This window comes from Falco biarmicus, chromosome 14, assembly GCF_023638135.1.
Source record: "Falco biarmicus isolate bFalBia1 chromosome 14, bFalBia1.pri, whole genome shotgun sequence".
Lineage (NCBI taxonomy): Eukaryota > Metazoa > Chordata > Aves > Falconiformes > Falconidae > Falco > Falco biarmicus.
Genome location: NC_079301.1, coordinates 23,913,457 through 23,976,421, shown reverse-complemented (window position 1 = coordinate 23,976,421; position 62,965 = coordinate 23,913,457). Strand labels below are relative to the sequence as shown.

The window sequence follows — 62,965 nt, the reverse complement described above, 5'->3', positions numbered from 1 at the left end:
TGCAAGTTGCAAGAGATCTGGTAGTCCTGTGGCAAATGAACAAATAGATGTTTTACGGACAAACCTCCTTGAAAATACGTGAGCTCTTTCAGGAATTCTGGGCAGCAAATTGCTGCAACAGCGTGATGGGCAGGGAGGAAGCCCTGCCTGGCTGGTCCTAGGCTCTGCAGGATGGCTGCCGCCCTTGTGCTGCCCCTTCCCTCCTCCCCAGCCCCTCTGCCTGGCCGGAGCCTCCTCCCGGGGTCCCTGCACCAGCTCAGGCGAGCTCTCCGCTGCCCTAGCAAGGGCACGGCCGGGGGGGCCTGATCCCGCCGCGCCGGGTGGGGGCCGTGAACTCGCTCTGGATGCCGTCCCTTCCCTAGGGCATTTGTCGCCTGTTGGACAGCCAGTTTTTAACCCATTTTAACCCATGCGGTGACTCTCCGGCTGTCACCGCAGCGACTGTCCAGCTGTGTCGCCAGGATCCTGCTCACCACGAGGTGGCACCCGGACTGCGCTGTGGAGCTGCACAGACCCCTGTCCCCATGTCCCTCTGCCCTGTCCCCTGCCCACCTGCCCAGTCCTGCCACAGCTCCGGTGCAGCGCAGGGGCCGGTAGCAGCGAAGCCTGGTGGTCCTGCTGCCAGCCTGTCCCTGCCTGTGGGGCGGGCTGAGACCTGGCACGCTCATGTCACGAATGCTCTCAGGCTGCCTGTGTCTGGCATCACCCTCCACCCCCCGGCTCAGAGGACCCTAGGAGCGGGGCAGTGGGGAATCTCCTGCCCTAGCAGCCCCAGCACGGGCAGCACAGGGACAGGAGGGAGGGGGGACACGGGGTGACACCAAAGCTGCCTGTAATTGTTACGGTAACAAAAGTTTCTCGAGGATGTGTGGTGCAGTTGCTGTGGTGACACTCAGGCAGCAGTTTGCTGCCATCCTGCTAGTTAGTAAAATGTGCTAATAATGCTTCCATCCTCTGTGCCTGGTCCCTGCCCACTGCCAGAGTGGGGGCTGCACCCATGGCATGCCCAGGGTCCCCTGTCCCCTGCTGGCTACCCCTGACCTCACAGCCACATGCCATAGGGTCCCCACAGTGGCAAGAGTGTCACCCCCACCCCCTTATCATCAGCCTCTGAGCTCAACTCTGTGGTACCATCTCCGATGCCAGCTCCCCACTCCACATCCAAGGGGCGCGGATGAGGCTGGCCTGTCCCATCTCCTGTGGTTGCACATCCCTCCTCCTCCTCACCCAGCATGGCAGGACATCACTGACCATCCCTGCGACCATCCCCAGGGCCTCATGCCACTCTGAACAAGCCAGTGTCAACAGGACGAAGCTCATCGGCCTCCGTGCGTCCGGTGGGGCCCTTCCCTCCCGCGGGAGGTTTCCTCGAAGACGAGCCGGAGGAAGGCTTTGGGGGGACATCCTCCCTTTGTGGGCTATTGTTGGCCTTCCGTCACCTGCAGAGGCCGTGGGGTGACTCAGGCCGGGGTGACGCGCCCGGCAAACAGGACGCGGGTCGGGGAGGGAGGGTGTGCACGGCTGCAGGAATGCGGAAGCGAGAGGTGGCACGGGGATGCTGCTGCCACAACCCCTGTGAAGGCAGGGCCGGCCTGCCTCTGCCTGCCCTGAAGCCCAGAAGGTGATGTGTGCCCAGGGAGGTGGGCTGTGGGGTGCCCCACAGCCTGGCAGCTGGTCTGCTGGGATGGGGCTACAGCTCCTGGATTGCATGAGCTGGGCACCCACACACACACACTGAAGGAGCACCTCATTTTGGGGGTGCAAAATGCTGGCAGGGAGCGGTGACCCTACACGGCACTGGCAGCACGAGGCTGCAGGCAAGCCTGCCCAGAGCTGTGGCAGTGTAGGGGGGCACAGCCAGCAGGGCTGGAACAGACGCAGAGGGTGTCCCACAGGCATGTGTAGGGTTGCAACATGGTCCCCACACACCCTCTGTAGCCCCTCTTACAGCTCCCCCCAGCCTGTCCTCACAGCCCAACACACAATCACCTTGTCCAGCCCCTCCTGTCCAGCCCCTGCTGTACCCACTGTAGGGTGCTGGTAAGGCAGGGCCACCGACACTCACCCCATCCCAGGGTGTGGTTGCCCTTGTCACCCACTTTTTGCAGGGGTGACACCTTGTGCTGGGGTGACCCTGGCTGGATGCTCTGTGCCCATCCAGCTGCTCTGTCACTGCCCTCCTCAGCTGGGCAGGGGAGAGAAAATGTAATGAAAGGCTCTTGGCTTGAGATAAGGACGGGGAAATCACCCAGCAGGAACCATCCCAGCAGACAGGCTTGACTTGGGGAAAACATTAATTTATTACTAATTAAATCAGAACAGGATAATGAAAGATAAAAACTAAAGTGTAAAACATCATCCCTCCACCCCTCTCTTCTTCCCAGGCTCAGCTTCACTCCCGATTTCTCTGCTTTGCCCCTGCCAGCAGCACAGGGGGACAGAGAACAGGGGCTGTGGCCAGTCCATCACATGTTGTCACTGCCGCTCCTTCCTCCTCGCTCTCTTCCCTGGATCCAGTGTGGGTCCTTCCCACAGCAGACAGCCCTCCATGACTTCCTCCAGAGTGAGTCCTTCTCACGGGCTGCGGTTCTCCCCCCCTGCCCCAACGTGGGTCTCTGCCACTGGTGCAGCCCCCCAGGCCCAGCTGGCCCCAGGGAGGCCCCTGCGAGGTCCCCAGCCCTGCCCCTGCCCTGCCCCAGCCCGGGCTCCTCTGCCCATGGGGCCACTGGCCCTGCCAGGAGCTGCCCCAGCGCCACGGCCCGCGGGACACAGCCCCCTGCCCCAGCGTGGGGCCCTCCCTGGGCTGTGGGTGGGGGTCTGTTGCCCTGTGGGCTCCATGGGCTGGGGGGCACAGCCTGCCCCGCCGTGGGCTTCCCACAGGCTGCCGGGGGGTCTCTTGCCCTGTGCCTGAAGCCCCTCCTGCCTCCTTCTGCCCTGACCCCGGTGCCTGCAGTGCTGCTGCTCTCGCATGGCCTCACTCCTCTCTCTGGCTGCTGTGGTACACGTTTTTTCCCCTTCTTACCTATGTTATCCCAGCGGCCCTACCACCATCGCTGATGGGCTTGGCGTCGGCCAGCAGCAGGAGCATCCATGTCCAGTGTGGAGCCGGCTGGTGCTGGCTCCATTGGATATTGGGGAAGCTTCTAGCAGCTTCACACAGAAGCCACCCCTTTAGTCCCCCCACTACCAAAACCTTGCCAAGCAAACCCAATACACACCTACCCCCCACCCTTCACTACCTGCTCAGGAGACCCCTGTGCCCGGACCTGGAGGAGTCACCTTCTTCTTGTTGTCTCTCAGCGCCCTGCTTGTGTCCTTGGCATGCTGTGGCTGTCACCGCATTAGTCCTCAGTGCATGTGGTTTCACAGTGTGCCCCAACTGCCCCGTCCCCAGCTGCCATCTTCTGTCCCAACATCCCTGAGGGGCAGCGTGGGGGCGTCCCAGCAGCCCTCACCCCCCGAAAGCTGCAGGGGCTGAAGGGTGATGTCCTGGCACAGCACGTGGCTCCTGTGGCCTCCCTGGAAGAACCTGGCTGCCAGCAAGTGGTCCCTAGGCTGTGGGAGACTTCAGCTCTGCTTTTGTCGCCTGCCACAACACCGTGCCAGCAGCTGTACCAGACGCCTGGGTCAATGAGGGGCTCCGTCAGTGCTCAGCCAGCATCCAGGCCATGCTGGACTGGCACCCACAGCCCACACCTCTTGCATGGGGTGGGACTCAGGGTGCTTTAGCTCCCATGCAGTGCAGAGCTGGGGACTGTGGTGCCTGTCTTGCAGCGGTGATCTGTTCCCCATCCCCTCACAGGCAGTGGCACCCTCACTGTGCCCCCGGCAGAGGGGGCTTTGTGCCCCCCAGGCAGTGGCTGGATGACCTGTGGGGCAGCAGGGTTGGGGGGAGCTGCAGGTAGACTCCTCTGCAGGCACTGCTTGGCTGGGGAGGAGGTGGGGCAGGGGCTGTCAGGGGTGGTGGGTGGATGGGGGTGCCAGGACAGGCTGGGTGCCAGGGGAAGGGGGGTAATCTGAAAAGGGGGGTCTCGGGCAGGCAGGGTGGAGGGTCCCAGGATTAGGTTGGGACGGGGATGTTGAGCCTGGATGTGTGTGTGGGTCCTGGGGCCAGGCTGCATGCAGGGGTCCCAGAACCAGCCTAGGTGGGGGGTTCTGGGCCAGGCTTGGTGGAGGTCCTGGGCAAGGATCAGAGGTGGGGTCCTGGACCAGCCTGGGAGCATGTCCCAGATCCAGGCTGGCGTGGGGCGGGGGGGCGGACGGGGACGACGGGGGGACACAGGCTCCCAGGGCCAGGCTGGGGGGTGGTCCCCGAGCCCTGGGGCTGGGGCCGGGCTGCGGCGCGGTGTGTGTGGGATTCCCGGGGGGGCGGTCGGGCCGGGGGGTGTCCCGGACGCTGGGGCGGGCGGGGGCGGACCCCCCCGGGAGCCCGGCGGCCACATGACCGGGCGGGCGTCGGGGCCGGGCCGGGCTCTCACCGCCTACAAATGCGGCTCCCCCGCAGCGGGGCCGCCGCTCCCGCCGCCCCCCAGCATGGCCGCGCCGCGCTGGCTCCTGGCGCTGCTGCTGCTCTGGCTCGCCCTGGCCGCTGCGGGTGAGTGCCGGGACCCCCGGGCCGGGGGCGCGGCCGCGCCTCCGCGCCGCGCTGGGGACCCTCTGCTCTTCCTTCCCCTTCCCCCGGCCCGGCAGCGCCCGGTGCCCGGGCTGGCAGCGGGGAGGATGGAGAGGACCATGACCGTGGGCAGAGCGGGACCGGGGTGGGGTGGGACACCGGCACCCCCTGCCCGTGCCGGCCGGGAGCCGCTGCCGCCCGGCTGGGGAGGACAAAGCGCTTTTCATGGTGCCAACACGCCCCCCCGCCCCTCCCCGTGCACCCGGGCAGAACAACAGGCGGCCGAGCCGTCCCTGCCACCGGCTGCCAAGGCGCGACACGCCTGGCGCCGCGGGTGACAGCGCGGGGCACCGCCGGGGTGCGGGCGGTGGGAGCCACGGCTGTGCCGTGGGTCCCGGCCCCTGCACCGGCTGCCACCCCAGCCCCGGCTTAGCCGGCCACCGGCGCACGTCTGTGGGGTGTGGGACTGGCAGCGATGGCACCAGAGCATCTGTGCCAGGGGGAGCAGGCTGCAGCCAGAGGGACCAGGGTCCCGGTGGCCCCTACCCATCGCTCACAGGGAGATGGGCATGGGAGGATGGCTTTGGGGAGGGCTGGGGGCCAAAGCAGGAGGCCAGGCTGCTCTGTGCCCCTCGATGAGGCCGGTGATGGTGGCCGCACGAGGTGTCTGTGCTCCACGCAGGTGGCCTGGCTGCAGGAAGCACTCGGCGGGCGAATGGCTCCTGCCACGGGCAATTCAGGAAACGGGTGGCGCTGCCCAGCCTGCCTGCCTTGGGCCCCTGCAGTACCCCAGCCCAGGCCCACGTGCAGCGGGGGGACCTGCTAACACTCTTCCTGCTGTCCCCAGGGCCACTGGGCCAGGTGCCGAATGGGAAGGATGCGGAGAATGGCCTCATCCAAACCCTGGTGCAGCCGCGGGGTGCGCGGCGTGGGGCTGGGCACCGGCCGGGCGGCTGGCGGAGGTACCGGCGGCCCCGGCCCCGGCTTTCCCACAAGGGCCCCATGCCTTTCTGAGACAGGTGAGGAGCAGCGGGGCATGGGGGTGAAAAGGGGACACAGTGTGATGTTGCCAGCACTCACACCTACCCGGGTTTGCTCTTGTTGCAGGGTTGCCACCAGCCTTCCAGGGTCGAGGCTGCCATCACCCACCCTGTGTCCTAGCCTGCTCCACTCGAATCCTGACCCCGAGCATGGGGTTCTAGCTGTGAGCCTTCAGCTGGCGTCGCCTCTTCCCTGCAGCCATCCCTGGTGGTCCCGGCACCATGTCTGGCACCGTGGGTGCCTCCTGCCTCCCCTCACCACCTCCTGGGGCTGGCTGGGAGTGGGTCACCTGTATAGGTTGTGGTGAGGCTGAGTGCTGCTGCAATGCCCCTGTCCCGGTGGGTGCGGGGCTTCCCCGGGCATTGGCTTGCTGGGACCTGTGGGATTTGTGCAAAGCACTTTGTAAGGCAGAGGAGCTTCTCTTCAGGGGTCTGTGAGCTCCCCTGGGGCTTCTGCCCCATCCCTGCCAGTTGGCTGCATGCTGGGGTGAGCACACAGCCTGTACGGAGGTGGGGGTGTTTATTCCCATGATGCTAATCCCACACCCTGCGTGAGCTGCCCTCCCTGACAAGTGTGGGGAGCCTTCCCACCGGCGGACCCACCTCCTGGGGACCCCTGATAATGTGGGGTGCCCACCCAGGACATAGCATTGGAGCTGTGGGTCCCTCTGCCTGCTCCACGCCACGCGACAGCAGGAGAATGGGAGGGGGCACTGGGGTCTCTGTGTCAAACACTGATGTATGCCAAAGGGGGGGGGCTCTTGCTCTGAGTGCCGCTGGGTCCTGTTGACCATGTCTCTCATGTCTGTGAAGATTTATTCTGTGTAAATACATCTTTATAATAAAGAGTTATGATGCCAGTAAACCCTTATTTTTGGAGGTGCGGGTAGGGACTGCTCACCTGCCTGTGCAGAGCGCTCCCAGGGGCCCTCTGCTCCCTGCTGGAGCTGCCTGCTGGGGGCCCAGGCAGCCCCTTCCCCAGCCCAGTGCTGGCAGAGAAGCTACCCAGCAAAGAGGAAAAACAAGCTGCAGCACTGACTGGTTTGTAAAATTGGGGAGGAGGGCAGTAAACCAGGAGGCCAGTACGCCCCAAGCTTGCAGAGGGGCTGGATGATGGAGTTGGGGATGCTGGTCCCAGTCAGGGTGAGGGGCTGGGGAACCCTCAGGCTGTGGAGGAAAGACCCTGGCTACAAATGTTGCCCTGAACCCCCTTGCCTTTAGCCCCTTCTGGGGTTTATTTTTCTGCTCACCTGAATTCCCCTCTGCAATGGGAATCAGCTGTGTGACGAGGGGCTGAGTGGTAACAACTGCTTTAGCAGCATGGTGGTGGGACAGGCTCTGCTGCCGTGGGGCCATGCAGGGATGCTTCGTGCCTGGAGATGGGGACATGGCCCTGGCCCATCCTGCTCACTGGCCCCCAGATACCGACAGTGCTGGGGTGGGGATCTCCGGCAGCTCGTTAGCCAAAACTTTGCTGGGATAACGGCTTTTGTAAAGTGGTTTCTGCAGGGAGGTGCTGATGTGCTTGGTGCTTCTGCCCTGCTCCAGCGATGCTGCTGTTGCCGTGGTTACCAGCACCCACAGGCGCTAGGTGAAGCTGAGGGTGCAGCACCCATGTCTGGCAGCGAGGGGCTGGGAGGAGGGTTTGGCCCTGGCCTGGCCGCGGCAGGAGAGGAGGCCAGTGGGACAGGCAGGGACAGAGTGGCAGCTGCAGGAGCTGTCTCTGCCTGTTGCCGAGTGCCTCGCTGGGGTGCTCCAGCCCAGGTGAAGGGCGGGCAGCCACCCCAGGGCAGCCAGATGGCAGCCCAGTGCGGGACACCGCTCTCTCACTGCTTCCATTTGACTCTGCTGGCTTCAGGCAGCCCCAGCAGCTGCCAGATCTCCCCTTTTCCCCGCAGTCTGATCCCACTGGCCCTGGGCAGCTGTCTGCACAGCCCCACACACAGGAGCAGCCGTGGGTGCCTGGGACCTGGCATTTCTGTCCCTAGCATCACCCTCCTTGGTGTCCCCATGCCCACAGGGCTGTGCCTGAGCAGGACCCATGCAGGGGTCAGGGCTCAGCAGACAGGGTCCCTGTAGGACCAGGCAGGTGGGTGGGGGCTGAGCCCTGCAAAGGGATGACATCCCTCCTGGGACAGGACACCCCCAGCCGGGACCCCTATGCGAGGCAGTGCCTGTGCAGGGCCCCCAGACCCCACACTGTTTGCAGGAGACCTCCCATGAGCAGCATCCCGGGCGGAGGGCAGCTCAGCTGCAGCATCATGGCGGGGCTGTGGGTAGGGGAGTATGGCAGCTGCTGGGGCATGGGCAGGGGGGTGGCAGCACCGGTGGGGAGGGGGTTAACAGGGCCATGGAGAAGCAGAAAGGCTGCAGCTGCGGGGCTGGGCCCAGCTGGCCTACATTAGCTCATCCTCTGGGACTGGGGAGGGATGTGCTCCCCGGCCACACGCCAGCGCGCTCCGCCATGCCGCCTGCCCACGCCCACCGTGGCCCAGGTGGTGGTGGTGGTGGTGGTGGGACTACCATTCCTCCATTGCTGCCCTACAGTGCCGCTGCTACTTGTTTTGAACGGGGAGGGCTCTCCCCTTGCATCTCAAACCGCCCTTCAGCACCGTTCGCCCCGCCACCGGCTGCAGGCAGCCAGCACCCTGCCCACGAACACCTGCAGGGCCAGTGCCTGCCTGCCTGGGCGCAGGCAGGACAGGCAGCTAGGGGTGGCCTGGCAGCCGCCCCCAGAGCAGACTGCCGTGGCCCGTGCCAGGGTAGACAGCGGTGTCCCACAGCCCTGCCAAGCATCACCCAGCCCTGAGCGCGGGGGCTTGGGCCACAGCCAGGGGATGCACAGCTGAGCTTTGACCCCAGCCCTCCTGCACCAGCCTGGAAGGAGGAGGCCAGGGAGGACCCCGCGGTTGGGCTGTGGCCAGCCGGTGTAGGAGGAAAAGGCTCCTGGGCCAGGAGACCTAAGGAATCTCTGGCTTTTCCTGGCCTGGCTGGCTGCCCGCAGGCAGGTGGGAGGCTGCTGGGCTCAGCCACGTTCCCCATGCACGGCGTGCTGTGGCAGCTCCTTTGCACACTGCCTGCAGTGCCAGAGCCCCTGCACTGTGGCGGGGAGCTTTGGCAGCGGGGCCGGTGGGGCAGTACGGCAGTGCCAGGGGCATGGGCAGAGTGGGCAGGGGTGGGCAGGCAGGGAGAGGCACTGCTGGAGCTGCATCTCCAGCATGGTGGCTGCTGTGAGTGCTGCTGGGGGGTGTGAAGCCTGAGGGCTGCAAGGTCTCCAGAGTCAAATGCACATGGTGAGTGTGTACAGGCAGCCCCCCACCCCAGCCAGCTGTCCCTGGGTGGGTGTGCGGGTGCTGGTCCCAGTATGGCAAGGACAGGGTGCTCTGCTGGGTCCTGGCTGAGTGGGCAAACACGGATCCTGGGTGCCCTGGGATGGGAGCGGGCTGAGCAATCGCTGGAGCCCTCCAGTCCTTGGGGATCTCTGGCTGCAGCCAGGGGGACAGGCAGGGCTCACTGCCCCACCTGCAGCTGGTGATGGAGATCCTGGGTGGATGTGGGACACTGGCTGTGCCAACATCGTGGGCTAATCCCAACTGCCGGTAGCGAGCACATGCTGCTGGCATGCTACCAGCTATGTCGGTCCTGCCATCTGGGCACCGTCAGCATCCATCAGTCCCCTAATGCCCATGCTGGGCTCGCAGGTGAGAGCGTGAGACCCCCACCTCAATATGGAGTGCAGAGCGGTGCGCCAACAGCCTCTGAGGCCACCCAAGGACCCCTGTGCCCTGGGCAGGCCTGGAGGATGGGCAGGCCCAGGCCTCAACCCCATCCCTGGGGAGCAGCAGGGCTTCGCACTCGCTCTGGCATTTCCGCCGGCAGTGGCAGGAATGTGGTGGCCGCGGGAACAATGCCGGCACCTTGCGCCGGTCCCCTCCGTGACAGTGTGAGGAGCAGCTGCCCAGGCACAGCCCTGCTCTCAAGGAGCCGGCAGGAAGCAGATGGAGATGACACCGGCAGCCGTTTCCTGCAGCAGGACGCGCTGGCTTTCTCCACGGTTGCTCCAGTTGCCAAGCCGGTGGGGCCAGAGGGACCTGCACTCCATGGGCATCCCTGCTCAGACCTGCAAAAGCCCTGTCCCACGCGCTGGCAGCAGCGCCTTGCTGCGCCCGCCCTCCCCAGGCCCGCTCCGTGCTGGCTGCACCATCCCCGGTGCGGCGTGTGCCAGGCCACTCTGCCAAAAAGACAACTGGCGTGCGGCCGCACGTTGCCTGCGTGCCAGGAGCCTGCGAGCTGCTGCCCAGGAGCAGGAGCTGAACCAGCAGGAACCTGGGGAATGGGAACCTTTGCTGCCATCCCCCAACTCTGCCCAGCACTCTGCCAGGGGGCGGTGGGAGAGCCTGAGGAAGGAGCTGGCTGCCTTTGGAAGGCTCCAGCCCCTCAGGGAGCCCCGGAGCCCTGGGCAGGGAGGGCGGCGGAGCCGAGCTGCAGCTCTGCGTCATGGGATGCTGTGGCCCGGCAGCAGCCACCCCCAGGCCGCACAGCGCAGAGCTACGTGAGCGATGGCAGGCTCGGTGCGAGCACCCAGTGCAGCCCTGCAAAACCTTGCACAACAGAGTTTTATTTGGAACAAACGGTTTCCCAATAAATTATGTAATTTAAAAATTTTAAAGACAAGAAAAAGAGCCACAAGGTAGGGGTGCCCCCAGCAGCTCAGCCAGTGCACGGGGACCACACAGCCAGACGGACAGCTGTGGGCTGAGCAACGGCACTGGCAGGGGCTCTGGGATCTGCGGCCCTCCCCTCCGGCAGCAGCCTCCCTCAGCCGAGGCCACGCAGTCCCTGGCCCAAGCAGGCAGGACTCTGCTTAGTGTTTCACTGGGACAGGCCTCCCTCTTGCACCCACAAGTTGCCAGGCCCCAGGGTGTCCCCTTCCCAGCTGTCTGTGACCCTGGCACTACAGCACCCACGCATAGCCCCCAGCTGCTCCTCTGGACCTCGAGGTGGATTTCTGGCTCCTTTCCCCCCTCCCCTTCTGCCTCCAGCCTGTACCCTTTGGACAAGGGGGAGGACAGTATCCACCACCACCCCGGTTCCCCAACCCGAGTCCTACCCCTGTGGCTCTGCAAGCAGGGCTGGGAGGGACAGGGGCTGTGTCCTGCTCCATGCCTTGCCCAGGGACAGCCCTGGAGAAGCTCACTGCCTGACCCAGGCCCCTCCAAGCCACCCAAGATCCTGTGTCCCAGAAGGAAGCTGGGGCACAGGGGAAGGGAGAGAGAGGAGAGCAAGGCCAAGGTGGCAGTGGCAGAAGGCTGGGAGTGCTGGGAGAGAGCTGCGTGCCAGACACTGCACCCCGTGAGGGAGGGGAGAGGGCAATACCCTGCTGAAGGGAAGAGGCCAAACGTCCAGGTAACTTTCCTGGGTCAGCCACGGTCCCGCTTTCGTAGCACAGTGAGGGGTTGGCCAGGTCTGCTGCATGGCTGAAGGTGCCCAACGCCAGCCCAGGGCAGAGCACGGGGCTCTCACCAGTACAGTCAGCACACACCAGCACGCATACTTTGCACCTGCAGGGACGCAGCCTACGGGCCGAGTGCCAGCCAGCCATGCCATGGCCTTCAAGAGCACTGACAGTCTCCACCCTTCCCCACAGTGACTCCAGGCAGATGGGGGTGCAAAGAAGCATGACTTGGGGAACTGGTGACACTGCCATGGGAACATCAAGCTGCTGGCACAGTGCTTGGGTATCAACAGATCCACCCAGCTCCCAAGGAGAAAGCAGGAGGCTCCTGTCAAAGATGGCAGTGCAATGAGTGTGCAGGTCCTCTGCAGCGTAGGGTACAGCGTTGGGAAGGAGAGGGGAACACATCCCTTCCAACTGTAAACACAGCACTTGGAGTAGCTTAGAGCCTTTTACCCTCTGGAGCTGTCAGAGGCCTGGCCTCCGCGCAAGGCTGGCAGCACAGGCCTCCGCTTTGGCACACAGGCAGGAGTCACTCCTCATCCCCGGCAAGCAGGAAGCTATAGAGGAAGTTGATGGCACGCTGGCGGTCCTGCTGAGTCTGCTTTGCCACCAGATTGGGTGGAGGGCGCAGGAGGAGGCTGGAGAACAAGGCGGCTGCAGAGGTACAAAAATTAAGTTACTGGTCAGGAATGGAGGCCTTGAAAGGGACCAGGAAGGCATTACGTTTCAGTGAGCGCAGCAGAGAAATGACACACTTACCGATCATGGCGACGCTGACGTTGTTGTCTTCAGAGTATCTGAGCAGCTCTCGGAGGAATGACATTAGGTACCGAAACACGCTACGATGGCAACGAGGCAGCTGAAAAATCACCTGCAAAGGAAACAGGAAGCTCTCCCAGCTCACATCGCTGCAGCCTGGACACACCGTGGCAGTCTGGACTCCAGATGGGCAGCCTTCCCCCTTCCACTACCTTGAGCCACTGCATCACTACTGGCATGAGCCACAGACCCAGAAAGCAAGCAATGAGCCACCAGCTGTAGCCTATGTAGCCTAGTACTGATGGCACTCACGGGCTTTGGCTCCTGGTAGCACTGCCTCTAGGGTAACTGTGTCACCAGGCAAAAACTACCGCTGCCCTGGGGCTGCTTCCCGCTCATCTCCAGTCAGATCCCAGCTCTCACCCCCACGAACTGCACAGCAGCAGCACAGAGACCAAGACAAGAGGTTTCTGATGCAAGTACTGAAAACGTGCCCCCAAACTTCCTCCTCGGCCCAAGGACATGCTTGGCCTTGCTTGCTGCCCCACCGGCTATTTTTAAGAGCCGCTCATTGCCCTTATGGGAAGCACAGGAACTGCAGCTCTGAGCAAGTGCTTAAGCCCCCAAGACCTGCGGAGGCTCTTCCACTCCCCAGGGCTGCTATTCCCTGTGTGCTCCACCACGACAGCCAGGAGACGATGCAGTGCCAACCTCAGGACAGGAAAGCACTGCCACAGTACCCAGGTCATCCTGCCCACTGCAAAGAACCTCCGAGTGCCTGATCCCAAAGCCTCCTCACCAGCTCACGGGAAAGGAGCAGGACTCAGCAAGCTGCAGGACCAAGGCAGAGCTCACCGCAGGGAGAGCTGCCCTGACCCCGCAGCGAGCGGACAAAGCACAGAGGCAGCGCCGCACCTGTCGGCATAGCCGGCTGTTGTATGACCAGTCAAGGCACCGCTGGTACAGCTCGTAGCAGATCACTGGCTCTGGCAGAGCCTCCAGGAAGATGAGAAGTGCTTCAGCCACGGAGTGGTTACTGCCCGCTGGACCGGTAGGAATCAAGGGACATGCTGAGCAGATGGACCACCTCCCTCTCCAGACTACTACCTACCTCTCCTCCTTCCCAGCTGCCTAGTCTCTGCTTCCTCCTTGCAGGTCTTGGAAGTTCCCTGTTTGCTTAACTGCCCCCTGACATCAAAGCCCTCCTCCTCTTCCTCCATTGTCCCCCATCCATGGAAAATCCTGTCCCATCCACCCTCCACTATGTTTGCCCACGCTCTAACCCAGGGGCCCTCAAACTTTTGAACCAGGGGGCCGGCGCGTGGATGAAGTGGCAGGCAGTCATCTGCGGCTGCTTGGTTTCCCTGCCCCCAACCACTGCTGGGGTGGGGCGGGGGGGGTCTGTAAATACCGGAGGCCGCATTGAGGACCCTGGGAGGCTGTATCCAGCCCACAGGCCGTAGTTTGAGGACCCCTGCTCTAGCCCCACAGAAATCCTCAGCTCCATTAGCCCTTTCTCCAGATCATGCCCCCCAGCACTCAGCCTCACCAGCTCTTGTGCTTGGCACAGCCTCGAAGAGGCTTCCAGAGCCCCAGCCCCCTGGCTGCTTTAGCCAACATAGGTTAAGCTTCAAGAGGTTATCTCTGGGGGGACAGAGGGGAGGCAATCCCCCTGTAGGGACCCTGCCACCTTGAGGTCACAGAGCTCTCCCTGCAGAGCTGAGAACCAGCAGGCTCCTGGGAAAGTCAGGCGCAGAAAGGATACGGATTGTCTCAGGGATATTGGTGTCCAGGCAGTCAATAATCTGTTCCAACTCTTCTTGCATGCCCGGAGTCTGGAACAGGTCCTCCTGCCAAAACCAGCACAGGGATGGACAAAGTCATCTTCCTCACAGAGGCTGAGGCACATAGTGACAGTGGGGTGAAAACTGGTACGCCCAGCCCAGTGTCTCAAGCACAGGGGATAACCCCTGCCCTGTAAATACCAAACTGGAGTTGATCTCCAAGTGTGAGTGATGAATTGGGTTACCAAGCCCTCGAGAGCCTCCCGGCATGGCGCAGGCCCTCTCCCTCACCTGGTGGCAGGCATGCTTGAACAAGTGGTCCACCAAGAGCCAGATCTCCTTCGGGATCTGCAGTGGCATCTCACTTGTGTCCTCGCTGTCCAGGGAGCCCATCTGTAGAATGGATTTCTCCTGGTGGCAAAGAGCACAGGGGGTTTCAGGGAAACCTCAGTCCCTCTGGAAGGGCGTTGGTAAAGAAAGCTTGGAGAGGGGAAGGAGCAGGACCCAGGACTCCTCTGGCCCTTACTTGCTTTTACAGCAGCAAGCCATCATTCTGTAGGTCCCAGCTCCACTCCCTTCCGCTGCCCCACAGAACAACCTGCCTGCTCCACCATGACACCAAGACGGTCAAGTTTTCCCACTTACTCGTGCAAAGCAGCTGATGAGCTCAACTGCTTAGAAATCTCCATCGCACCAATCTTTAATGGGATTGATGTTTTTTCCTTGATTTTACTCTTATTTTATGATCGCTCGTGACCCTGTTTGCTCCCAAGGAAGAAGCCATGCACAGCTCTCCTGAAGCATATCCAGCAGAAGCACCCAGAAGAGACCAGCATAAACAGGAACAAAACCCGAGGACACCAGCAGAGAGGAGCACCACGAGCCAAGCGCAAAGGACTTTGTTTCAGCTGTCAGCTTACACAACAACTGCGATTGCTGTCCCTCTGCAGCACATAGAATCACTCACAGCTAGCCAGGGCTGGGTTCGGCATCCCGCTGCGCACCCAGACACCTGAGGTTGGCACAAGCCCCGCCAGCACAGGCAATAGCCACGTCTGCCACACAGCACAGCTCTGCCCCACACACCACTAGATTTTACCCAGCCAGCAGATGCTAGGTCACAGCTACACATCTGCCTTACTCATCTCCAAGCACACAGGCAAGATTCGGAAGCAGCATGTTAGCCAAGCCTGTTATGGCTTTCCTCTAAGAGGGACGAAATAAAAGCTGCAGAAGGGCTCTTCAACAGAAACTCCCCACACCAGGGCATCGCGGCACCAGGGCTGAGCACCAGAGCAGCGCTTCACTCTGCCAGGCTGCCCTTGGCGTAACTTGGAGAGCTGGGGAGACCCCCGAGGCAGGGGAGCCCGATTGCTTAGAGCAGAGGAAGAGGGTCCCGGCTCCTCAGGGCAGAGGAGGAGGATGAGGAGCCGGCGGCTGCGGCGCTGGGCCTTCGGTTTTCCTTGTGCATTGGCCGGGCCCCGAGCGCCCTCTCCTGCCATGTGCCAGGAAGGGAAGGCAAGTCTGCATCCTCTGCGGGAAGGGAGATGCTCTGCAAAAGGATGTTCCCAGAAGGCAAGCACCAAACTCCTCCCTTGTCCTCGGCTAGAGAGCTTTATCTGGTTCAGCATCCGAGTTCAAGCTCCTCTTGGAGAGCGGACATCCATTCCCTCTCCTGTTTCACCCTGCACTGACAGCCTGGAGGGGGACAAGTCACCCAGCCCGGGAAGCCTGAACAGAGTCCGCTCAAACGCGTTAACAGATGTCTGAGCCAAGCGCAGGGAGAGCAGGAAAAATGCTGCCCACACACACACACGCACCCCAGCGTCTCCCACTTGCTCTTTCAATGACTTGCTTGGCCCCCAGCGCAGAGCACAAGTGCAAAGGCAAGCAGCAATCCTGCTCAGGCATCAGTGGCTGCATGAGCCGGCAGCCCAAACTCTGCTGCTCAAGGAAGTGGAGAAACGTCTGTCTCCTCTATGAGGCCCTCGCTCAGCCTCCATCAGGACATAACAACATGGAAAGAGCACAAGACTTCAGTTTTCTAATTCAGCCTTCTCCCCACGTATCTGAAGGGGGTGCTATGGTGAATCCCACCTTATGTGCATGGTTAAAGCTAATTCAGATATGTTAAAGGCTGCCAATCTTTTCTGGAAATATCTATCATTGCTGCCAGGATCAGGAGAGTATTTTTTCCCCAAAGCGAATTTGGTAAGCTTTAAGCAGCTCGGTTGGGCTGGCCCCATCTTGGCTACAGGGTCACTTTTGTGCTCCTACATGTTCTCATCCAGCCCACAGCTGTGCTAAGAGGCTTTGCTGGAACAAGCGCTCCCTCTGCACCCACCTCCCCTTCCCTCTTCAGCAGAAAACAAGGGGAAAACTCATTCTTTACACACAAGTCACTAAGAAACAGACTTCCCCAGCAATTGCTTGCATTACCTTTTCTAAGAAGCTGTCTTCTCCCTGAGAGCAGTGGGAAAGAGAGAAGAGGGAAAAGTATCGTTAAGAGAGAGAATGCACTCTCAGATTAGGCAGAAACCTAATTTGCATTACAAGAACCCACTGAATGCTAGGTCCCTCACACATTTTGCTGACATGGCCAAAGTGAAACCTGTGGTGAGAGATTTGCCTGCCAATTAGCAAAAATCCTGCTCACATGATGCACAACCTTGTCAGGATTTCTGCAAACTCCTCAAATGGGCCTTGCAGCACCACTGTTCACTATCCAGCAGGACAGTTAGGCCATAGGCAGAGGTGTCTGCCAGGAAGAATTTTCCCTTCTTGAATCCTTCTGGTCAGAAATAAATATCCCTGTATTATTTCAGCCATCTTCCCTTGTGACCAGGGCAGAGATAAAACATTCACTAGGCTAAATCCGTATTTCTGAGTGTGGCAGCTGTGGAGCTAACAGGCCCCCTAAGCAGCTTTGTGTATAGTCAGGGAAATGAGTGTTTGTGCTCAAAACCCCAGGCTGCTCGTCTGTCTCAACCTAATAGCATTAACACACTGCAAGGAGGAGCATACCAAAGCCCCCTCCAGGCTGCGTGTCCAGTCCCTCAGGCGATCCTGAACCACAGCATCCGTTTTCCAGCGCAGCACAGGCTGGCAGCACTAAGATAGTGCTTAGTGGAGTCCGCAGGAGGAAACAGAAGCAGGTTGCTCAAGCTGAGTTTTGGCGGACTGACCTTTAAAGGGTGGGAGCATTCAAGAACTGAGCTGGAAACATAGCTGCAGCTGCCACTGCGCAGGGCAGGCCTGGGAGGGAGCAGCATCTCAGGCTCCCCTGTGGCTTCTGCAGCGCCTGCTTCCTTTGGAGGCTCACCGAGTTTTAACACAGCCACAACAGACCAGCCTTTTGCAGAGAACAGCTTGCTTCAAACATGAGATGGCGCAGGTTCTTCTTCCAAGGCATAGGGGGAGGGACCACAGTCACAGGTTTGGGATGCCAGATAGCCATGCTGCACAGGAGAGAGGCTCGTTTCATAACTGGGTGAGTCATCTCAACAGTCTCACTACCACCTACCTGACTGCTTGCCTTGCTGTTCACCTCTCTTCCTGTAGCGTTGGGCACAATTAGCTCCATGAGACTAACCTGCTCCTGACAGAGATTCTTCAAGAGGCTTTTTAAAGCCCACAGTAGGATTCCAAGAAAAACCAGGATGAGACACTGATACTGAAATCCCAAAGGTGAGATGCTCAAGTGTCAGCAGCTTCTCCCAGGAGAACTAGGAGAGCCATTTCCAAAGAAGCTCCCACCTACACTTTGCTATCCTGCATCAAATGGCCTCTCAGACCCTTACCGACCTGCATTTTCCAGACCCCACTCTGCTGAACACAGATACAGTCAAGCCAGGCTGAAAAAAATCCTTGATGAAGTGAATGACAAGCCCTAACACTGCATAAGTGCAGGAGGGAAAACGGTTTTTAATACACAAACATACTGCCTTCCTTGCACACAGTCTAAACATCAGCTAAAGCCATGTCACTGGACCAAACACTTCTGGGCTGCAGAGTAGGCACCATGTGCACCACTCTCCCTTGCAGGAAGCACTCAGCTTGTCCTGCCTCCCAAGAACTTCTCAACTCACAGGTATGATCAAAACTAAAAGACCTCAAATAGCTTTATAATCTAAGTGACTGAATTTTGCTTTGGGCCGTTAAACACATTGGATTCCTTGAGTTCTGGTAACATGTTCCCATTGAAGTACTGCTGTCACACTGACCGCACTGACACATGAGACTGTTCCTTTGCTGCAGATACTGGGACAGGGTGCTCTCCTCCAATTGTTTTGCTTCCTGCGCTTCTATACGTTTCGCTGAATAACAGAAGAAGGAAACCCACAGGTAAAGGAAGCAGAAGAAGCCTCAAAGTACACTTAGAAAAGTAAATAATAGCGTGTGTCTGTGAGGGCAGAAGCTAAGAGTCTAGGCACAAGTTCCTATCTATCAAGCAGGAAGTCAGTGCTGAGCACTGAGCAGGAAAACGCAGGTGGAAAAGCCACAAAGACCGACATAATGCTCCAGACCAAGTTTGACACACTTCTAGAACGAGGCTGACTTTCAGTCGAATCCTTAAAAGTACGAGGAGCCAGAGGCCTGGATTAGCTGCTTGAATTGAAGAGGCAAACATGTATCTTGCCACCCGGATTCTGCTTAGCCTGATCTTATGATTACAAAATCAAATTTCTGGTATAAAAGCGGCCTTTCTGAATGTTGGGCCTGTGAGAAAAGTAGACAAAACAAAAGGTGGGAACTGGAAGAGGCAGCAAGAGGCGTGGTGCAACTGCTAAAGGGAAGACAAAGAAGTGGAAGCAGATGGGAGTGGAATCTGTCAAATCTACAGATGTGAAAAAACAGCAGCTCACTGGACAAAAAAAAAAAAAAAAAAAAGCATGTTAGGATGAGACTGCAAGATATGAGAAGAGAGGAAAGGTATCACATGTCAGAGAGACTAAAAGAACTAGGCTAATCTTTCAAGTGAACAAAAAAAGAAATGGCTTTTCTAGCTAAACCAGAACAGGTAAATAGACTAAACCTCCAGAACCTCACTGAAGCAAGGCCAGAAGAAATTGCTCACTGCGTCAGTGTGAGAGGAACTGGCTAGAGAGGCTGCAAGACTGGCCATTTGCTGAGCTGCACTCATCAGTACACCTAACAGCATTGAAGTTCTTTCTTCGGTCCTCCTGCTTCTGCTTGTTCCTTCCCTGGAGAAGCACAAATGCCACAAGTGTCCAGAAGGAAAAAGATCCTGGTGTCCTTGTCACTGCAGAAGCTTAGGCACCTCGAGGAAAGCATTTCAATCATTCCTCTTGTGACACACCAGTGCCACCCAGCTGAGCCTGCCAGCACCAGCACAAGAGTAACAAAACACAAGGTGCTGGGATCACCTTTTTGTCCCACCAAACAATATTTAGAACCTGCTCAGAAACAGAGGATAAAGTACAGGCTGTCAAAAGCCATTGGTTGTGGTGGAAGGAAAAAATAAGAGCACCTCAAGCTCTGGAAAAAGTCAATCAGCTCAAAGCCAGCACAGATGACCCAAGCTGAAGGCTTGCTTTTACTCCTGCTTTTAAGAGTAAACAGAAGGGAATACGGTCTCTCCCTGTTAAGAGAGCTGCTCCAGAACGCTGTCACTCACCAGGTCAATGAGTTTGGTGACTGGAACTTCTCGGATCGGTCGCCTCATTCGGCATAAGGCCTCCAGAGAGGTGCCAAAGCAGCTGGGCAGGTAGGTCCCACTGATGGTAAGGAAATAGTCCTTCCCTCGGTCCAAGTGAAGCACAAGAATATCCTCGATTTTATCCTCACCAGAGTTCAGAAGGGTTACTGAGTCCTTACTGACATACACATCCAGGGAGATGTCTGTGCTCTCATCTGCAACAAACAGGAGCTCTCAAGAACACACAGACACTCTCCAACAGGTATGACAAGGACAAACATACAGTGGCAGGGACAAAGGCCACAAAACTGAGAAGACAGACAAGCATGACGGTGAGAAAGGCGAGACACAGGAAAGGCTGAGTGGAGATGGGGTAGAAACTACCGCTGTAGAAACTATGGTAAAACTCACCTGGCTCCAAGTAACCTTCACAAGGCTCGGCCCGAAGCCATGGCTTACAGTAGTGGCTATCGTTGAGCTTTGGGATGAAGGAGAAGTGACAGGTGACCTGCCCATTATTGGTAATCTGGAACTTCTGCTTCTGCAGCTGACGGAACTTCACATTCTCAAACTCAAACTGCAGAGCAAAGAGAAAACACAAATCATGTTAGTGGCCAAGATGGGGGACACAGCTAGTACTCGGACTCTGCAGTGCCCATGACTGAGAAGTGCCCACAGAACGCAGAACGCCTAACACAAGACCTGCCAAGAAGCCAAGACAAGATGTCCCTTCTAATCCAATTCCTGATCATAAGATAATGGATACAGTTCAATTTCCTATAATCCAGTTTACTGAACCAAAGTCTTTAAAAGTAGTTCTAGCACTTCTAATGCTGCTGGGCTTGGGAAGCGCACAGCAATTCAGGTTTCATCCTCACTTCTCTCCTGCTTAGCTCCAGCGAAGGAAGAAAGTCATTCTCCATTCTGTCCATTATACGAACGATGTCTTCAAACAACTTTCGATACCTCTGCTCATCCACAACCTTTACCTGTGGAAGGTAAGAAAACAGTCAGCAAAGTTTCTGACCAGCTTCACAGGAACTCTGTTGATCATGAGTAAACCGCGGAAGTTAAATATTTCTCCAAGCACTTGCTATGTGCAGCTGAAAGGCAAAGAGAATCTGCTCCAAGCTGCATATGCAACTTTATGCATGTTTTACCCCTACAAATGTTAGACAAAAAGGGTCTTTCTGGCCACTGATCGCACACAACGGGGAGATTACTGGGTGTGATTTCTGTGGAACAGCATTGGCATCTCGCAGCATTATTCATGATTCGTTGGAGCAGGAGGAGAAAGGCTCTCCTTTAAGGAGACTTGAGCTACCTAGGGAGCAGGAGGTAGCAAAAATGGACATGGACTGTCTCTATACAGTAAGCTAGGAAACTAAAATCTGCTGACAGCCATTCACCACCAAAGAAGTTCAGATGTGAACCCATGTCTTGCTCTCTTAACACATCAGAAGCAACGCTGCAACAGCAAGCACAATTATTTACAGGTTTCTGCTGAGTGAAGAGAAAACAGTAGCTCATCTGTTCTAGTACTAGACATTGTGGGTTATACCCTGAAAAGCTAAGCAGCAGCATTAAGGTGGTCAATGGGAATGCCCTTCTATTTACTACATGACCGCACCTGCTTGGGTAAACTCCAGCAATCGAGCAAACGAGTGAGCATTACTGTCCCGGTGCTACACAGCTAAGGTGCTGTGTAGTTGTTGTACAGTTGTTGCTGTAAAGACCACAGCTGCCAAGTTGTTTGCTGAGCAGAGGCTGGCACCGCTGCCAAACAGCAGCACACCTACACAGTGGAGACATTTTTATTTCCTCTGCCCTCTTGCAGCAGCACTAGCAGGAGTGCCTTGACTATATAATCCATCTCCCGAAGGAATGCATGACAATATTGTGATCTTACTCTAGCATATAAAAAAAGTTACCCCGATGCGGAAAAGTGCGCTGACTGGCTTGTGGTCACTAGTCTTCAGGTCCATATGACTGCAATACCGGAGCTGATTTATGTTCCCTCCTCTCCAAAGGATTCGATCACACCATGCTGGCACACGACACTTTCCACTACAAAGAAAAACAAGTTACCAGGGAGATCCAACAATCCCAGTAAAACATCCAAGCTGTTCCTCTTCCTGGCCAGGCAGCTCCCTCCACCCCCACCACTGGTGACTGCATCAGCAGTGATGGGATGAATTCCTATCACTTCCCTCAACTTGAATACTACGTCATTTCTTCTGCTCTCTTTGCCTTGTCCTATACAGTAGCTAAAATTCCCATCTTTTCCAGCATCAGGAAACAAAATAACCTCAAACAAGACTCGTTGCACAGCTGAAAGCCATGTGTACTGGGACCCAAGCTGCACCAGTTTCTTTTGCTGCGAGATCTTTCTGCCCACTACTATCTGATCCATCGCTTACTGTTTCCACTACAGAAAGTCTACTCAGCTATTACTATTATGTTATGAAGTCTGAACCCTGGGTTATCCTTCTCCAGATTAACGACTGTGCTGATTCATGACCACAGAGACAGTAAAATCCAACTGCTATGTGGTTTCAAACGCCTTCTTGGGAGTTTCTCCGTTTAGAGCAAGCTTCTGCAGCAGATGCATAAAAGTCTGTGGGAGGCACCAAGCAGAGATCAGCAAGCAGGAACCACTGCTGCTATCGCAGTGTAGCCACCCCTGTGGGTGTGCATGTCAGGGGACAGGATGACTCAGAGGGAGCATTTCCTTATCTCTCCAATTCTTTTTATACTGTTTGTCTGTCCCTGGTAGCAGAAAAAACCCTCTGGTGCAGGACCACTTGCGAGTTCAGGCTTTACCCACCTTCATCTATTGAAATCAGCAGCAACCAAAGTTTAAGGCATGTGCCTGGTCAACATATAGAGAGTCTGCTTATTTCAGAAAACAGGGAAAACAAAGGAGTACAAACTTGTCTGTGCACTCCAGCCATCACCATAACAGAGGTATTTCCAGCTCTAGGAAGCAGGAAATCAAGTTCTGTAAGAAAATTCTTTTTTATGTCACAGGTAAACATGTCCATTGGCAGCTGATTTACCTGGAGTCCCAGCGATCTGTTTTAGAGTCATATTTATAAGTGGGGATGAATTTAATCTCTCCCTCGGTGAAATCTGCAAATGCTTTCTTCTGAGTGCGCTGAATATTCAGCTAAACCAGAAAAAGAACACTTAAAAAAAAAAAAACCCAACCAAACAATACAAACCACCCCAAACCCCCTCACACACGGAGTGTCAGAGAGCAGATCTGCAGGCAGAGGAATTGCAACTTGTGGCCATGGGATTCACCAGGCATCCCCCAGATTGCCTCTCAGACCTTATAGCTTTAACAAAAGTAAAAATTCAACACATCAGTGCAACGTTTTCTAAACAGACTGAATACAAATTGACACAGCACTGCTTACCAGACCACACAGACAGCATAAAACAATAGTTAAGGGAAATATTAATTGCTCCGCTTGTGCCAAATGCCTTCATTAGTTTTCAGGCTTAAGTATCACCATCATTAATATTTCACTGCCAATCATTTTAGCAAAGGCCTCCAGGAGTGCTGCTCTGCTGACAACATGATACTACTTTCTTTTTCTCATTTCCTCTTCTGAAGAATTTGCTAATTGTTTTCCTCACAAAAATCTAAGCTATAGTTTTTCCTGCATGAAGCTTCACAGTACAACAGAAATGAGCTACAGAACAGAATCAATCAGATTTACTGTTAAATTGTGTGTCAGAGATGATATTATGCTATTTCTGTTCATATTTCACAGGTACAATCCTTCATCTTAAAGGCACATCTGGTGCTGTCTCAGTTTTCAGTGTGTTGCAAAGAAATGCTGAGCGGGGAAGACTAGAGCACAGAATTTAGGTCAAACTGGCTGAGCAGAGAGCCTTGGCTACGAGTGCTGGTCTTGTCAATACCTCTTCCAGAACACTGATTACCGCAGCTTTTGTTGGTGTTACAAATTCCTATATTCTAGCTTGTAGTTTGTATGTAAGAAAGAACTCTGCCAACGAGATGCAAAGACACCTCTATAGTAATTGCCAGGGTCACCCAGTTAACCCCGGTATAACGTACAATCTGTTTTTGTTTAGGGGGCTGATGTCACCAGGACACCCAGAGCTGTCTAGGGTCTAGCATCTATGTCTACAGACACTTACCGCTGAGTGTCTGCCAGCTCCTCCCAAGCACAGGCACATCTTAAACCAAGATGACCTCACAAGTACAAAGCAAATGTCAGGAGAGTTCACTGACCTGGTCGTATGTCAGCAATTTCTGAAGCTCATTCTTACTGATAAGACTTTTCACTTCACTGGCATCAAGGAGACAAAGCCTGTAGTTCAGGTCTCCTAGCCAGATGACAACACTGAAAACAAAGACAAATGCGGAAAAGGAGAGCCAGTAGTTAGTATTGCAGGCGACACAGGGAAGAAGGGGCATAGGAGGATGGATGGTTGGTCGCTGTTGATTAAGGCTGAGACACATGGAAGACAAAAGGAAACATGAAAGATGGAGTGTGATAGCAGAAACTCCTAGTGGCAGCAGTAACTACAGCACTAAGTCCATCTCCTTTGGAATCCTGTGTGGGGTTGAAGACTTAGTTTAACGGGAGACATGTGAGTTTGGCTCAGTCTGAAAAAAGCCTGAGAATACCACCAACTCTATAATGAAGTGAAACCAGTGGATCTCACCAAGCTCCATAACCTTTCAAGCTACACAAAATCCATTTAGTATTCAGGCTCTTCTTGCATACACAGGAGAGGGCAGTGGCAGAGCCTGTTAAGCAGAGCCTGCTTGTTGGCCAGTTAGGCAGGCTGACGTGCATTTATCTGCATGCTCAGACCTCATGTGATACCATGGTTTTACCGGTTTGTTTTCCACTGCTTTTCTTTCAATCAGATCAGGCTACTACCGTATTATCTACCCAGCAAAGACTGACTGATGCAGAACTGGCAAAAGTAGAGTTAGGTTCCTGTTGAGTTTATGACCTCCAGAATGTTAGTTACTGTCCTATCTCACTCATCAGCACCTGCTCTTAGTCTGTTCCTCTCTGGGTTTTCAAACAGACCTACAGCCTTCTTATTACCAGCAGCTAAAGAAACACTTGTGGTATTCACTCATTACTCTATAAAGGTTTCATTTAAAGATTAAGATCTAACCCCCTCTTCTAGTATAAAAGCTCTTCCTGTTTATAGTCAAACCTCAAAATTTCCATTAGTGGATTATCAAGGATAATCTAATATTTGAAGTTTTTTCTGTTCCAATCCGCTCTGCATTCCATTTTCAGTTTTTAAATGGGTTAAATATTAACTACAAAAGCATTAATCATTTGTATCTGTTTAAGAAAACAATTCATATGGTTGGTTGTACATGTTTGATTTGGATTATTCAGCACCACTGTCACCTCATTAAAAAAAAAATAAATAAAAGTATTGCCTGTATATCATCCAACGAATTAAAAAAGAAAATGAAACAGCAATTGCAAGCACTTGCTATTCAAAAAAGCCTAAACAGCATAGCCTCTGCTCACCTACTATCCCTTCTCTTCTCCTACTCATACTCCTGTTTCCCCATCACAACCACACCCCACCCCCCTCAGTTTCTTCAAGCCCTGTAACATTCAGCCATCGACTCAGGAATGGTGCCCGCTGAAATGGAAGTATTAAACACAACATGCAAGGAAAGGGCCATTACAGACAAATTGCACAAGTCACTGCAGTGAGGTGACCACGTAGTTTGAATGCAGGAGCTCTAGCACACCAAAGGCCTTGGCACTTTCAGTTATATTTTTAAGCCAGAAAACTTATCTGCATGAAATCTCCCATTGCTGTGATTCTGACTCACTTTGGATTATTCACTACCACTTCAAAAGGGAAAACATCAAAATAAACTTACTCATGTTTCATGATGTTGAGCTGAGGTAGACTATCATCAGGGGTTACAAAACCCATCCGAGCACAGATATCCTTATAATCCTGATTTCGCCGCTCAAAGTCCTCCACATGAGCAGCGAGGTGGGAATTGACAATGCAGAAGGTTGTGTTGTGGAACACGAACCTCACTGCCACACCACCCTTGTTGCCCTGGGGAGAGCAGGTATTGGTAGTCGTTAGTGAAGGCAGCAGGCGAGGCACCCAGGAAAAGACAGGGACAGCAGACAGGTAAATAAAACCAGACTCTGCTGCTCCTTGCATGGATACATGGAAGCAACAAATTGGCCTTGGTAACTCACCATCTTTCCCATGATTCCTGTGCCCACAGACTCCGTCATGATATCTCTAATATTGCCTAGCTGATCCTTCTTAGCAAATATGAGCAACATCATCCCAACTAGACGGACCATTTGCACCTGCAAAAATAAAAGGGATCCCGATGTCTCAGAAAGGCAATGGAAATAGTTTTGATTTGCCTGCCCCACCTGATGTTCTGCTTCTCTGGCTCTCCCTGTCCCTCATTTTATTTTGTACTCAATCCCTGCTTGCAACATTACCCAAAGGACCTCCTGTCCAAAAGCAAGGTTCTAGAGCAGGGGTCCTCAAACTATGGCCCGCGGGCCGGATATGGCCCCCCAGGTTCCTCAGTCCAGTCCCTGGTATTTACAGACCCCCCCCACCGGGGGTTGGGGGCAGGGAAACCAAGCAGCCGCAGATGACTGCCTGCCACTTCATCTGCGCGCCGGCCCCCTGGTTAAAAAGTTTGAGGACCCCTGGGTTAGAGGACAATCTGTCATCCACCAACAGCCAGCAGCTGTTCTGAGCTCACAACATTTCCCACTCTGGTGCTTTCCTACAAACAGGGCTGTCTTGCAAGGCAAGGGAAACTTAATAAACATGTAGCAGATCTGTTTGTGATGTCTCAGCCTTTCACACCAAGTTGTGCTCTATCAGCAAAACAACCAGAGGAAGATACCGAGTGCTCTAGTTGGGCATGTCACAGAGAGGCGCTGGCTACAGCTGTCGCTGAGGGCTGCAGGTCCAGCTGGGAGTTGATGCTCACCTTTGCTTACTCTGAACTACAGCGGAGCCTGTGACACACACGAAAGGGGAATATACAGAAAAGGTCTTCTTTCCTGAGGCAAATGTGCCTGACACACAGGGTATCAAAAAGCAGCCATCTCCGAGCTATAAAGGTTTCCTTTCCAGAAACACTTGTTTTCTAATGCAAAGCCCCTTTCTGGAGCTAAGAAGTTCTCCTCTGCTGCAGAGCTCAGCCCACAGGTGTTAACACAGTGCTGATGTGCACTGTCCCAGCAGCGATCTTGGGTCTGCCGCTGATTCTTTTACACATGCTAAGCCAGTGCACCTCCCAGTTCATGATCTCCCTGCACCTTCAGAACAGTGGGGTCACAACTTTGAAAGCCAGCGACAAGGCCTCATCTTCTTGAGCGCAGTCTACATGCTCACTTTAGAGGCATAAAAACGTTAAGATGTGTTGGGATTCAGTCTGTGTAGTGAGGGAAGAAGCTGAAATCAGAGAATTCAACTGGAAGAGCCCAAGCGCTCAGTCTACTCTGCAAGAGTGGAATTTGTACGCAACCACAAGTTTTATCTACATTTCAGTCACTTCCACCCGCCTGCGGCCATATCCTGTTCTCTCCCTTTCACAAGGGTGGGAGAAATTCACATGAAACTCAAGTAAAGCACAGGGACAGGCCTCTCAACAGTTCAGGTCATGACCCCTGGCTCCCTCTTGATGCATCTCAGTTCAGCAAGGTGCTGTTTTCCTGCTGTGATTACCTGTAACACATGCCACTGAGCTGAACTCAATGCAGGTAGGACAGGGGTGTGACAGGGGTGAGCGCATGGGCTAAGGAGGAAGGAGAAACCAGTTAATGTATTTAGGGCTGGTATCTACAGCTGAAAGGTTTGCTACGGCAGAGATCAACAACAGCTCACTCTACACCAGCCAGAATAAAGTCCTCCTGCCACAACTGAAGCAATTCTGTCTCAAGGTAGCAGCTTCTGTTAGATTTCACTTCATAAATCATCCCATCCCTTCAAGGAAGAGCTATTAATTTACCTGTTCAAGACACACCTTGCTTCTATAATACAAGGGTGAGAGGTAACACAGAAAAAGAATTTGAACCCACTGTTATGATTCTATTGAGCATACTACTTCCCTGACACCTACCTTGTGTATTTTGTAAAGTCATTTTGATGCCCATCTTTCTAAATTTCTACTTCAAAGTACAATATCCTCCTATAACTGCGGGGCAGAAATAGGCTCTCCACATTTAAAACTGTCATACTTGGCACAGGCATGGGTACACACATGCCAAGTATACATCCCTGGTTTCTCTAATCATCACCCTTTGGGTCAGGTGAGGAAAGTGGAAGCCTCTTCTTTTCCTCCCAAACTTTCAAAGTTTTCTCTTTTCCTCCCAATCATGCCAACTGTATGACAAGACCCCACAACACTGAACAGAACTCACTTTCTTATACTTAGCCTGAGGGTGCAGGGACTTCTCCACGGCCGCCAGCCATTCTTGCTCCTTTGCAGAATCAAAGTAAAAAAAAGCCTCCGTGCTGAGGTCCAGCTCCTGGAACCTAAAAAGCCAAGCCAACTTAGCACATCCCGCCTCTCCTACAGACCATCTTCTTTCTACAGGAAGGTCCAATATGAAACCTCTAGCAACGGCTCTTCTTGGAAGAGAAGCTCCTTATTCCCACTTGCTAAATAAAGCAGTAGAACTTCATCACAGTGCCTCTGACACCCTACTGCAATACACTCCAGCAACCATCTCTCTGAGAAGTATTACTTTAGGTGGAGGATAACCAGAGAGCTCTGCAGATGCCTGAAGGAAAATCTATTTTGTTATGTCATACCAGCCTTATTTAACTCTGCCCCATCCAAATGGCTCCTTCCCCTCAGACAGCTTTTCTGAGACATAGCTCAGCTTTGTGGAACCTCTGAGAATGTGATAGGAACTTAAAACAAATACAGCCCACCAGCATCCAACAAGAAATCCAGCACCTTAACTAAAATATGAGGTCCTTGCTACTAACCCAATGCAATAGAAGTCTGGAGGCTCTGTGTCACACACCAGCCAGGGTTCCAAGCTGCTGTCTGGAGACTGCCCATTCACATTCCACGTTCCCACAAAAAATCTACAACACAAAAGCAGTTGAATTGTTAGAAAACACAGTAAGAACTGCATCAGCCCAATCTCTCCAGCACATGCAGAGCAACACGCAGGTTGGGAGCCAGCACAACATACAAGCTGTCCGTGTGCAGGGCCATGCCAGCTATGGGGTCACTGAAACTTCTAGGCTTGGCTCATTTTCAGTGACAAGCATCTCAAGGATTTTGCAGAATGTTACAAAACTAAATACATTTCACCACTGGGGCCAGCAAACATGTGGCTCTTTTAACATCATGTCATGTGGGGCAATGCTAAGACATGGCTGCCTTTATCCTCTTTCTGTCCAATTGCTTCAGTCTTACTTGAGGGTCAAGAGATCTGACACACACAGGGGAAACGATGCAAAAGGAGAAGCTACACCGCAGGCACTTACTGACTTCCAGTCTGCACTGGTCCTTAGCTACCCAAGCTGGCTGCACATCAGCAGCTCTCAGATTTCAAATGTGGGCTAGATACGAGTTCACAGAAGAGATTAAACAGCTTTGTCTCTGTGCACACTGTTCCTCAGTCACAGCTCTAACCTGAAGTTGTGAAGGTTGACGTATGCCTTCTCTCTCTTGGCAAGCACGTGTTTGATGAGGCCTTCTCTTTGTCCCGACTGGGTGCTGGGCAAAAACATTTTGCGCATAGTGTTGGTCACTTTTGGCTGGTCTTTTGATGTACCTTCTCTCTCTCGGTGAAATCTAGGAAGGAAGCAAAAGCAGCATTAAAACGGTTCTGCTGTCTAGGAAGAGAAGGAAAAGGGAACAGAACCACCATGTTACTTACTGCCTACTTGGAGGCACAGGAGGAGGTGGGGGTTCCCGGCGAGATCCCGTTTGGTGGTTTTGCATGTTTCTCTTCTCTTCTAGGCTTAAGGTGTTGAAGTCATCGTCAAAGCCCAGAGCTCCTATAATGACAAAAACAAGCACAGTCCCTGAGAAACAATTAAAACAGCACAGATCAAGAAGGAAAAAATATAACTCCACAGAAAGCGAAAAAGCAAACGACAATAGCAATATATCAACTCTGATGACTCGGGGAATGAGAGAAAGGGGTACCAACGACAAGTCAAGGCAGAAGGGAGCTTAACATGCACAAACCAAGGCACTAGGCAGAAGACAGCACTCAAGAAGGAACAAATGGTCCAGGGCAGCAGATCCAAGGACAAAGATGTTTTATTTTATGCAACGTGATGTGAAGTGAGCAAACGGGGCAAAGGCCAGACTGCCAAGCGCAGGGTGAGACAGAGCTCCCTACCCCTGAGTGCCCCATTGCCATACAGGCCACCAGCACACAAAGGTGACAATCAGGTCAGTACCTGAAGAAGAGGCCTGCAATAGACCTGGGAGGTTCTTCTCTACCTGATGCCAGCTGGTTGAGTCCTTAGGTTCAGAAAGAGAAGCTTTCAGGTGGGCTGGGGGAAAAAAAAAAAAAGTTGGCCCTGTCAGAAACTGCTGGCAGTCAGAGGATTGGCCCTGTCAGAAACTGCTGGCAGTCAGAGGATTTCATGAACACAACTATAACTCTGCTTACCTTCCTGTATGCTGTGCACTTCTGAAAGGAATCCTAAGCAATGCTCCTCATCAGGGATTTCAAAGAGCCGCTCTGCTGTCTCATCACCTTGTATCCGGACCTTACAGCCTGCTTCAGGCACAAACACAGACTCACAGAGTCAGCCAAGGCTGGTTTGCAGATATTATGCCCCGAGAGTGACCAGGCTTTCACGGTATCCCTTGAGCTCATCAATGAAAGCCAACTTCCAGCTATTGTTTCCAATGGAAATTGGCACCTAAGCTAGTTTCCCTATGCTTCTGAGATATGCCCCCCTGCCTGAGGTACCATCAGTCATGTTTTCCTGATTTTAGGAATACTTCTCCCTGCTTCAATCTCGCAGTTTAACCAATTGCCAACACTTCAATCTGGGCATTTAAGACCATGTCTATCATGACCACTGACTCTCTGAAAGAGCCAGACAACATTAGAGGAAACACAATCCCTGCTTGACTAAAAGACAAACACAAAGTATGGAGTTTATGAAGATAAAATAAGCATGTGTCAGTGCCCAATGGGCAGCCTCCTTCCTGAAAGGAGCTTTAGCCATGCAACTGCAGTTACAAAACTTACTGTTTGTAGCTATATCAATCAGCAGAGTTTCTTCCGCCTCTGGAAAAAAAGAGAAAAACGGATCAAGAGAGTTCACACTGAATGTTGCAGTAATTGAGTACTAAGAAAAGCGTGCTGCCTGCTACTAACCACAAGAGAGTCCTAACAAAAGAACAAATGGCTTTAATTTACATCTGTACTATTAATAATGGCTCTGGCAGAAAGAACAGTCATATCTGGACAGCTTGGATGGCCATTTCCCACAGTCAAAGTGTCACAGGGAAACTCCCAACATTTGGAGTTCTCACACACCTGGATGGTATGTTCCATGTTAGTGTAGCTACTTTAGGAAAGGCCAACCTGAAAACGAACTGCAGAGCTTGTCTACACAGCAAAAACAATGAGCAGAACCACACTTCATTACGTAGAAGGCTATAAGCTAATCCAGGAAAAAGTGCTTTTATTCCTGAACAAGCATTTGCCCCAGGGACATACATTGCTATTTAAATTCTTCTAAGACAAGGCCTGAAACTCGTTCCCATTCCACAGGTAGCTGTTCGGACCTGACAGTTTGCCAGACTTTACAGAAGTTTTGATCTAAACATGCAGGAATCAGACTAAAGCTCCCAGCGCTGCCGTGATGGAGAAGACAGACATCAGCAGACACATGCTGAAGACGCTGGCTCTGCAGGATGCCAAGCCCACCACTCATCTGAACCAGTCAAGTTCTTCACAACTGTATGCTGACAGGGAAAGATTACCCACTCAGATGAGGAAGAAGCAGGTTTCCATAAACTGTGAGTTTTAGTTTCATGGGGAAGCATTCAATCTATATGGGTGCTCAGGAGGCAGGTTAAGAAACACCACTAGTTTCAGCATTTGCCAGTAAACAGCAGTGGATTCCTGCCACCACAAGAGAGCCCACTCTAGGAGAGCTGGTACCTTGTATGCATTTAAAGCGGCTGTTGATGGGAATATAATCCGAAACAGAGTTTTCTTTCTCCTGTGAATGGATAACTACCCTGGAGATAGAAAAAAGACTTGTAAAAAACCACAGAAGTAATTCCCTCCTCGTATACCGACAAACATCGACATAGTCACCAGAGCTGTATTTACAAAGAAACGCAGTGTTTGATTCTTACTGCTGCACTGCTGGGACAGGAGAAGAGGAAGGGAAAAACCAGCTTGGAGCCACACCGGGTGTGGGTGCGTGCGGTGAGAAAGGCCACAGGCCAGTCGGCATTAGGGCAGCAGAAGCTCTGGCTCCTCGGGGAGACCCTGAGGAGCCGGGAAGGGCGCGGGCAGCGCGGCTGGAAGGCGAGCCCCTCATCGCCCTGCCTGCTGCCGCGGGGACCCGGGGAAGACCTGGCCGCCGCCCCCCGCAGCTGCGGGGTCCCCCGAGGCCGTGGCAGCGGCGGTGACCAGCTCGGTGCCGGCTGGGCGACGCGGGGTGCGGCGGGGGCGGCGAGACTGACAGGAGCCGTCCCCGGACGAGGAGCCGGCAGCGGCAGCCCTGACTCACCGGCACAAGCGGCCGGCCCAGCCGGGGGAGCGGCGCCGCCGCCCGCGGACACCCGGAGCCGAGCCGGGCCCTCGCGTCCCGCTACCGGGCCGAGCGGGCCAGGCCCAGGCTGCGCCGGCGGCAGCACCCCGACGCCCCACTATGGGCCCCGCCGCGGCCCGGCACTCACCCGTAGCGGCCGCTCCGCCGGCCCAGGCTGAGCACGCACGGCTCCCGCCGCCCAGCCCGCACCTCCGTGCCGGCAACGCTCTGCACCGCAGCTAAGGAAACCGCCGCCGACTGCCCGCCTCCCCGCCACCCGCCCAGCCCCCCCCGGCTCCCCCCGGCTCCGGGCAGAGTCCCGGCGGATACAAGGAGGCCCCAGGCCGCGGCGGGCGGCTCCATGGCGGCGCCTCGGTCTCCCGGCGACTTCGCGCTGCTCACCGGCGTGGCGCAGAGCGGCGCCCGCCCACCGGCCACACCGCCCCCTGCCGGCGGGCGGACTGCCCCACCCGCGCCTGCCGCGGAGCGGGGCGTGCCGAGGGGCGCCCCCGGGGGGGCACCCTCGCGCGGACGAGCGGGACTGCGAGCCCGGCTGAGCCCGACAGGCTGCGGGCAGGCTCCCCACGGGCTGCCGCGGTCCCCCGTGTGCCCCCCCCGGCTCCCACGGGACGCGGCGCGGCCCGCCCCGCGCTGTCAGCTCGCTCCCACGCCCCGCCCACCCGCGGAGCTGATTGGCTGCGGGCTCCGCTCATTTGCGTGTAGCACGGGGCAGCGCGGGGCAGGACGGGAAGCGCTGGCGTTTGAAGCGAGGGCGCCATGGCGGCCCCTGGGCTGGTGGCCGGGCTGGAGCTGGAGGAGGCGCAGCGGTACCGGAGGTGAGGGGCGAGCCCAGGCCCCCGGGCTGGCGGGGCGGTGAGGCCCGCGGGGCTCCCGGGCTGGCGGGGCGGCGGGGCGCCCGGGCTGGCGGGGCGGCGGGGCTGGCGGGGCGGCGGGGCTCCCGGGCTGGCGGGGCGGCGGGGCTCCCGGGCTGGCCCGGTGTAGGTGGTTCTGACACGGGCGGTGGCCCCGGTGGTTCTCACAGGCTGGTGAGCGGTGCAAAGGCAGCAGCGGGCAATGGGGAGCTGGAGGAGGCGCTGAGGCTGTTCCGGATGGCGGCTGCTATCTGCCCCAGCGAGAAGCTGCGGGGCCGCATGCAGCGCGTGGAGGAGGCGCTGGCTGCAGAGCAGGAGGAGGATGATGTTGAGAAGGACGGTTTCGTGGATGTGTGCAGTAGTGGCCTGCTGATCTACGAGGGGATGCACAGGAAGCTCTTCCAGCACCAGCGGGAAGGTGTTGCCTTCCTGTACCGCCTGCACCGGGATGGTAGGCCTGGTGGTATTCTGGCAGATGACATGGGCCTGGGTAAGACTATCCAGGTCATCGCTTTCCTCTCGGGCATGTTTGATGCCCAGCTCATCCGGCACGTCCTGCTTATCATGCCTACCACCCTAGTCAGCAGCTGGCTAGCGGAGTTTTCTCGCTGGACCCCCAGCCTGCGTGTCAAGGAGTTCCACGGCACTAGCAAGATGGAGCGTACCAGGAACCTGGAGAGGGTCCAGAGGAAGGACGGCGTTGTCATCACGAGCTACCAGATGCTCATTAACAACTGGAAGCAGCTTGCTAGCAGCCACGAGCAGGACTTTATTTGGGACTATGTCATTCTTGACGAAGCGCATAAAATCAAGTGCCCATCTAACAAAACGACCAAGTGTGTATATATGATTCCTGCAAAGCATCGCCTTCTCCTCACGGGCACCCCAGTGCAGAACAACCTGCAGGAAATGTGGTCCTTGTTTGATTTCGCATGCCAAGGCTCTCTCTTGGGAACAGCCAAAACTTTTAAAATAGAATATGAGAATCCTATTACTAGGGCAAGGGAGAAGGATGCAACTCTAGGTGAGAAAGCACTGGGGCTAAAGATATCTGAGAATCTAATGACAATTATAAAGCCGTACTTCCTCAGAAGAACCAAAGAAGATATCAAAAACAATTGTGCTGACAAACCAGATGCTCCTCTTCCCGAGGATCCAAGTGAGAATAGCGTTCCTGTCATGCCATCTCTCACTAGGAAAAATGACTTTGTTGTGTGGGTGTACTTGGCACCAGTGCAGGAAGACATTTACAGGAACTTTCTCTCTCTGGATCATGTGAAAAGAGTGCTGATGACAACCCGATCACCTCTGGCTGAGCTGACTGTCTTGAAGAAGCTGTGTGACCACCCCAGGCTCCTGTCTGCAAATGCATGTATCCAGCTGGGCTTGGAAGAACAGGACTACTCTGAGCAGGATCACAGCAGTGAAGCAGGTGTGTTTTCAGGTGCTAATAAAATAGATCATCTCTCTGATGAGACTCTGATTCAGGAGTCTGGGAAAATGCTGTTCCTTGTAGGACTTCTGGAAAGACTGCGAGAAGAGGGACACAGAACCCTGGTATTCTCGCAGTCAAGGAAGATGCTGGATATCATAGAGCGTGTCTTGTCTTGCAGACAATTCAAGATCATGCGTATTGACGGAACGGTAACCCACCTAACAGAGCGGGAGAAGCGCATTAATGCTTTTCAGAGTAACAAGGACTACTCCATCTTCCTGCTCACTACACAAGTTGGTGGCGTTGGTATAACCTTAACAGCAGCCAGCCGAGTGGTGATCTTTGATCCCAGCTGGAATCCAGCTACAGATTCTCAGGCTGTAGACAGAGCTTATAGGATTGGGCAAAAAGAGAACGTAGTAATTTATAGACTGATTACCTGTGGTACAGTGGAAGAGAAGATATACAGGCGACAAGTATTTAAGGATTCATTAATAAGACAGACTACTGGTGACAAAAAGAACCTGTTTAGATATTTCTCCAAACAGGAACTAAGGGAGCTTTTCACATTAGAAGATACTCGAACATCTGCAACTCAGATCCAGCTGCAGTCTTTGCATGCCACCCAAAGAAACACTGACTTGGAGCTAGATGAACATATTGCTTATTTGCATTCTCTGGAAATGTTTGGCATTTCTGATCATGACTTGATCTGCACGAGGGAAATGGCTCACGAGGATCAGGTTGACAGTGAAGAAGCCCATCGGTACATTCAGCGGAGGGTCCAGAAAGCCCATGAACTAGTTCAGTTAGAGTCTCAGCTTAGAGACCAGAGGATGGAGGAGATCAGAAATGCTTGTGAAGAGATGTGGCCAAGACAACCAGAATTGGTTTCAAAACCAAAGAAGTTGTCTCCAGGGTTGAACAACATAAATAACTTTGTTTCACCTCAAGCTGATGAACATGAAAATGACAAAGAGGACCAGGTTCTTAAAGTTGGCTCCAAAATGAAAAGTCTGATTATTGATGACCTGGATGAAAAGCAGCTGGCACAAGATGTGTCCAGTATGGACACAGAGCTGCTTAATACCAGGAAGACAGTGAAACAACGCAATATACAAGAATCTGAGCAAAATCTTGATTTAAGCATTTTACCATCATCACCTGGACTTCATCCACTTGATAAAGAGAGTCAGAGTCTTGATCAGAAACAGTGTTCACGTGTTGTAAACTCAGGTAGCTTAACTGAGGCAGGGAATGGCCTGTCAAGGCATTTTCAGCATTGCATTAATGAGTCTGGTATGGCTGATGATCCCACAAGGTTAAGAGATACAGAGATGGCAGATCAAGTACTTGACCCACCTGCTGCCTTGAGGACAGACAAGAATTATGCTCCTGAGCTAGCTTTGGCTGCCACAGTGCCAAGTTTATCAAACGTTACACCAGAAATCCATGCTGGGCTCCAGAAGTCTTGTGTGTTGGAAGGCAGCTTGGAGGGTATGTCTATGCCTTCTTTCCAGGATCAAGTTGACTTCAATCTGGTTTTGGAAGAGTCTGAAGATGGATGGCGATGTGCCTCAAACAGGGGAAGCTCACTGGAACACCCAGAAAAGGAGGGCTTCCAAGTAAAAGCAGAAAGTTTTTTTAAATCTCCAACAAAAACTTGGCTAAGTGAGAACAGTAACTGTGGAAAACCCTGTCACACAGCTGAAGAAGAGCCAAATAATTCCCTGCAAGGGCGTGAAGCATCAGATGAAAGCAGTGGTGTCTTTCATTTTGTTAGAAAGAAATGCTTAAAAAGAGTTGTTTCAGACAGTGAGGATGAAGACCGTTCCATTATGACCCTGGAGGAAAACCAGTCTGAAAAAAGGCCCTCTCCCTTGAGCAGCCCACTGCATCCATTTCTGGAAGGAATTAGCGCATCCACTCCTAAATCTGTCAGAAGTATAACAAAAGCTATCTTTTCTCCCCAACCAACTAACAGTGGTAACGGGTCTACTGCTTCCAGGCAATCTTTAATCAACAAGGTGATAGATGAGGTTGAGGATATTGAAGAAATCATGGGAACCACTGATGAAGACCATGATGATGGTGACACGAAGAAGGAACAAGATGACCTTGTGGAGGAAGAAGCTGAAGAGTGTAGTGGGGAATCTGCTGAGCCTGAAGAAGAACCCGCTGGAGAAACGCTTGATACAGCTGAAGAATCCTTCCATCTAGACAGCATGCTGTCTGAGCAGCCCGAAGCAGATGAGACTGAGTCGCCTCGGGAGGAATCCACTGGTGATGCTGAGCTTCAATCAGGTGAGCAGCTAGACTGCTTCACCCAGGAAAACATTGCTGAAAAAGAGACTGGTCAGAACTCCTCTCCTGCCATAGATTACAATACCTTGGTAGACAGCGGGAAGAAACTTAAGAATGATGGAAAACTACAGGAGGCATTGAACTGTTTCCTGCAAGCTCTTGACATAAGAAGTGGAGATCCTGAAGTTATGCTTATGACATTGAACTTATATAGACAGCTAGCTCAGAAATGAAATGTGTACGTTACTTTGTAAAAGTCTTACTTTTTTCTTATTAAAAGCTTGTCTGAACTACATCACTGTGTTTCTGAACTAGCTTAAGACTGATGGCTGCAATATACACATCTTTCACGGCAACGGAACAAATATAGCATCTCTTCTTGTGTAAGAAAACTCTCTAATAATCTAGTTGTTGGGTATTGGGTGTTGGGGAAGGGACTTCATTGTGGACTCACTTCACAAAGATGGAAACAGTTCATGCTCCTGTCTGTTTATGTAATAGTAATCTTTATATCTAAACTCCTCTCCAAGCTTGCAGCCCTGGCTTCATCTTCCTGCCCTTTAGATTCTGTCACTGCCCCTCTCCTGAGAGGATGCCAAGGCTGCTGTTCCATGGCAGCTGCATTGTTTCTCCCTCAAGCTGCTGTAGTTTCCCTGCTCCTTGTCTTGAAATAAGCTGACTTTTTCTGCCTGAATGTCACCCCACCATTTGGATGAGCTGGATGGTGGTGCAAAGGAGAGAAAAGAGCTACTGCAACCTGGTTTTGAGATTGTATTTGCTGTGGAGGGGAAAGAAAAAAATAATTCCAAACCAACAAACACCCCACCCCCCCAAGTTGGTTGCTGCTATGAATCCTCTAAGCAAGGGGGGGCCAGCACACCATCTGCTTGGTGCCAGGTCTAACACCAAATGCAGTGCTGCAGAAACCCTTCTGCTCAAATCCCTGGCAGGCTGTGGTTGGTGCAGAAGAACTGGAATAAGCAATTAGACCTTGACTGTTGCAAGGTGCTGAACACCTCAAAATTTTTGGTATTGCTGGAGGAGTTGAGGACTTCAAAGGAGTCTCTAGTCTAACCTTATTTTGTCCTTTCGCCCTCCCCCATCTTTATTTCCCTCTGAGTAGTACAGTCAAAGCCTGTCTTGCACGAAGGCAGCAGGATCGGGGAATGCTGGTTTTAAATTTTTGAGCTGCTTTTCCACTGCTAAGGAAGTCTGTTAACCTGCTTTCCACATACAGTTTAGCTGTAGCAGACTGAATGATGAAGCTATGAAATGGGTTTGTAATTCAGACCCATGCAAACTTAAAATCAGAAGAACATTGTTCTGGCTTTTAGCAATGTTCTGCTTACCTGATTTGCCCCTCTGCCACCACACCGAGATAAACTTGGCATGAGTATGCTCAATCACTATGACTGTTTTCTGTACAGTCTTTTCTTGTGTCTGTACAGTCTTCTTCAGCAGTGAATTTTGATGCTCCCTCATGCTATGTGCATGTTTAGTGCCTAGCAAGTTTGCCTTTTGTATTACAGCATGATAGCAAGGGGTATTTTCACACTTTGCTGTGTTTTGCAGTTTTTGGAGAGGAAAGTGATCTACTGAATTTGAATCCTTTGTACTAGGAGATTTGACAAACACAAACAATGATCCTGCTGGTACAGGACATGTGCCAATGTGCTTCTGCTAAGAGGTAGAACAAAGCTCTGGTAGCCTGGAAACAAGGAGTTTATTAATAGAGCATTCCTTAAATGAGGCTGCATCTGTTCTCGTACTGTAGAAAGGCTTGCCTGCCTTTCATAACAAAATATTAATGAATTAGAGCTTGGCAATCATTCATTGGCCTCTCTGGGCCTTCCATTCTCTTAATAAAACAAACACCCCAAAAAGGGAAGGAGAAAAAAGCCCTGCCCTGGTTTTGGTCTCGCCTCTTTCTTATGTATGATCTTGGGAAAGGCCTTTTGTTCTCTTGATGTTTTCTCCCCATCTCTGAGCCCTCGTGACACTGCACAATGCTCACCTGCAAACAAAGCCAGTGTGTCTGTTGCTAGAGATGTGTCTACTTTGAGTGCTGCCTTTCAGCAGGAAGGGGAGCGCTGCACTGGGATGTGTATTGCTAAAGAGCTGGGAGACCTGCTGGGCTGTCTCACTTTCATCAATCATGCTGTCCTTCAGGTGGTTTTACCAGAAGGACTAGGTGCAGCCTGGTAGGCTTGAGACACATATGGCACACCTAGCAGTAGGAGAATGCAGGAAGCAACAAGCAATACAGTTAGTGGCTTTTCTGTCATTCAAGCCAGAGTTACACAATTTCTTCCCCCAGCTTTGAGTGGGTAAGATGTGGGTTTAAGTAGGGCTAACTTTTGTGTTCAGGAGAGCTCCTTTGCCACCAGTGCTCAGCTGGGGCACCTCCAACCCCGGCCTGGCCCATGCCTCTGCCAGGTAGTGGCAAGAGCAAGCTGCCTGCCTGGGATGGCTACCGCTAGCTCTAGCTGTAGTGTTACCCACCCTCTACCAAGGGACTGTCCTCCCAGTCCAAGTCTGAGCTCTGGAATGGCAACTGTGGCACAGGAACTGTCTGCATTCTCGCTAGCAAGGATGGGGATAAAAGTCAAGGCCCTGGGGAGCCCCCCTTTCCCCTTTCTGGATCATTTACATTTGCAGATGAAAGCCTGAGCACCTTATTCAGCTGGACAACATCTCCACAATGGGAAAAGCAAGAGGCTGGACTGCTAGGCAAAACAGATTTCAGCAACTGTTAAAAACTCTTATTTCACCTTTTCCAGGGAATGCTTTACTTCTCTTAGGCAGAGCCCTGTTCTCTGCCAGCTGTAATCTGTGCATCCTGCCGCAGTGGCAGGGATGGCTGGCTGCCTCCAAGCACGCTGCTGGTTATGACCAACTTGCTTGCTGCAAGGTCAAGGTGTCTTGTTGCTAGGTAGGGCCTGGCGGCCAGAAGATCTCGCGCTGTACGGAAACATAGGGCCCCCCTCCAGGTAGCCAACAGCTTTTAGTTTATGATGTAAGGAGACGGAAGTGACATTGTAAACTAGGCTATATAGTGTCGCGTCGTTCAGCAATAAACACCATTTGCCATCCACCACATTGGTGTCTGCGAGCTGATGGACCGCATGGCCAGGGGTCGGCCGCCGTGCCGTTCCTGAGCCAGGTCACCGCATGCCTGTGAAGGCAACAAGTGGTGCCGAAACCCGGGACCATTCACCTGGAGTTGGGTGAACGGCGGCCGAAGAGGACGGAAGCTCTTGCGAAGGTCGTATTACAGCTGCATAAGCAGTGGGGTATTGACTGTAAACCCAAAGATTTTACTCTCGCAGTTGCGAGACTTTTGGAGCTTGGGGTCATCGACCAGCCGGCGGATATACTCCACCCAGATGTGTGGGACAAATGTTCCCGCGCTTTATGCGATGAAACGATGTCTACTGGTAGTGGGAAAAATCTGAAAGCGTGGGGGAAAGTCGTCCAGGCTCTCAAAAAAGCTAGACACGAGCAGGAGGCCTGGAAGGCTGCCAGGGATTGTCTGTTAACCACCCCGCACGTGGGAATTGGGGCGGCTACACAAACCTCACGCCCCCCCGGCTGAGGAGGGTTCCGTCGACCCTCAAAGCCGACAGAAAGGTGACGCGCCCACTCAGCATCCGAAAGACTCTAACATCTTCAGCTCGCCCGCAGAATCCTCGGCGAACTCCTTTTGGGGCAAACTGTCTGCAGAGGCCAGGGGTGCTGAGGCGAAAGCCGAGGCTGAAAATTCACGGATCGAACCACCACCCTATGTGCCCCAAGATGGCGCCAAGCAGCCAGAAGAAGGGCGGGGCGAGACCGCCCCCGGCGGGAGCAGGGGGGGAGCGCTAGAGCTAACAGGCGCACACAGAGGGGAGGGGGAGGGGACTGGGAAGGAAAAGAGTGATTGGCATGACCAAAAAAGGGAAAAGATCACAAGCCAGGGGCAGAAAGCTGATCAGAATGACCCTCCCCCAAATCATCCTTATAAGGCAGGCGCCTCCCCAAGCGGGAGGCGGGGCGGGCAAAAAAGGAAAGACCCGCCCGATTACACAAGAAAAGGGAGGGGCCGAAGCCCGACCACACACCACCAGCACCCGGAAGTGAGCAGTCAGTCGGACGCTGACTCCGACTCAGACTCTGCATGGGAGAATTGGCTTGCAAATACAAAGACCAAAATATCATCACTCACGGAAAAAGAAAGACATAAGGGGACTGATTGGAAAAATCAGTGCTAGCATGCGGTCTGTTCCCAACAGAACACCTCAACATAGTAACTGATTCAATGTTTGTGGCCAAGCTTTGCTTAGCCATGTCAGTGCCCGGCGTGTCAACATCCACAATAGCTCTGATGCTAGAAGAAGCACTTTTTTCCCCGAAAGGGCACTATATCGGTTATCCACGTCAACAGCCATAACCCAATCAAAGGGTTCTTCCAAATCGGCACCGACAAAGCAGATGCCGCTGCAAAAGGGCTGTGGACACTGAAAGATGCCCGCCAATTACATGAGTCCCTCCACATTGGAGCTAAAGCATTAGCAAAGAGATGTGGGATCTCGGGCACTGACGCGAAACATACAGTAGCTACATGTCCCCACTGTCAAAAAGCACCATTGTGGTCTAGCGGAGTTAACCCCAGAGGTCTTAAAGCCTCCGAGGTGTGGCAGACAGATTTTACGCTCTGCTAATTGCTAAAACCTCGAGCATGGCTAGCAGTAACTGTAGACACATATAGCGGGGTGATCGTAGCGACACAACACCTTAAAACCGATGCTAAGGCAACCATCCAACATTGGCTAACAGCCATGGTGTGGCTTGGCATCCCTAATCAGATCAAAATGGACAACGGTCCAAATTTTGTGTCTAAATCAGTCCAGGCATTTGCCCTGAAATGGGGTATTATTCTGATACATGGCATCCCATATAATAGTACAGAACAAGCCATAGTCGAACGGGCAAATCAAACTCTGAAATCCAAATTGGAGGTATTAGCAAAAACAGAAGGTTTTACCAACGTCATTCCCTCAGGGGACCAGGCACACTTATTAGCAACAGCCCTATTAGCTTTAAACCAGTTCCCCAGGGGAGACGAGGTGAATAGCCCTACCCAGAAGCACTGGGCCACTCGAGCGCTAGAAGAAGGTCCGTATGTTATGATCAGAAATGAGCTAGGAGAGTGGGAACAAGGGTGGAAATTAGTGCTGACAGGGTGAGGGTATGCTGTGGTCAGAAAAGATAACAGAATCAAATGGTGTCCACTTAAGTCTATCAAGCCAGACCTTCAGAATAAAACTAATGAAAACTGTGAGTTTTTATCTGCAGGACCGGATCATCGGACACCCCCATAACCCGTATACCCTGGTGACAAGAGAAGACGACGAGTCGGCAAGCGGCCTGTCCGCATCTGAGGGCTCTGCACCGGCAGAGTCCAGACAACGGCGATACAGCCCCCGCAGGGGGGTCCAGAGCCGGCTAGAAAGGGTCAACATCATGTTTGTGGAACACCAGCAACTGCTTTAAAAATGTACTTGATCAGTATTTCCTCTGATTCTCCCTGTCTCTCCCCAAATATCCCAAGCTACATTCCATTACCCCCAGTCGTTTCTCAAGTGCCAATTGCTCAGTATGCCTTATCTTTGTACTCTTTTTTAGAAAATATTTTTACGATTTTAGCCTGTTTAGTTAAGCATAAGGGGGGGGGGGGGAATGTTGCTAGGTAGGGCCTGGCGGCCGGAAGATCTTGCGCTGTACGGAAGCATAGGGCCCCCCTCCAGGTAGCCAACAGCTTTTAGTTTATGATGTAAGCAGACGGAAGTGACATTGTAAACTAGGCTATATAGTGTCGCGTCGTTCAGCAATAAACGCCATTTGCCATCCTCCATATTGGTGTCTGCGAGCGGATGGACCGCGCGGCCAGGGGTCGGCCGCCGTGCCGTTCCTGAGCCAGGTCACCGCGTGCCTGTGAAGGCAACAGTGTCTGGGAAAATCTCGGGATTCAAGCAGTCAAATGGTCATTCACATTTTATTTTCTGCCTTCCACCATGATAATGTGGTACCCAAACTTTGTTTTGACAGGAGGGTCTGTATACACTGGCTTGTCCATGCTGCTCACAGGCAAGGCAAATGCTGCTTCCTGGAAAGGTCCCACCATGGAGCCTCTGGTCATCCAGCCCAAGTCTCCCTGGAAGAAGGGACCATCTGGGTTAAGCTTTGCGAATCTCACTGGAACAGCAGCCTTGTTAACAGGGAGGGCAGGTGATATGGCCGTGGGGACTGGTAACCTGTCCCAGCAGCGCATCTCGGTGGTATGAGGAAGGACAACACAGAGAGGAGCTTCTCACACGGGGCTGCCTCCCAGCAAGCACTGTCTGGCCGAAACCAGGGTGGGCTCGGGCTTGGGCTCTGCCCTCCCTGCGTGCTGGCCTGCTGCTGTACAGGCAAAGCAGTATTTATGGTTGAGCTACTGGCCCCGGCTTGTGCCTTTGCCTAGCAGCTAAGGTTTCCCGACCAGTGTTTGTTTGCCCACCCCACCGGCGGGTCGTGCTCGAAGGCCGCAGCTCCCCCAAGGCCGCGCTCCCCCCCGGGCGCGCGGTGGGCGCAGCACGTACCCCTTGCCTGGCCTTGTCCTCGCTGTACTGCGCGGCGACTTCGCTGAAGCGCAGGCCGGCCTTCAGCTTCTCCATGGCCTCCATGGCTTTGCTGTGCTTCTCACAAAGGATGTGCCGAACCTGGCAGCGGGGAGCAAAGCGCGGCGTGGCGGGCCGGGCCGGCCACGGAAGCAGCGGGGAGACCCCCCAACCCTCCCCGAGGGGCCCGGCCCGGCCCCCAGACTCACCTTCACGGCGCTGCCGCCTCCCTTCGGGCCCTGGGCCTTGCCCTCGCCGCTGCTGCTGCTGTCGCCGCCTGCGAACGCAACGTCCTGAGACCCGCCCGGGCCTCGCTGCCCCCGGCCCCCGCTGCCCCCGGCCCCGCTCACCCTTGCCCGCCTTGCCGCTGCCTTTCCCTTTGGGAGCCATCTTGCCGCCGTCAGGCCACGCCGAGGTCCCCGGGCTGTCCCCGGCGCGCCGGGCTGGGGCTGCCCCGCTCCTGCCGCCGCGGGGCCCGCCCGCCTGCGCCTGAAGCCGCCGCGACGGAGCACAGCCGGCACCCGCTGGCACCCACCCAGGGCTGTCCCTGGCACCCACCCCGCCTGCTCCTAGGACCCCAAATTAGTCCCCAGCACCCACCCAGGACCCTGGTCTGACCCAGCATCCACCCTGGCCTGTCCCCAGCACCCGGGGGTGACCCCAGCACTCACCCTGGGCTGTCCCCAGCACCCATCCCACCTGCTCCCAGGACCCCAAGCCCATCCCCAGCACTCCCATGCCAACCTCAGCACCCACCCTGGGCTGTCCCTGGCACCCAGGGCTGTGCCTGGCACTCACCCTGCCTGCTCCTAGGACCCCAGATTGGTCTCCAGCACCCACCCAGCACCCCAGCTCAGCCCAGCATCCACCCTAGGTTGTCCCTGGCACCCACCCTGCCTGCTCCTAGGATCCTAGATTAGTCCCCAGCACCCACCCAGTACCCTAGGCTGACCCCAGCACCCACCCTATGCTGTCTCCAGCACCCTGCTGTGTCCCTGATCTCACCCAGAGCCATTTGGGACACGCTGGTGGAAGGGGCTGCGTGGGCTCTGTGCTTGCCAGCAGCCCCTTGGGTCACCCTGGGAGGGATCAGGATGCCCATCCCCCTTCTCCCCAGCACCCTTCTACGGGGCTCTGGCCCGCCTCAGCAGCCACAAGAACCAGCACGCACAGGCAGCCATCAGCAGGGAGCCGTTTACCAAGCTCGTGAGATTAAAAAGTACAACATTCAGAAGTACACACCATGGTGGGCTGTCACTGCTGCCCGGGCTTTCCCAAGGGACCCACCGTGAAGCAGCCACAGAAACGGCTCTGCATCCACGGCCGGAGGGAGGAGAAAGCAAGCAGCCAGGGATGAGCTCAGCCCAGAGCTGGCCAGCTCTGCTGAGAAGGGGCTGTTCCTCTGGCCTGGGAAATGAGGTTCTCTGTCCCACAGCCCAGCTCCTGGCTCAGCAGCCGGGATTCACCTAGGCCTCTTGGACATTTCTTATCCAGTGCAGATGGCCACCTTTGTGGCCAGTGGTGCAGAACTTTTGCAGGGGTGCCCCTGCCCCATGCTTGTCCCCAGCCTGCTCTGCCAGCTGCCATCCCCCGACCAAGGCCTCCACCACCACCGGTTTCCTGAGCAGTCATGTGCAAAACGTACCTGTCCCCAGAGCTTCCTGCTTCCATCCCCAGGGCCCCATCCCCACTGGGAGAGCACCCTGCCGCCAGGCCCTGGAGCAGCAGGAGGGCTGGGTGCCGTGGGATGGAGATGAAGCATGGAAATTTGTTAGAGCTTTTTTTTTTTCTTCTTTTTTTTTTTTTCCTGAGTTTCTCAGCCTGGATCTTAATTACAGGCTTAAATCTGCAACCCCGGGAGAGGGAAGGGAGCAATGTGCAAGTAACCAGGAGGGGAGGGGGAAACAACTGCAAGGAGAGTGGAGCCTCTCTTAGGGTCAAACTCAGCATGGAATTTGTGGATGGGCAGGTGTTCGCAGAGGGGGCCTGTGTGGCATGCAGAGCTCCCTCGGGGGGCGGAGACCCCCCCAGAACAGCCCTGGCTCTTCAGAGGGGCAGCTGTAGTGCTGCTGTGCTGCCATGGTGCCTTCCTTTCCCCACTGCTGCGTGGACCCAGCCACATCGCTCTCCCCCTTTCCCCCAAGCACAGGAGGGCTGAGCTGTGCTAGAGTTTGCAGAAATACATCAAGAAATAAAGTGGGAATTTTCCTAAATGCCCCGTTTCCTTGTCAGCCACAGTCTGGACCTTTCTCTCTTGCTATGGGTGCGTAGCCATGCTCATGCTCTGAGCTGGGGCTAGCATTTCCTTGCAGTCCTGCCCTCCTCCTGAGCTCTGCCCTGGCCCTGTTGGCTGTCCTCCCCCGGCCCCTTGCCCCTCATCGTGGCCTCTGTCACTGACGGCTGGGGCTCCCATGCTGGAGCCAAGCCAGGAAGAAGCAGCTGGGGGCGAGAGGGGGACAAATCCCACACCACACCTTCCATTGTGCCCCAGGCAAGGGCTGGAACCCCAGCTGGGGATGTGCAAACCACTCCTTTGGCAGGGCTAGGTAGCACTGCATCCTCCAGTGCTGCTACGGGATGTGCCACACCCCTGCAGCATCCTCATGGGCAGCCTCATGGGTGGGCGCACACTGTGGGGGGTCCGCTGCATGCCTTGGCAGTGTGTCCTACTCATGGGACACTCAGGGGAACGCAGCCTGGCTGGCTGAAGGACCTGTGTGTGCCTGGCGGACAGTGGCACTGCCAACAGCACCCAATGCGTGGTGGTGGGGTGCAGCCCCTGCTTTGCCAATGGCGCTGACATGCATCCTGCTTGGCCTCGCACAGCTCCCCTGCAGCCAGTGGGCAGGGGCAGAGGGGTGGGTAACGCTGGAAGGACCCCAGGAGCCACTGGGAGGTGGCTCAGGTGATGTCTGGCTGGGTTTGGCCAACAGCTTTGTGGCAGCCTAGGATCTCCAGCAGGTGATGCGGCAGATGTTTGCAGGAGATGCTGTTGTAGGGTCCTTGGGTGCGATGCAAGAGGCAGAGCTGGGGAAGGGCTTCCCTGGGCAGCGCTGGCCTGCCACAGTCCTTTCTTCCCATGGCAGCAGGGCCACACACACCCCAGGTCACTTGGGGCTGATGGCCTGGTGCAGGACCTGCTGTGCAGGGAGGCTGGTGGGGAGTGGGGCAACTGGCAGTTCTCCAGATGTGGTGCAACTGGCAGGGCGAGGCTCCCTGGGGCTGGCAGCGGAGGCAACCCTGGGGTTTGCTTTTGGACCGAGAGCTGAGGAGCTCTGAAATGCAGCATTTTGGGGGCTTTCGAGGGGCTGGGTTTTGGCTTGAGGTTGTCGCGCTGGCTGCGGATGCTGGGGTGCCTGCTCCCCGTGTTGTGGGGAGGATGCTTGGAATGATGAGGGGGAACCTTTTGTGTCTCTTCAAAAGCAACCTCAATTCCAGCTGCCCCCCTAACATCTTCCCAAAGTACGTCTCCATGTATCCAGCTGAACTCAAACCTGGGATCTTTGCCTGGGAAACTCAAGGTACAATGTCAAATGAAAAGAGAATAAAACATCACCACCACTGTGCATTAGAAAAGCCATTTAAAGTACCACATGCCGAAGTGACCAAACAGTTTCAAGCTAGCTTCGCTGCACTGAGCAACGCCAGGGGCTGCAGTCCCACTCTGCTTCCCAAGCACGCACCTTCAGTCCTGGCAGCTGACTCAGCAGGGGATGGCCCCAACCGTGGTGCTGCCTCTTCCCTCCTGGAAAGGACCCAGCTCTGCCAGAGACATGAGGCCTTGGGCTCAAAACTCTGCCTCTCCGCCAGTGGCTCTCCAAGGAAGAACAAAAGCAGAAGAAAACCCCTGGCAGGACACATGGACTCACTCACGCAGCCAGGACACCCCTTCCACAGCAATACTCCCTCTGCAGCCATCTCCAGCCCTTCATGGCCAGAAGGGACCATGCAAGGTTAGGGCTGGCTTTTGGGGCTGTTGGCACTGTCTAGCTTGGGGGCAAACTCCGTCATGACCCTCCGAGCCAGTGGGTTTGTGGTCTTGAGCAGTTCAGCAGCAGATGGCCGGCTACCAGGGCTGGTTTTGCTGCTCTTCTTCTGGAGCAGGGCTTTAAAGTCTTCATTCCTGCTGGAAGACTTCCCAGCGCTGCCTGCTGCTGCTGGGGTCTCGCCGGTTGGGGAGCCTGAAGTCTTTACAGGTGAGTGGGAATTGGGCCGGCTGCCAAAGGTGTCACCAGGCTCTTTCCGCCCCAAGACCTTCCTCTTCGACCTAGGCACCAAAGAGACATGTGGTGGGAGCAGCCCTGGGTGGGAGCCACTGCCACTTTGAAAGGAGCAAGGTCCTATAGCTACGGGCACGATGCCTGCCTGGCTGCGGCTGTGCCTGCTCCACTGGGGCAAGAAGACACCCCGTGCGTGGCAGGCGATGCACCTAGCTTCTGGCAAACACTCTCCTGACAGCTAGGTCCAACTTGCCCCAAGGCTGATGGTGTGGTGGACCCCCCTGACAAGCTGGTGACCCAGCCTGGCTGCAGGCTCGGGGTGCTAAACACCAAAGCACTTGAGACAACAACAGCCAGGTTGCCCTCAAGTGTGAGCATCGGCCCTGGTGTGGAGAATTTCAGGTCTTGTGGCTGGGGGGGACACGGTGCTGGGCCCTGAGACCGTGGCAGGTGGCAGGGGGCTGTGCCCTCCCAGTGCCACGCACCAGCCCTACCTGTGGATCACAGTGAAGAGATCCTCTGTGGTGCGGGACATCACGAACACATCATCATCCTCCTCCGCGATAGAGTCAGCTGTCTTGTCGCTGGCAAAGCTCTTGTCCTCCGTGCTGGCCTCCGCCGAGCTGCCTGCAGGCAGGGAGGAGAAGGCAGCTGTGAACTGCCGTGTGCGGGCATGGGAGGACTCCCCTGTTCCTGGGGGGAAATCTGCCATAGGAGCAGGGAGACCCTCACCTTGCTCTGAGGCAGGGTCGCCGGCTTGTGCTGCACCCAGGGCTTCCAAGGATGGTGGGTCCTCAGCATCAGGGTTGCAGCAGGTGGGGTCAGCGTCCAGCGTGATGATGGGGCTGGGGGTGGGCACCTGGTCCCCTATGCTGGCTCCCAGCTGTGCTGGGGCTGGGGCGAGTGGCAGGTAGAGCACACTGGGCTTTTTGGGCACTGGTGGAGGCACTTTGGCCTTCTTCCACTCCCCCTCACTGGCACCACTCTGTTCCGGCCGCAGCTCATCCTCCAGGCTGCCCTGTGAGAGCCGCCGGGGTCCTGCCGGGGTCAGAGGTGAAGGGTGCTCCCTGGGACCCCTCCGCAGCTCCCCTTTCCGCAGCACCACAAAGCCATCCTGTGGCAGCCCCTTCTCCTTGGTGGCAGCGCCTGGCAGGGATGTGGGGGACAGGGGACCCTCCTCCCGCAGAGTTGGGGGCTTGGGCAGGATGCTCGGGGGCCGCTTGGCCAGTGGTGGCTTCTCTGCCACGGGTGGCTTCACCTTCCTCTCCGACCCCAGGCAGGGACCACGTGCCGGCTCCTCGGTGTGCTCCAGGCCGTCGGCATTGTCCTCTGGTTCCGAGCGGCTGATGGAGCGGAGTCGGACAGAGCGCAGGTCAGACTGTGTGACCACTGGCATGATGGGCATGATGGGGCTGGTCTTCTGGGTCAGCTTGGTGCCAAAGGTGGAGTCAGAGTGATGCCGGCTGACCTTCATCTTCCCCTTCAAGGAAATCTTCAGCCCCGAGAGGTCGAGGTGGGTGGGTGGCATGAGTGGCAGGTCAAAGGACAGTCTGGACTTGGGGCTCCTCTCCATGGGGGATGTGGGGGGCAGTGAGGACTTCCTCTCAGGGACCAGCGGCCTCACCTGCACCTGGTGTGGGGAGTGCCCGAGGATGGCAGAGGTGGGGATGGTGGGCGTCGGGGTCTCTGACTGGCTGGAGTACCCACTGGATGGGGACATCAGCCCTGTGGGTCTGCCTGGGGAGGAGGTCTTGAGGTCTGCCTCGGTGGAGAGCTGAGAGGGCGTCGTGGCTCTGGAGATGGAGGGGGATGTGAGGGACTCAGAGCTTCCCTGTGCCTTGGTGCACTCAATGGCCGTGGTCCCTGTGGCCGTGCTCGAGCTGGAGAGGGACCGGTAGGGATCGCTGGCCTTCCAGTCCGCAAGATGCCACTGGTGGGGGGTGGCTGTGCCCTCAGGCTCCCTCCCTGTGCTCCCCTGGGGGTCAGTGTGCACCAGCCGGTGGCCCTGGGGCTCCGTTGGGATGCACAGGCTCTTGGGTCGCTGATCCTTGGGCAGTGCTGAGCCAGGCCCCACGTCAGCATCCTGCCCCTCTTTAATCAGAGAAACGCTGCGCATGGGTGGCGAGGGCTTCTTCTTTGCCTTCTTGAGGGAGATGCTCTTGGAGCGCCGCCGCCGCTGGCCCTCCTGCTCCAGCCCCAGGGAGACGTTGTCAGTGCTGGTGCTGCCCTCGGAGCTGGCGCTGGGGTAGCCCAAGGTGTAGTTGGCGCTGCCCCGCCGGGTCTCAGCGTATGCGATGTCCACGGAGCAGAGGGAGCCTGAGTCAGTGGGCACTGACAGTGACCGCTCACGGAACCGGCACCCTGCCTGCTCTACCTCCAGCCGCGCCAGCCCCGCCACTGGCTCTGGCTCCTCTTGGCTTCCTGGCAAGAAGTTCACCTTGGCTTCTTGGCCCTCACAGCTCCCGGAGGTCAGGGGGGATTTGGGCACCATGCCAGAGAAGGAGCCAGGCCCATTGCTGCTCATGCGCTCGTCCGTGGCGATGAAGAAGGAGGTGGTGGTGGGTGAGCCTGGGCTAGGCGATGGGCTGGAGCCACCCGGTGAGGTGCAGGTAGGCCCCTTGCCCCGGCCGGCAGTGGGGCTGGGGGGGCTTGCATAGTCCAGGGTGCTCCAGGGCGGGGGGAAGGCGCTGCCCTGTGGCCCATTGCAGGTACCAGCACAGGGGGTGGCTGCGCTGTCCATGGCACCAAGCGGCTGGCAGCAGCGGGCCCCAAGGTCACTGAAGGTCTTCCTCAGAGGGGCAGAGAGCGGCTGGCAGGGGCTGATCTCCTGGGGCACCTTCCCCCTGCTTGCGGCCTCAGGAACAAAGCTGCAGGAGACGGACTCGGCGATAGGCGCGTGTGCGTTGAATGTGGGACCGTTGGTGCTGCCTGCAAGAGAGATGGCTTGGGTGAGCATTATCCCACTTCACGCTTTGCCAGCGGGTTGGTACCAGGGTCCTGCCCCATGTGCTGTGGGGCCAGGACTGGTCCCACCCCATGGCCGGTCTTTGAGGCTGCATCTCTGCCCAGGCATGAAATGTGCCCGGGCACACTGGAGGGAATGGGTTGACACCCTCTCACCAGATGCTCTCCTACCCCCCTGTATTGGTGTGGCCACATCCCAGCTGGGGATGGTCCCCTTGAGCCTGGCATCCATTGGCTACGATGTACCATGGTCAACTTAGCAGCCATGGCAGGAGTCTCTGTCCATGGGGACATTGGCCCCATGGTGACCAAAGTGCTGTCCCAATGCTGCCCCGTGGTGGGGACAGAGACGGGGACCGGGAAGAGTGTAGCAAGGCATTGCCGCCTGGGTCAGGGAGGGACGTGATGGCTCACCGTGCCATCTCACTTCAGAACAGCCTGTAGAGGGAAGGACCTGGGGACCCAGCTCAGAGCACAGTCAGCAGAGCAGGATGCGCAAGGCTGCAGTCTGAATGCCTCCAAGGCAGGAGCGTCTTGGAGGTTTGACCACTGTCATGGGGAAATCCTTCCTCCTACCCAGTGACAATTCCCCCTGGAGCAGCTGGTGCCATGGTTTCTCCTCCTGTCCCTACCGGCCTCCTGTAGAAGAGGCTGGCTCTGGTTTCCCTACAACTTCCATAGGGTATGGCATGACAAAGCCATGGAGCCAGGCTGGCTGCTGTCCCCATGGGCACTGGTCCATGGCTGTGCTGGGAGCGCTGCAGGCACCTTCAGCTGCACGAGCACCCTCGGCATGCCAGCATGGGCTGGCGAGCCAGCCCTGACACAGACCCAGGCAGAGTATGTGCCCTGCAGCCCTGGCACCCTGTACAGAGTCAGGGAAGTTGGGCACAGGGCAGGAGTTGCTGGAGCTGAGTCTGAGTGACTCCTGTCACTGGGAGAAGTTTCAGTGGCTTTCCCACCCCATAAGTGTGCAGGAGCCTGACTTGGGGTGAAGGGGCTGTTCCCCGTGCCATGCCAGCCCCAGGGCCAGCCTGGCATCACCAGTGTGCCTAGCATCCTGGTGCCCCAGGAGGGAGCAGAGCCAATGTGGTGGCCTTTATCTCCCCAAGGCCAGGGCATCCCCGGGGAGCCCATCTTGTCCCTGTGGGCTGCCAGCCCCTGGGGTGGCTCTGCCCACTGTCAGGGCAGCTCTGCCGGGTGCCAGCCCTGCCTGCGCACGAAAGGGGCTGCAAGGTTCTTGCCATCACCTTGGTCTCGAAGGGACAGGTTAGGGAATCCGATAATGGTCCGTCTACGCCGCAGGGTGGACTTGGGGTTCATCGCGGTCTCTGTGTTAAACAGGGAGTGACGAGCACTTGCGTGCCTAGTAAAGTGCTGCCCTGTAGCCAAAACAAACAGGCTGTACACAGTGGTGCCCGCAGGGGCTGACAGGGTGGGGGCTCGGCCTCCCTCCATTGCCGCGTGACCCTGGGTGTCCCCCGGCCTGGGATGGTGATTGCAGGCAGGAGTATGTGATGACAGGAGGGTGGTGAGTCATGTGGGGTGAGCCGTGGTGGAGATGGAGGCATGGCAGGTGCTGCCAGACAGTGGGAAGACGGAGATGCCGCAGATGGAGGTGGGATGCACAGAAAGTTGTGGAGACCCCAGTGGGCTTTGTCATTAATGAGGCCAGTGGTGCTGATCTGCACTGGGGGCATGGACATGAGGAACAGCAGGGCAGAGAAAGGGACCAGCGTGGTTCTGACATGTCTTTTCCATCATGGAGGGGAAGGGTGGAAAGAACCCTTTGGCATTCTGAAGGTGCACCTTGCTTGGCCACTGCCCCCAGACACTGACCCAGGGGCAGAGCATGGCACTCCTGTCTGCAAGGACCAGGCAGGACCATGCTGCTGGCAGCTGCAACCCTGAAAGGATGGACAGATGGACAGACAGACAGGTGGGACAGGCTAACCGCATGGAGCGCAGTGGGAGCCAAGGTGACAACAACAGAACTGGGCAGCTGGGCAGCACAGTGGAAACAAGAGGCTGGATGGTGGCGTGGCCAGTGGATCAGACGCACAAAGTTGCAGATGTCAGGAAATGGCTGGGAATGACAGATGCCAGTGTGGCCCTGCTGTCCCCTGCTCTGCTCCTGGTGCCTGCCTGGCCCACGGGGACGCAGGCTCTTAGCCCCAGCCCCGCTCCCACTGCACTGCACCTCACTGCAGCCAGATACTGGGGGGCATCCTTCCCCGCACCCCGCATCCCCTACCAGTGCTGGCTTCGCACTGATGCTGCCTTGCACCTCTCTCTGCACTGCGCCACGGGGGTACTGCCCTACCCGAGACATTGATGGGGACGATGTTGGTTTGGATGGAGCAGGACTGGTGCCACTGCTTCTCCTCCACGGTGGGCAGGGGGAAAGCCCTGGTCCAGGCTGGCTGCTTATCCGGGCTGGTGGGGAGGCTTAGGGAGGCAGCAGACGGTTGAGCACCAAGTGTGGTCGTACTGGCAGTCTCCTCTTCGGTTGCTCGCTGGCTTGGGGGCTGTGGGGGAAAGGCATGTGACCCACCAAAGGGAGGAGGGCAGGACACAAACAGCAACCCCCCAAGCCCTGCTGCCTGACTGGCCACGCCAACCCCTCTGCTCCAGGTGATGCCGGGGCTGTGCTGCCCTGCCCTGCCACCCCAGCACTCACCATAAGCACGAAATCGAGGCGCTTGGCAGGCGGGGGTCGGGGCGATGGCTCGGGGGGGGTGTCAGGGGGCAGGTGTCCGGCGGCGCGAAAGGTCTGCCCGGTGACCCTGTTCTCAGCGTACTGCTCCTCATATTCCTCTGCAAGAGAAATGGTGCCTGGGACCCTGCTTCAGCCACTGGCTGCAGGTGAAAGCTTTGCTCGCAGGGCCAGAGGAACATGATGGCAGGGGCAGCTGTCCCCTGCTGTCTGTCCCCAAGCTGGCTTACTGTCCCTGCTCAGCACAGGTGGCTCAGGACGGGGTGGGGGGTAGACCCCAAGGAGGAATGCCAGGACTGAGGGGGAGCAGAGGCAGCACTGAGGCCCCGGCAGCCCACCCCACTTCTCCCAGGGGGCTGCCTAGGGATGGAGTGGGTCCTGCAAGGAAGCAGAGCCCTGGTGGGGACTGCCAGGAGGGAACTCAGTGTGTCCCCATCCTGTAATTGTTGAGCTAATTAATGCCGGTCGTTATGGCCTGGTGGAAACCAGGTCTGCTCAGGCTGACTTAATGAGATTACAAGCTGGGGGAAGGCTGGGCTGCTGATCTAATCGATGCCTACAAAGCTTCCAAGCTGAGGCTGCACGACAGCTTGGTTAAGAAATTGGAAGGCAACAAAATCAATGGCCACGCTTGTTCAGAGAGATAGATCATCAGCCAGGTCCCCAAGGCCCTTGTGGGCAGAACCGTGCCGTGGTGGGGCTGGTGGGCACCTTGGCAGCTGGTCTTGGCTCCAGTTGCTTTGCCACTTATAGCAGTGACTGGGGAGCAGAGATCAGAGAGGGGCTGCTGGAGGCTGTGACCCCATCAGGACCCACTCCTACAGCTTGGCAAGGACCAGGGAACAGCTCAGACATGTGCAGGCAGGAGATGACCTCGCTGTTTGCACGGCGGTCATGCACCCAGGGCAGCATCCATCCCTGCCACCCTCACCCAGCCCACCACTGGCCCCTCTTGCCCTGCTACCTTGCAGCAAGCTCTGGAGGTTGAGCTGGGCCTCCTGGTGCAGCTGCTCCATGCCCGGTGGGCGCCCAGCTGCCAGGAAGACGTTCACTGGCTGCTGCCATGACAGCTTGGCATGGGTGGCTTTCTTGCTCTCGAGGTCCAGGTTAGAGGTGGCTGTGAGCAGGAAGGAGCAGAGTGAGAGGGAGGCAGGCAGGCAGCTCCCCTGTGAGCACTGCCGTGGGCTGCTGGCTGACACGGCACCAGCACAGCGCGCTTACCCTGTCCTAGGTCCCTGCAGGAACGCGAGGACCAGGATGTGGTTGTGTCCCACCTCAGCGAAGCCACCCAGGCAGGCTGCTGCAGGGTGGGATCAGACCCCATCACTACTGCTGCTTTGGGGGCTTGGCTGCCAGAACAAGCCAAGAAGGGAGCAGGGCAAAACTGGGGAAGGAAGCAAGCCCTGTTGCCCTGGGTGACTGCCCAGCTGCAGGAAACGCTGCACACACTGCTGAAGCAATGTCCTGACTGCAGAAGAGCAGAAGTTGCAGCCAAAAAGGAGGGAGTGAAGGGGACACAGTGCCTTTCATCATGCTGGTTTCAGCCTGCTCAGCGAGGTTAACACGCCCTACCTCAGCAGTGGACGCCCTGCAAAAATCGCCTGGGAAGGAAACCTCTGCGGGGATGGGCCACGCACTTGCCCAGACCCTCAGAAACACCCATACGGGTGGAAAAGTCCTCGGGAGAAGGATATGGAATTGCCAGTGAGCTGGCTGTGCTGGGAGCTGAGCGGTGCTCCAGCAAACTGGCTTTGCCACAGGACACGCTGTGACCACAGCCCCTCTGCTCGGAGCAGCGCCGGCCCTGAGCGGATGTTCGCTTCCTACCCAGCGCGGTTTTGTGCTGGAGCCAAGGGAGTGCCGCTCTGCCTGCCGCGTGCATCAAGCCTGACCTGGGCAGTGAAGGCAGAGGGCGGGTTTGTGAACTTTAAATAAGGAGCCTGTGGATACCCAGGGTCTCACCCTCACGAGATTGCGGGCTAATCCTTCTCCACCTGCCCTTGGTGTGGGCAGAGGGATGGCCACTGTCAGCACCAGGTGCTGCACGAGGACCTGTGCCCAGTGTCACTCACCAGGCTGGGTGTCACCCCTGGGAACCAGGGTCTGATGTGCCTTCACCCTGTCTGGTAGCCAGGACATTCCCACTGAGCAGCCAGCACTGCTTAACCTGCCTAGCCAGGGGCAGAGACATCCTGAGCGTGACTCACATTTTGCTGGGAAGCGCGGCCATGCTGGTTGTCAAGAGGCCGAGAGCTTTCCAATGGCACGGGGGTGCAGGCAGGCTCTGCCGCATGCCTGTCCCCATCCCCACTGGTCAAGGTGCTCTTATTGCTAGCATGACAAACACTTCCCCTCTGCTACCTGCAGCATGTGGGGCTGCAGGGTGCCCGTCCCCAGAGAGCATGCCACTGTCCCAGCAAAACGCAGCTGCCTCTGGCTGCTGTACCCTGCTTCATGCCAGACACCAGACGAGGCAGTGACAGCAGTCCACTTGCCTGGGTGAAGGGTAATGGCCCCAAACTGGGACCGGGCTCCCCAGCACCCCTTGCACAAGCCATGTCCCCTTCTTCCTGTGCTGTTTGGTCCATCATGCCCCAGCTCACCCAGCAGCTGCATCCCAAGCGTCACCCCTGCCTGCGGGTGCCATCCTGCCCACCCTCCCCCCCAACTCCAGCTGGTGGAGCAGCCGAGCCTGTACAACACTCAGCACCCAAAAGCAAGGTGCCACGTCCCCAGCCTAGTTACTTTTATAATTTGTGTTACCATAACAACATGCCTTAACACCAGGCTTTTTTTCTTTTCTTTTTTTTTTTTTCTTTTCTTCTTTTTTTTTTCTTTTCTTTCTCCTTTAAATAATTTGACTTGTTTCCATATCAACCAAGAGGTGTCAGGGCGTGTGTGTGTGTGTGTGTGTGTGTGTGTGTGTGTGTGTGTAAACCACACTGAGGCTTCACCTGGCAGCAGAGCTGGCAGAGGGCAGGCAGCACCATGCAGCCGGGGAGGAAGCTCTCCCTGCTGCGGGTGAACACAGCCCCCTTTTCCCACACAGGGATGTGGCTTTTCTTCCTCTCATCTCCCAGTTTGGTGCCTGCTGGGTGGCGATGCCCAGAGGGGCTGGAGGTTCTGGCAGAAGGAGCCCCGTGCCCTGGCTCTGGCTCACCTTCTATGCCCAGGGGTGCCCTGGGGATGAGAGCCGGGAGCATGGCTAGGCACAGGGCAAGGTTAGGATATCTCCCCAAAATCCTGACCTACAGGCTTGCAGGAGGGGAGCCAGGGGCACAAGGTAGGCAGGGACTACAAGTTCACCTCTGTAGACCCCAGTCCCCTAACTGCTCTCTTTGGTGAGGTAGGGTGGGGGGATCCGCTGCACACCCCCCCCCCCTCATTTCTGAGCACATCCAAGGGCAAGCCCCACAACTTGGCTCACTGCACCCCTCTGCCTGGCTCACACAGACACAGCCTTTGGCCTCGATGGGTGCCGATCCTCCTTGCCTTCTGCCCACAGGTTCCCCAGCGGCCACCCCCCCTGCCCCCCCCACCCCCCCTGCAGGAGTGACGCGACGTCCCCCCAGGACTTGGGGACACCCCCAAAGCACAGGCCCCCGCCACCCTCCCCAGAGCCGCAGTACAGGACCCTACCTCCACAGCCATGGCCCTGCTGCTGGGGCACCCCCGGGCACCCACCCCGCGGGCTCCAGCCGCGCAGGCGAAGGAGGCAAACCACAGCACCGAAACCTGGGGCCACCCCGGGCAAAGCGGAAGCGGGCTGGCAAGGGGGCCGGCACCCTGCCCTGCCCGTGCAAGCTGGAGGCGGGGAAGGGAGGGCAGCACGGCCAGCCATGGGGCACAGGAGGAAAGGGCAGTGCAGGACAGTAGGGGGGCCCTGCCCTACAGGGCTGTCTACCCTTCGCAGAGATGCCCTCATATAGGAACGCAGGCGAGCTGGCAGCAACGCAGCCATCGCCGAGGTGCTGGCAGGGCTGGTTTCTTCTTCCCAGCAGAAGCAGCAGCTGAGAGGGAGAAGGGGTGGGAAAGGCCAGATGAGCCAAGCATCCATCCCTCCGGTGGCCCAGGTACCTCAATCCCATGCCCCGAGGGTCTTCGCTGTGCTCACACCGCCCTGTGTGCAAAAGCAAGTGTAACACCCTGGTGTTTTGGCTTTTGCTCCCTGGGAGCAGTCCCTCAGTTGGTTTTTTAGGCACAGCCCCAGCAGCCGCTGAGAGCACACGGTGGCTCTGCGATGCGGTGCGAGGAGCCAGCAGCACAGCCTGTGGCAGGGGCTGACAAAGCCATGCCGCTGCCAGCGCTCCCGAGGGCCGAGCTGTATTTGGAAGCAGCCTGGTGCAGGCTTGGTGCAAGAGCAGGTTTGGGATGTCAGTGCAAGCTGTGGGTGCCACTCACATCTGTGGCACTCAGGATGCCCCAGCCGAGCTGGAGCACCCAGCGGGAAGACATGGCAGCCGGCAGGAACGGTGCAGTCGGAGCAGAGCTGCTGCCCTTGGTGGTGACCCTCCTGCCAAGCTTATTGGTGACAGGCTCAAAATACAAAATGCTTCTGAGGGGGCCCCCACCCCATAGCAAATCCCTGCGGGAGGCAAAGATGTCCTGGGAGAGCAGAGCCGGAGGGCTGGCTCCATCCCAAGCAATCCCAGCACCCTTGACCTCAGCCTGGCCAGCCTCACTGCTGGGGGGAAACTGAGGCACAGCTGGTGGGGAGGCTTACCCCGCATGCTTCTGGCCCCAGCTCCCCACTGGCATCAGTCCCCCTCCCTGTCTGAGGCCTGGGGAGGGGAGCAGGCAGCAGAGAAGCATGGGCATGGGCAGAGGTGTTAATGACTGGCAGCCAGGGCTGCCAGAGGCTGCTCCCCACAAGTCCCCATGTCTCCCAGAGGGTCTGTCCCCATTCAGAGCTGCAGGCTGACAGCAGTGAGCTCTGCTCCTCGCCCTGGGGCTAGAAGCGGGAGCAGCGCTGGCAGGCAGGGCCATGGCAGCATCCCTCCCACTGGGACAGTTCCCGCCGGGCTGCCCCCAGCTGGGGTGCAAACCAGCACCATCAACTGCAATGGGCGCTGCCACCTCTAACCACTTGCAGAGTCTCACTGAGCGCGAGCATTCAGGCTGGAGACACCATGGCCACTGTGGGTGTACAAGGACTGGGGCTGAAGCCAAGGGGAGCCTGTTCCAAAGGGGAGCCGAGCTTCACTCTCTCCTGGGAGAAGAGCGTTCCTGCAGCACCCCCAGCCCCAGAACACAGGATACGTGCCCTCCACAAGCATGTCCCCGAGTCACCCCCACTCCATGCCAGCACCCCTCATTACCTACTGCCCAGGCATCCCGAATCCACAGGGAGATATTCGATAAAGCCATCAGGAGTTGTTTCAATTCAGGCCGATGCTCCCTTGAGACGATGCCTCTTGCTCCAACTCCCCACCAAACTTTTCCTTCTCAAGCTTGCTCCAAGCGAGCCGGAAGCACCAGCAATGCAGACGGTGCTGCTCGGCCTCTCACTGCCGATGCAGAAGTATCACAGGAGTGATGTAACGGCAGCAGCAGGCGATGCACCATTAGCAGAGCAGCCATGGCAACGGGTATCGGCACAGCAGCAAGCCAGCCGCTGCCGCTGGTCCTAGCAAACTGGAGGATGAAGACTGCGAACTCGGAGGCTGAGACTGATCCCAACAGCAACCCAAACCCCGTCGGCAGGAGCTGATGCACTGCAGTGCCGGCAACATATGCTGCCGGCTTCGAGCAAGTGCCCCGGCCTGCTGCCGGCACTGTGACTGCTCGTTCCCGGCGCGTGTGGCTTGATGACATTCCCTGTGGTACAGAGCCAAAGCACATGCTGCTCTGCGACGAGTGGAGAGGAAGAGAAAAGAGCAAACAGCGGGAGTTGGCAGCGGCCACAGAAAGCACCTCCTGTCCCAAGCTCACCCCCTGCTGAACTGAGATCCACCGGTCCAGCTGCCCGCCGCGATGCAGAGCAGCATCCACACGCACGGCAGCTCCAGGGCCGGATGCCTGCCCAGGCCCCAAAAACATGCCAAAGCGACACCCCACGGAACATCCCCATGCCCAAGGCCACAAGGGAGTGTTGCTCACTGGGCAGACCTGCCCACCTTGCCACAAGTGCTCACTGCATGCAGGCTGGAGTGTACCCAAGATGAGCCCTTACTGGGACGGCTGACATATCATGTTGTGTCCAAAACTGGACCCTCCCTGGGACATTGTCCCCCCGTTACACGTCTTCTGGGCATGTCTCCAAGCCCTCAGCGAGGCAGGGCCATCCTTACAGATGCTTGACTGGCTGGTGGTTGAGCCCAGAAGGGCTAGAAGCTTTTTAGGGGTATGCCCATGGCAGGACCCCGATGCTGCCCTGCAGAGCATGTCTGCATGCTTCTGCACAGGTGCCCGGCAGGACTGTGTGGTACTGAAGGATAACACCACCCTGAACACAAAATCTGCTGGAGGCTCTCAGCTCTTCTCACTCTCCCTGTTTAACATGCAATCAGCTTATTTTTGTACTGACAGGAGATAACAGCACGACAGGGGTGGTGGGTTTGGCAGCTGTGAAGGTCACTCAGCTCATGGGGAGAAGGCTGGCTTATGAGAGAGGTTTCCATTAAAGCCTCTAGCAACAAAACAGTAAATAATGTCAATGTCCATCAGTAGGGCTCAGAGTTAACAGTGTGCTAGGCCACTCTGTCTGCCTGGCTGTGTGATGAGATCTGATCAAACAGGAAAGAGCCCTCTTTCTCCAGCCAGATCCCAACTGATCCATCATCTTTACCTCAAGTCTTGTGTAGGATAGGAGCAGAGGGAATGTGTGTGCTCCCCACAGATGGTGTCAGTCATTACCCCATGCAGACAGGTTGGGAGACCCTCCTGTGGTGGGAGCAGGGTGACAGGGGAACAGCTGATGCCAAAGTCCCCGCGAGCTGTGGCACCACTGGCCCAGTGCCGGCCCTTGAGCCCGGTGGGTGCGGAGGCTGGGCAACCAGTGGGGGCCACTGGTGAAAAGCCACACCAGGTACCTTTGGCTCTGGCAATGTGAGGTGGAATGCTGTCAGGGAGATTTTTCAGGCAGGGGAGGTGCATGTGCTGCGGTGAAGACTTGGCCAGCGAGCCCAGCACAGGAGGAGCCCCAGCGCACCATCCGCCTGTGCTGCAGGGATGGGAACTGCCCGCAGCCACGCTCGCAGCGGGGCTTGGCCCAGGTACTGCAGCCGGCCAAGGTGAACTCATGCTGCTCCCTGCCAAGGGACCGAGAGCCACTGCTCCAGAGGATGGAGCGGCAGCCCTGGTGCTGGTGGTGGCTGCTCTGGGCTTGACTGTGGGCGCTCCTGCCTTCGCCAGCCCGGAGCCTGGCCAGACCCAGGTCCCTGCAGCAAGCCATCAGCCACAGGCAGCAGGATCAGACCCCTTCTCCCAGTCCTGCCATGGCTCCCTACCAGCCTGGCTTCCTCCTCATACAACAACTCTCGCTCTCATGCACTTCCCAGCCAAAAAATCCAGGCACAAGTCTTTCCTGAGAGCCTCAGGAAACCTGCCAGGGCAACCTGCCAGACCCAATTCCAGCTGGTCCTCAGCACCCTGGCACAGCATCGCCACACACTGCAGCCGACAGCACCCCCAGGCACAGAGTGGCCAAGGCCAGCTGCCCACTAGCTTCCCCCCCAGTGATGTCCCCAGCCTGGCCAGGACGGCTCAGCAGTGCAGGGGTGCCCAGGGCAGCACCCACAGCTCTCCCAGGCATGTGGGCTGCCTGTGCCAGAGAGGCTGCAGCCCCTCACTGGGCAGGGGTGCTTCCAGGAAAGCGCTGCTTCCCTGTGCCCGGCCGGTTTTACACTCTGCGGGGCCAAGACAATGTGAGGAAGTTGCCTGAGAGGGGAACACGGCCAGGCCCTGGGACAAAGGGGCCCGAGATGTGAAATCAGCCACAGCAGGAGCGACGGTGAGGGCAGTAAGAGCAGCGAGAGCAACGAGGGCTCTGGCTGGCTGCGACGTTTGTGTCAGCCTACGGTCCCACAGTCTCCACTCCTGCCACCATCAGCAAGTGAGAACTGCCAGAAGGGTACAGCACCATGGGGTCGGGCAGGATCCATGCCAGTGGGGCTCAGCCCCAGCCTGAGGAGCAGTCGGTGGGATGCATGGGCGGGGGGTCTCTGTCCTTCTCTTCCTTTGTCAGAGCAAGGGCACCCCAATGGACTGGGGAATGGCAACAAAGATTTAAAACAGAAGGGGCCACAGCACAGTCAAGGCCAGGCTGGGAGAGGCGGGACAAGATCCACGCTGCCGGGCAGCACTGACCCTGTGGCTACTGCGTGGCCTCTGGAGACAAAAGCCCATGCCCGACAGCTCACTCCCACCCATGGTCTCACCCTGCAGAGCAAGCAGTACCTGCAAACCCACCACCCTCGCCACCCACTCCTCTTGGAGGCGGCTGCCACGCTGCCTGCCTTACCTCCCCGGTGCCAAGGCGCTAGAAGCCACTCTGCCTTGGCCATGGCTCCAGGCGCAGGTGGGAGGGTGCTCGCCGCTGCTGCCCGAGCTCTTGCTTCGAAAACAGTCCGAGAGAAATGAGCTTCCTCCGCCTTCCCTGCCCGCGGCAACTCCAGCCCCGGCGGAGAGGAAGCGACCAGGAACTGGCTGTTTGAGTCAGCGCCACAGCCCATTGTCCCGGCCCCAGCCCCTCTTCCTTCCCTGCCACCAGCCCCGGCGAGGGATGGCGGAGGGGCCGTGGTTTCGCACGACCCATCCTCTGTCCACCCACCCTGCCGGCTGTTTGCCCAGGGGTCCTGCAAAGGCGGCGAGTGGGGGTGGAGGGGCTCGTCCCTCTCTCTGTACATCCATGCTGCAGACCCTGGAAAGGGAACAGGGTCCTGGGGGCCGTGGCAAGGACAGGCTGGGCCCCTGGCTCAGCATAATCATGGAGCCAAAACATCCCCCAGCCACGGCTGGAGCAGCAACTGGCACCATCTGAAAGCCACGGGTGATGTGGGGGGACACCAGCACGCACAGAGCAGGGCTGTCCCTGCGTGCTCCAGCTGTTGGCATTCTCGCCTGGAAACCAGCGCCCCAGAGCCTGCCACTGCCTCCCAGCTGGTTCCAGCTGCTGGCCCCCCAGCCTCCAACGCTTATTAGTTAAAAAAAGTGGGGAGCCTTCCTGAATTCACATGACTTTGCCCCGGAAGATGCAAGAGCCCCCAGAGAGTGCTTTCTCTCACTTTGGCTCCTTCCAAAAGCCTCGAGCAAAGGCTCCTTGGAGACCACTTTCCCAGCACCCCAGGAGTTTGTAAATCTCTGCCTGCTTTTCCTGGAGGACGGAGGCCCCTGGGAGCCAGGAGTGCAGCAGACGGGAATGCAGCCCCAAGCCCTGGCTTACTTCAAGAGGTTTGGGGCTGCTGAGGCACCATGAGGAGCACATGCCTTGCCAGGGGCTGGTACCATCCGCCCCTGTGCCAGGCAGCCAGCGACACTGCAAACCCAAATGATGGGTAAAGGATACCAGCAGAGTTCTTTTTCCCCCTGGTAACCCAGGCAGCACTTGCACAGGGCTCTGACAGACTGGGGGGACAAGAAGACCTGTCCCAAATTCTTCTTCAGGCACCTTGTCCAGCAGTTACAAAGCCAGTTGAGGACACAATAACTGGAAAGTTGCCTGCCAGCCTCACCAGACCATTGGGCAGAGAGACCTGCAAACTCATCACATCAGTTCCAGCAG

At 56.3% G+C, this 62,965-nt stretch overlaps 5 protein-coding genes across 9 annotated transcripts; 2 read left to right on the top strand and 3 right to left on the bottom strand.

Moving 5' to 3' along the window:
• Positions 1–4,460: 4,460 nt before the first annotated feature.
• Positions 4,461–6,518, top strand: APLN (apelin). Its single transcript, XM_056359791.1, has 3 exons — positions 4,461–4,594; positions 5,460–5,631; positions 5,720–6,518. Exons 1-2 carry the CDS (start codon positions 4,534–4,536, stop codon positions 5,624–5,626), a joined length of 228 nt encoding a protein of 75 aa, XP_056215766.1. The 5' UTR covers positions 4,461–4,533; the 3' UTR covers positions 5,627–5,631; positions 5,720–6,518.
• Positions 6,519–10,286: 3,768 nt separating this feature from the next.
• OCRL (OCRL inositol polyphosphate-5-phosphatase) lies at positions 10,287–32,566 on the bottom strand. Of its 5 annotated transcripts, none has more exons than XR_008825414.1 (24): positions 32,244–32,473; positions 31,495–31,574; positions 30,574–30,612; positions 29,983–30,093; positions 29,768–29,863; positions 29,236–29,356; positions 28,989–29,150; positions 28,331–28,432; positions 27,757–27,871; positions 25,558–25,674; positions 25,221–25,408; positions 23,580–23,691; positions 22,372–22,481; positions 21,244–21,379; positions 20,191–20,301; positions 19,724–19,889; positions 19,292–19,527; positions 16,093–16,116; positions 13,945–14,064; positions 13,635–13,719; positions 12,785–12,912; positions 11,870–11,981; positions 11,564–11,764; positions 10,287–11,435 (listed from the first exon to the last, which is right to left on the bottom strand). XR_008825414.1 is itself a non-coding variant. In XM_056359347.1 (24 exons), the coding sequence occupies exons 1-24, from the start codon at positions 32,456–32,458 to the stop codon at positions 11,640–11,642; spliced, it is 2,709 nt and encodes a 902-aa protein (XP_056215322.1). In that variant the 5' UTR covers positions 32,459–32,566; the 3' UTR covers positions 11,439–11,639. The 5 variants fall into 5 exon arrangements, 4 of the variants coding, with proteins under 4 accessions (XP_056215322.1, XP_056215323.1, XP_056215324.1 ...); XM_056359347.1 differs by lacking the exon at positions 10,287–11,435 and having other exon boundaries at positions 11,439–11,764; positions 32,244–32,323; positions 32,426–32,566; XM_056359348.1 differs by lacking the exon at positions 10,287–11,435 and having other exon boundaries at positions 11,439–11,764; positions 29,983–30,090; positions 32,244–32,323; positions 32,426–32,566.
• A 243-nt stretch (positions 32,567–32,809) lies between these two features.
• Positions 32,810–37,001, top strand: ERCC6L (ERCC excision repair 6 like, spindle assembly checkpoint helicase). The gene is made up of 2 exons (XM_056359343.1): positions 32,810–32,931; positions 33,138–37,001. Exons 1-2 carry the CDS (start codon positions 32,873–32,875, stop codon positions 36,937–36,939), a joined length of 3,861 nt encoding a protein of 1,286 aa, XP_056215318.1. The 5' UTR covers positions 32,810–32,872; the 3' UTR covers positions 36,940–37,001.
• Positions 37,002–42,721: 5,720 nt separating this feature from the next.
• PIN4 (peptidylprolyl cis/trans isomerase, NIMA-interacting 4) lies at positions 42,722–43,828 on the bottom strand. The gene is made up of 4 exons (XM_056359350.1): positions 43,695–43,828; positions 43,554–43,621; positions 43,327–43,446; positions 42,722–42,899 (listed from the first exon to the last, which is right to left on the bottom strand). The coding sequence occupies exons 1-4, from the start codon at positions 43,732–43,734 to the stop codon at positions 42,741–42,743; spliced, it is 387 nt and encodes a 128-aa protein (XP_056215325.1). The 5' UTR covers positions 43,735–43,828; the 3' UTR covers positions 42,722–42,740.
• A 696-nt stretch (positions 43,829–44,524) lies between these two features.
• NHSL2 (NHS like 2) lies at positions 44,525–62,512 on the bottom strand. The gene is given in 9 exon segments (XM_056359344.1): positions 44,525–47,611; positions 48,059–48,191; positions 48,297–50,492; positions 51,779–51,910; positions 52,852–53,056; positions 53,209–53,345; positions 54,209–54,361; positions 61,706–61,856; positions 61,859–62,512. Coding segments are annotated over 9 exon segments (3,747 nt in total). The 5' UTR covers positions 62,186–62,512; the 3' UTR covers positions 44,525–47,298.
• Positions 62,513–62,965: the final 453 nt, after the last annotated feature.

Coding starts and splice junctions, on each gene's coding strand:
- APLN (XM_056359791.1), top strand. CDS start 4,534: ATGGCCGCGCCGCGCTGGCTCCTGGCGCTGCTGCTGCTCTGGCTCGCC. Junction 4,595..5,459: donor GCTCGCCCTGGCCGCTGCGG/GTGAGTGCCGGG, acceptor TGCTGTCCCCAG/GGCCACTGGGCCAGGTGCCG.
- OCRL (XM_056359345.1), bottom strand. CDS start 32,458: ATGGAGCCGCCCGCCGCGGCCTGGGGCCTCCTTGTATCCGCCGGGACT. Junction 31,575..32,243: donor CGGCGGAGCGGCCGCTACGG/GTGAGTGCCGGG, acceptor TTCTATCTCCAG/GGTAGTTATCCATTCACAGG. Junction 11,982..12,784: donor ACAGCCGGCTATGCCGACAG/GTGCGGCGCTGC, acceptor TTTCCTTTGCAG/GTGATTTTTCAGCTGCCTCG.
- ERCC6L (XM_056359343.1), top strand. CDS start 32,873: ATGGCGGCCCCTGGGCTGGTGGCCGGGCTGGAGCTGGAGGAGGCGCAG. Junction 32,932..33,137: donor GAGGCGCAGCGGTACCGGAG/GTGAGGGGCGAG, acceptor TGGTTCTCACAG/GCTGGTGAGCGGTGCAAAGG.
- PIN4 (XM_056359350.1), bottom strand. CDS start 43,734: ATGGCTCCCAAAGGGAAAGGCAGCGGCAAGGCGGGCAAGG. Junction 43,622..43,694: donor CAGCGGCAAGGCGGGCAAGG/GTGAGCGGGGCC, acceptor TTGCGTTCGCAG/GCGGCGACAGCAGCAGCAGC. Junction 42,900..43,326: donor AGGACAAGGCCAGGCAAGGG/GTACGTGCTGCG, acceptor CCCTTCTTCCAG/GGAGACTTGGGCTGGATGAC.